The sequence below is a fragment of the Triticum urartu genome, chromosome 4, assembly GCF_003073215.2.
Source record: "Triticum urartu cultivar G1812 chromosome 4, Tu2.1, whole genome shotgun sequence".
NCBI classification, from domain to species: Eukaryota; Viridiplantae; Streptophyta; class Magnoliopsida; order Poales; family Poaceae; genus Triticum; species Triticum urartu.
This window is the reverse complement of record NC_053025.1, coordinates 438,206,771-438,278,859: the sequence shown is the minus strand read 5'-3', so window position 1 is coordinate 438,278,859 and position 72,089 is coordinate 438,206,771. Positions and strand designations below refer to the sequence as shown.

At 43.1% G+C, this 72,089-nt stretch overlaps 3 protein-coding genes and 1 long non-coding RNA gene across 6 annotated transcripts; 1 reads left to right on the top strand and 3 right to left on the bottom strand.

Moving 5' to 3' along the window:
* Positions 1 to 39,994: 39,994 nt before the first annotated feature.
* Positions 39,995 to 41,762, top strand: LOC125551925 (probable glycosyltransferase 4). Its single transcript, XM_048715330.1, has one exon. The coding sequence runs from the start codon at positions 40,234 to 40,236 to the stop codon at positions 41,575 to 41,577; it is 1,344 nt and encodes a 447-aa protein (XP_048571287.1). The 5' UTR covers positions 39,995 to 40,233; the 3' UTR covers positions 41,578 to 41,762.
* A 30-nt stretch (positions 41,763 to 41,792) lies between these two features.
* On the bottom strand, positions 41,793 to 45,319 carry LOC125551924 (peptide chain release factor PrfB2, chloroplastic). 3 transcript variants are annotated; one of them, XR_007303312.1, is made up of 9 exons: positions 44,900 to 45,319; positions 44,663 to 44,818; positions 44,317 to 44,529; positions 44,084 to 44,185; positions 43,783 to 43,920; positions 43,253 to 43,557; positions 42,802 to 42,955; positions 42,304 to 42,565; positions 41,793 to 41,995 (listed from the first exon to the last, which is right to left on the bottom strand). XR_007303312.1 is itself a non-coding variant. In XM_048715328.1 (8 exons), the coding sequence occupies exons 1-8, from the start codon at positions 45,248 to 45,250 to the stop codon at positions 42,431 to 42,433; spliced, it is 1,554 nt and encodes a 517-aa protein (XP_048571285.1). In that variant the 5' UTR covers positions 45,251 to 45,319; the 3' UTR covers positions 42,131 to 42,430. The 3 variants fall into 3 exon arrangements, 2 of the variants coding, with proteins under 2 accessions (XP_048571285.1, XP_048571286.1); XM_048715328.1 differs by lacking the exon at positions 41,793 to 41,995 and having other exon boundaries at positions 42,131 to 42,565; XM_048715329.1 differs by lacking the exons at positions 41,793 to 41,995; positions 44,663 to 44,818 and having other exon boundaries at positions 42,131 to 42,565; positions 44,900 to 45,315.
* Positions 45,320 to 47,587: 2,268 nt separating this feature from the next.
* LOC125553916 lies at positions 47,588 to 48,675 on the bottom strand. The gene is made up of 2 exons (XR_007304261.1): positions 48,328 to 48,675; positions 47,588 to 48,015 (listed from the first exon to the last, which is right to left on the bottom strand). It is a non-coding gene; the product is annotated as an uncharacterized LOC125553916 (long non-coding RNA).
* Positions 48,676 to 51,509: 2,834 nt separating this feature from the next.
* LOC125553915 (outer envelope pore protein 16-2, chloroplastic-like) lies at positions 51,510 to 52,871 on the bottom strand. The gene is made up of 6 exons (XM_048717564.1): positions 52,609 to 52,871; positions 52,473 to 52,524; positions 52,289 to 52,360; positions 52,149 to 52,183; positions 52,018 to 52,051; positions 51,510 to 51,929 (listed from the first exon to the last, which is right to left on the bottom strand). Exons 1-6 carry the CDS (start codon positions 52,729 to 52,731, stop codon positions 51,718 to 51,720), a joined length of 528 nt encoding a protein of 175 aa, XP_048573521.1. The 5' UTR covers positions 52,732 to 52,871; the 3' UTR covers positions 51,510 to 51,717.
* Between the last annotated feature and the right edge of the window lie 19,218 nt (positions 52,872 to 72,089).

Genomic DNA, 72,089 nt, shown 5'->3' with positions numbered 1-72,089 from the left:
TGATAGTGCCTAAAAACGGTCTACCAAGAATAATTGGACTAGACGGATTGCAATCAATATCAAGAACAATAAAATCTATGGGCACATAATTCCTAGTTGCAAGAATAAGAACATCATTAATTCTTCCCATAGGCTTTTTAATAGTAGAATCCGCCAAGTGCAAATTCAAAGAACATGATTCAATATCGGTAAGACCAAGCACATCACATAAAGATTTCGGAATTGTAGAAACACTAGCACCCAAGTCACACAAAGCAAAACACTCATAATTTTTTATCTTGACTTTGATAGTAGGTTCCCGTTCATCATGCAATTTTCTAGGAATTGAAACATCTAATTCCAACTATTCTTCTAAAGCTTTCATCATAGCATCAACAATATGTTTAGTAAAAGCTTTATTTTGTTCATAAGCATGGGGTGAATTTATCATGGATTGCAACAAAGAAATACAATCAATCAAAGAGCAACTATCATAATTAAAGTCTTTATAATCCAAGAGAGTGGGCACATCACTAGTTAAAGTCTTGACCTGTTCAAACCCACTTTTATCAATTTTCTCAACAAGATTTTCACCCTCCGAATTATCGGGACGCCTTCTAACTAAAGTTGACTCTTCTCCAATCCCTTTTTCATCAATCTTAACTTTACTAAACAAGGAATCAATATAAGAAACACCAATCATTTTAAGATCTTCATCACTTTTGCGGAAGTAATCACTAGAACACGCTCTTTCTAAAAATTCTCTTTTAGCTCTAAGCATAGCGATTCTTTTCTTACTTTCATCCATAGAAACGTAAAGAGCTTTAATTGATTCATCAACTTTAGGCACAAAAAATTTCATCTTGGGATTTTCCACATCATGAGAAATTCTATCAACACTTCTAGACAACCAATCTTATTCAACTTTTCTTCTATGGTAGTGTTGAAATTTTTTTGCGTGTTGATAAATTCTTTAATATTATTCTCAAGATTAGAGGTGTTCCTATTATTATAAGATTGATTTCCATAGGGATTACCATAATTATTAGAGGAATTACTAGGAAAGGGCCTAGGATTAAAATTACCTCTATAAGCATTGTTATTGAAATTATTCCGCGAGATAAAATTCACATCTATAGAATCACTATTTTGCTCAATCAAAGTAGACAAAAGCATATCATTGAAATAAATAGGAGCACTTTTACTAGCAACCAATTTCATAAGTGCATCAACTTTTTCACTCAAAGAAGAAATTTCTTCAACCGAATCAACTTTTTTACTAGTAGGAGCTCTTTCGGTATGCCATTGCAAATAATTTGCCATAATATTATCAAGCAATTTAGTGGCTTCACACAAAGTAATTTCCATAAAAGTACCACCCGCGAAGGAATCTAAAAGATTATGAGTAACAAAATTCAATCCCGCATAAAATATTGTACGATCATCCAAAGATTTAACCCATGAGTTGCGTCGGTATTTCCCCAAAGAGGAAGGGATGATGCAGCACAACAGTGGTAGGTATTTCCCTCAGATATGAAACCAAGGTTATCGAACCAGTAGGAGAAGCAAGCAACACAACGTAAATAGCAGTTGCACACAAATAACAAATACTCGCAACCCGACGTGTAAAAGGGGTTGTCAATCCCTTTCGGGTAACGGTGCCAGAAATTGGCAAACGGACGTGAGAGAGTTGAAAATATTGATAGATCGAACTCCAAATAAAATAAATTGCAGCAAGGTATTTTTGTATTTTTGGTTAGTAGATCTGAAAATAAAAGGCAAATAAAATAGATCGCAAAGGCATATAATATGAGAAAGAGACACAGGGGCTGTAGGTTTCACTAGTGGCTTCTCTCGAGAAAATAGCAAACGGTGGGTGATCAAATTACTATTGGGCAATTGATAGAACTTAAAATAATCATGACGATATCCACGCAATGACCATTACATAGGCATCATGTCCAAGATTAGTAGACCGACTCCTGCCTGCATCTACTACTATTACTCCACACATCGACCGCCATCCAGCATGCATCTAGTGTATTAAGTTCATGGAGAAACAAAGTAATGCAATAAGAACGATGACATGATGTAGACAAGATCTATCTATGTAGGGATAGACCCCATCATTTTATCCATAGTAGCAATGATACATATGTGTCGGTTCCCCTTCTGTCACTAGGATCAAGCACTGTAAGATCGAACCCACTACAAAGCACCTCTTCCCATTGCAAGATAAATAGATCAAGTTGGCCAAACAAAACCCAAATATCAGAGAAGAAATACGAGGCTATAAGCAATCATGCATATAAGAGATCAAAGAAACTCAAATAACTTTCATGGATATAAAAAGATAGATCTGATCATAAACTCAAAGTTCATCGGATCCCAACAAACACACCACAAAAAGAGTTACATCATATGGATCTCCAAGAGACCATTTTATTGAGAATCAAAAGAGAGAGAGGAAGCCATCCAGCTACTAATACGGACCCGAAGGTCTACAAGGAACTACTCACGCATCATCGGAGAGGCACCAATGGAAGTGTTGAACCCGTCCGTGATGTTCTCTAGATTGGATCTGGTGGTTCTGGATTCTGCGGCGGCTGGAATTGATTTTCGATGACTCCCCTAGGGTTTCTGGAATATTGGGGTATTTATTGAGCAAAGAGGTGGTCCGGGAGGCACCCGAGGTGGGCACAACCCACCAGGGCGGGCTTGGGCCTCCAGGTGTGCCCTGGTGGGTTGTGCTCCCCTCGGAGCACCCCCCCCAGGCGCTGCCTTGGCCCATTGGATGTCTTCTGGTCCATAAAAATCTCCGTAAAGTTTCGTTGCGTTTGGACTCCGTTTGGTATTGATTTCCCGCGATGTAAAAAACATGCAAAAAACAGCAGCTGGCACTTGGCACTATGTCAATAGGTTGGTACCAAAAAATGATATAAAATGAATATAAAATGATTATAAAACATCCAAGATTGATAATATAATAGCATGGAACAATCAAAAATTATAGATATGTTGGAGATGTATCAGTCCATTACATAAACCGAAAGGCATACGTCTATAAGCATAGGTTCCAAAGGGACAAGTAAAGTGGTCTTTTCTTGATCAGGTTGAGAAACAAGTATTTGTAAAAAACCAGAATATCCATCAAGGAAGCAAAAATGTGTGTGCTTATATAGTCTTTCAAGCATTAGATCAATAAAAGGCAGAGGGTATTGATCTTTTCTAGTTGTTTTGTTTAATTTTGTAAAATCAATTATCATTCTATAGCCTGTAACAATTCTTTGTGGAATAAGTTCATTCTTGTCATTAGGAACTACAGTTATACCTCCTTTCTTAGGGACACAATGAACATGACTTACCCATCTACTATCATCTATAGGATCGATTGTACCTACTTCCAGAAGTTTTAAGATTTCCGTTCTTACCACCTCCTTCATTTTTGGATTTAACTGACGTTGGTGATCAACAAAGGGTTTAGCATCAGGTTCCATATTAATTTTGTGCTGACATAGAGTGGGACCAATGCCCTTTAGATCATCAAGAGTATATCCAATAGCAGCTCGGTGCTTCCCTTAGAACTTTCAATAATCTTTCTTCTTCATGCTTGAAAGGTTAGCACTAATAATAACAAGATATATCTTCTTTTCATCAAGATAAGCATATTTCAAAGTGTATGCCAATTGTTTTAATTCAAACACGGGATCACCTTTAGGTGGAGGAGGACCTCCTAGAGTTTCATTAGGCAAATGGTGTTTAAGCAGAGGACGTTGTTCAAAGAAAATCTTATCTATTTCATTTCTTTTTCATGCATATGTAAATCATTTTCATGGTCTAGCAAATATTGTTCTAAAGGATCAGTAGGTGGTACAACAATAGAAGCAAGACCAATTAATTCATCCTCACTAGGCAATTCTTTTTCATGAAGCTTTCTACTAAACTTGGAAAATTTAAACTCATGAGATTCATCACCAAAACTAACACCGACAATTTGTTTCTCACAGTCTATTCTAGCATTAACGGTGTTCAAGAAAGGTCTACCAAAGATAATGGGACAAAAGTCATCTTGTGGGGAACCAAGAACAAGAAAATCAATAGGGTATTTTATTTTCCCACACAAGTCTTCAACATCTCTAACAATCCCAATTGGTGATATAGTGTCTCTATTAGCAAGTTTAATAGTAACATCTATGTCATCTAGCTCTGCGTGTGCTATGTCATTCATAATTTCTTGATATAAGGAATAAGGAATATAATTTACACCAGCACCTATGTCACATAAACAATGATAACAGTGATCTCCTATTTTAACTGACAACGGGCATGCCAACAACAGGTCTATGTTTATCCTTTTTATCAGGTTTGGCAATTCTAGCAGCTTCTTCACAGAAGTAAATAACATGCCCATCTACATTTTCTTCCAAGAGATCTTTAACCATAGCAATACTAGGTTTCACTTTAATTTGTTCATCAAGTTTAGGTTTTCTAATATAACTCTTATTAACCACAGTTGAAACTTTAGCGTGTTCCTTTATCCTAACAGGGAAAGGTGGTTTCTCAATATAAGCAGAAGGAACAACTGGATCAACATTGTAAAGTATAGTTTCTTTAACTGGTACCGGTTCTTTGATTTCTTCTTTAATAGGTGGGTGATATTTAAACCGTTTCTATTTAGGGAGATCAACATGAGTAGCAAATGATTCACAGAAGGAAGCTACTATCTCAGAGTCAAGTCCATATTTAGTGCTAAACTTTTGAAAAGCATCGGTATTCATAAAAGATTTAACACAATCATACTTAAGTTTAATACCTGACTCTTTACCTTCATCAATTTCCCAATCTTCATAGTTGCGTTTAATTCTTTCCAAAAGATCCCACCGGAATTCAATAGTCTTCTTCATAAAAGAACCAGCACAAGAAGTATCAAGCATGGTTTGATCATTATGAGAAAGCCGAGCATAAAAGTTCTGGATAATAATTTCTCTTGAGATCTCATGATTGAGGCATGCATATAACATTGACTTAAGCCTCCCCCAAGCTAGAGCGACACTTTCTCCTTCATGAGGCCAAAAATTATATATATAATTCCGATCACGATGAACTAGATGCATAGGATAAATTTTTTGGTGGAACTCCAATTTCAAATGATTCCAGTTCCAAGATCCAATATCATCGCATAGCCTATACCATGACAATGTTATTCCCTTCAAAGATAAAGGGAAAACATTTTTAATAACTTCATCCCCGGGTAAACCTGCAAGCTTGAACAATCCACAAATTTGTTCTACATATATCAAGTGCATATCAGGATGTTCGGTTCCATCTCCTACATAAGGATTAGCTAGCAGTTGTTCTATCATACCCAAAGGAATTTCATATTCAATATTTTCAGTAGGTGCAGTAGGCTGAGGGGTAGCTAATTGTGGTTCCGGTCGAGGTGAAGATACCCCGAACAAACCCCTCAAAGGATTGTTTTCCATAGTAACAAGTGACAATAAATTTCAGCACACTATATAAATGTTTCCTTACCAAAGGCGCTTCACTCCCCGGCAACGGCGCTAGAAAATAGCCTTGATGACCCACAAGTATAGGGGATCAATTGTAGCTCTTTTCGATAAGTAAGAGTGTCGAACCCAACGAGGAGCGGAAGGAAATGACAAGTGGTTTTCAGCAAGGTAGTGTCTGCAAGTGCTGAAATTGTGAGTAGCAGAGTAGTTTGATAGCAAGGTAATTTGTAATGAGCAAGTAACGATAGTAGCAATAAAACTGCAGCAAGGTAGTCCAATCCTTTTGAGGCAAAGGACAGGCCAAAACAGTCTCTTATGATAAGCAAAGTGTTCTTGAGGGTACACGGGATTTTCATCTGGTCACTTTCATCATGTTGGTTTAACTCGTGTTCGGTACTTTGATAATTTGATATGTGGGTGGACCGGTGCTTAGGTGTTGTTCTTACTTGAACAAACCTCCTACTTATGATTAACCCTCCCACAGGCATCCGCAACAATGATAAAAGTATTAAGAATAAATTCTAACCATAGCATTAAACTTTTGGATCCAATCGGCCGTCCCTTACGGAATAGCGCATAAACTGGGGTTTAAGCTTCTGTCACTCTCGCAACCCATCATCTAATTGCTACTCCACAATGCATTCCCTTAGGCCCAAATAAGGTGAAGTGCCATGTAGTCGACGTTCACATGACACCACTAAGGGAATCACAACATACATACTATCAAAATATCAAACACATATCAAGTTCACATGATTACTTGCAACATGATTTCTCCCGTGACCTCAAGAACAAAAGTAACTACTCACAAATGATAATCATGCTCAAGATCAGAGGGGTATTAAATAGCATATTGGATCTGAACATATAATCTTCCACCAAATAAACCATATAGTAATCAACTACAAGATGTAATCAACACTACTTGTCACCCACAAGCACCAATCTATAGTTCCGGTAACAAGATTGAACATAAGAGATGAACTAGGCTTTGAGTTGAGATGGTGTTGTTGAATATGTTGATGGAGATTGCCCTCCCCAAGATGGGAGAGTTGCTGGTGATGATGATGACAATGATTTCTCCCTCCGAAAGGGAAGTTCCCCCGGCGGAATCGCTCCGCCGGAGGGCAAAAGTGCTCCTGCCCAAGTTCCGCCTCGAGACGGCGGCGCTCCATCCCAAAAATCCTCCTCTTTTTTTTCTAGGTCAAAATGACTTATATACCAGAACTATGGGCACCGGAGGTGGGCCTGGGTGAGCACAACCCACCAGGGCGCGCCTGGGCTCCCTGGCGCACCCAGGTGGGTTGTGCCCACCTGGTGGGCCCCCTCTGGTAGTTATTTGCTCCAATATTCATCATATATTTGATAAAAAATCTCCGTGAAGTTTCAGCTTGTTTGGAGTTGTGCAGCAGAATAGGTGGCCTGACGTAGCTTTTCCAGGTCCAGATTTCCAGCTGCCGGAATTTTCCCTCTTTGTGTATACCTTGCATATTATGAGAGAAAAGGCATTATAATTACTCCAAAAAGCATTATTATGCATAAAACATCATAAATAACAATAAGGAAACATGATGCCAAATGGACGCATCAACCTTCCGGAACACTCTAGAATCGTGAAAAGAGGAGGTACGTGATACGGTAAGTAAACGGACTCCAAAAAATCCGAAAAAATATTTTCTGTCCGTTTTCGAATATAAAAAATTTTTAGGAAAATAAGAAACAACTAGGAAGGGACCCCTGGTGGGCACAAGACACCAGGGCGCGCCCAGGTGGGTTGTGCCCACCTCGCGTACCTTCCAGACTCCGTTTTTTCCGTTTGCTTGTTTCCCCAAGATAAAAAAATCTTTATGTACCCCCCCCCCGAACCTATTGACCACCGTATCACAGAGAAATCTTCTGTTTTCTTTTCTTGTTGTTTTCAGTCAGATCTGTTAAGCCAGGCATCATGTCTTCTTCTTCCTCCAACAACGTGGAAGAGGATGCTTGGTTGATGAAGATCGAGTTGAAGAGAGAAGAGCCCGTAGAAGCCGTCAAAGGGGACAAGATCAAGGAGGTTACCGGAGATCAAGCGTCGGTGGTTGAGCAGGCCTGGCCTGCCGAGGAAGAAGAAGATATCCTTAAACCTTACTATGATCATCTCACCCCCACCGAGATCGAAGCCTTTTGGATCATCGAAACAGATTGTGTGCAAAATAAATATCTCACCCGTGAAAATATTATGTTGCAAGAGCACATCATCGCCCTCCGGAGCGTCATCCATAGATTGGAGAATCTCTTGATCATGAAGGACAAGATCGCTACCACTTTATCACCACCACCTCCTTCTTCATCACCAAAAGAAAATTGAGTATGGGGTATGGGCACTCCCTTGGCTTGCGCCAAGCTTGGGGGAGGTGCCCCGGTATAATATCACCTCCACTATATTTTGCCTTTATTTACCTTAGTTCGATCCATAGTTATCTTTTGCTTTAGATGAATAAAATTTTAGTTCGATCCTTTCTTTTCGAGAGTTTGCTTAGTGATCTATCTTTGTAATCATATGCGAGATATATATTAAATTTTAGTTGGAGTTTTGTTTTCTTTACTTTCATGTTCAACAAAAAAGGGGAAATAAATGAAAAAGATCATATGCTAATCTTATGGTAAGTAATGACACCACATAAGGAAAAGTGTAAGTAGAAACTTTTATCGGAGATTGACAAACATAACATTGGTCAATGATGCAAGTCATTAAAGAATTAATAAGGGAAGAGAAGATTCACATGCAAATACACTATCTTGGAAATCTTTTGTGATTGTGAGCCCCCATCAAAATATTATATGCCAAAATTGTTGACGTTGGACAAGGAAGACAATGTAAATTTATGTTTGTTCATATTCACATAGAAGTTATATTGTCATAGTGTAACATCCCAAATTTTCAATTTGGAATGTTATACACTAGATCAACATTTCATATCATATTTATTGCATTTTGGTTGATCCTAGAAATTTTACACAACTCAAGGACCCTCGGAGAGAGTTGGGGATTTCGTTATTTTCATATTTGAGTTGTCTCAAATTTTGAAAATAGGATCATTTGATTTTATTTATTTTATCTTCAATTATTTCTATTACAAAAATATGAGAGAGGGAATAAAATGACTTTCCCAAAATAAAGAAATATTGAGGATTTAATAAAAAATCAATTAAGATTTTATTTTGGTTTTATTTGGCTATTTTATTTGAATTTAGGAAAAATGCGCGTTTTTCAAAATTGCATTTAGGCCCCAAATAAATGTTCATCATGTGCGGCTTGATTTTAGAAGCCGGGGAAAATTTATATCGGGATTTTTGGAGTCCGTTTAGTATTTCTTTTGTTTTTTTCCGAGCGTAATTATTAAAAAAAAAGAGTCCGAACCGACCTTGGGCCGTAACCGGCCAAGACTCCTCCTGGCCGGGCCTTTTTATAGCGCCCCGAGGACCCGGTCGAAGCCCAAGCCGCCCCACCCGAAAACCCTAACCCTAGCCGGCCCCGCCGCCGCCCCGCCGCCGCCCTGCCGCCGCCCGCCGGACCGCCGCCGCCGCCGTTCGCCGGAGTTGCCGGAGGTAGTTTTTTCGCCTCCGGTTTTTCTCGAAAAACCGTTCGGTTTTCCGACGGTTTTGCTTGTTTTTTTTTAGTTTCAGTTTTTTTAAATAGATCGGTTTTTCTGGTTTATTAAAATAGCAAGTGTTCGCCTGTTCGTTCATTTTAACGAACGTTCGTCGTTTTTCTTTTTCTCGGATTAAATCCGCGATTTTTGTGATCGCGATTTCTGATCCGATTTTCGTTTTAGTCTAACTATTCGCTCGTTTATCGGAATCAGGCGATTCAAGCGCCTGGAGTTTCGTATTGAAACCCTCTTTCCGTTTAACCAACTCAAACAAGTTTTTGCCATTGTAAAAATTGCCCTAGATCCAGAATAGTAAACGAAGCCTATTTCTTTTGCCGTTTGTCTTTCGTTGCTTCGTTCGGTTTGATTCTTTTTGCCAACCGGAGTTCTTAAGTTGAACTTTCTGGTTAGATCTCTTATTTGAGTTTTACCTGTGCATTAGTTGAGTACTTATTGTATGCTTGTTTGTTTGCGATAGAGTACCCGGAGGGCGCCGCTTGCTACTTCGAATCGCTAGGTTTCCCGGATCATCAGCAAGGCAAGTAACACTTTGATCATGGTTTCCAACTACCCAGTTTTATTGCATTAGATCAATCCTCACACATTGCATGATTAGGATCTAATTAAATTGTGGGTTTGGGAAGTAGATGAGGTAGAACCTATTACCTGTTAGTACCAAACCTTTGGGAGTTACTTCTACGTTTGCTTATTATGCCATGCTATGCTAGTAGACATGGATTGGGTGAGTGTATCCATGACAGATGTGAGATTGTTAATTAATGGTTTATTTAAGGTGGCAACTTAAACACACATCTAGGAGGATTGAGGCACCTGGGTATTCCAGCGATTGCCTGTTTTTCTTTTGGACCGCCACCCAGGCTCAAAGGGATCATGAGATTATTCATGCTAGAAACTTCCGTGTGCAGCCACAAGCTATTATGGGCTCTAGCATAGTTGATTAAGTTGTGCGAACTCTTACAGTGGTAGACTAGCAGATGTAGGGGAAAGTAGGTGTAACGGTCTACCCGATCGTAAGGTGCTAGCGCTTCTGAAAGACTATGTCTCGGTCATCCGTGTCTCAAACACCATGTAGTGCGAGAAACCCAACGGAGGAGATCGATTCTTGTGGGGAAAAGTGTGCAAACCTCTGTAGAGTGTATAAACTAATCATGATTAGTCGTGTCCCCGGTTATGGACATCTTGAGTATCTAGTACCTGGATTATCATGTGAATCTCAACATGTTACTCTAAAATTTAATTTGTTTTGTTTAATGATGATGCTTAATTGGGATTGAGAATGCTGTCAACCATTCTCAATGTTTAACAACTACCATGATAGTTAAATAAAATTTATTCCTTTGCAATAGGGAAAATTGGCTTTACACGAAACTGTAACCATAGAGCTTTCCACCAGCCAAATATGCATATAGAATAGCCTGTTTCATTACATTACTCTCTATGTGTTACTTTGCCAGCATATTCCATGTGCTGACCCGTTTCGGGCTGCAACGTTAATGTTGCAGACTTTTCAGACGACGATTAAGGTGTTTTTAGGTCGTGGTTCTATACTCGGTGATGCCGTTGGAGTTGATGGACTCACTTATCTTCCAAGCCTTCCGCTGTTATCGTTATTAGATGGCCTTAAGCCATATTTATTGTAATAAGTTCTCTTTTGAGACACTCGATGTAATAAGTGTGTGATTGCTACTCTGTTATAAATCCTTCAAGTACTGTGTGGTGTCAGCATTTCTGATCCAGGGATGACACCTGAGCATAGAGATTGGACCGTTTGAGGTCTGGTCGCTACAAGATGGTATCAGAGCACACATTGACTATAGGACACGACCACTAAGCTAAAGACCTAGATCACTACTCACTCTCTTCTCTTTCTGACTTCTAATCTTTTCTACTCTTTTAGGATGGCGGATGCAAGGAACAAGTTCACGCAACCGGATGAAGATACACCCTTTGGACGTCACTTGAAGGAAGTCACTAGATACCTAAACATAGGAGTGCCAAGCTTCACCGGAACCTACAACGCCACTTTACCTGAAGAGGAGAGCTGGATGATTCAAGTTCAAGTTCCAGGAAGGACGTTCATGCCAGTCACTGAGCCCATAGATTTTTCTTTTCATGCACCAACTTGGAGTCTAGGAAAGAGCATGGCAGCTCACATCGCCATGGGACGTATTGGAGAAGTCTACCGCAATGATCTTAAGGATACTATCTACCAGATTTGTGGGCGCCGAGATGAGCACTGGGAGATGATCAGCACTAGGAAGGATAGATCAGTTGCAGCTTTTATCCAGGAGTTAAACCAGCACATTCGACGTCAGGAGAACCAAATGTGCGCCGACATGATAGATCTGAAGAAGGCAAGGACAAAAATCAAAGAACTGGAGGAAGAACTCAAGGCTACACGTGAAGATTATGAAGAGGAAATCGAAGTATTAGTGGAGAAGAATGACGATCTGATCAAGAAGATTGGAATATTTATGGGAGGCCCTACACCAGTAGAAGAAGATGAAGAACCCAAGGAGATTCATCTGGAAGACTACATCATCATCGACAACACCGACTCGGATCCAGATGATAGCGATGATAACTATGTTGATGAAGCTGGAGTAGATATCATGGAGTCTACAACCGAAGAATATTTTTAGTAGACCACCTCATCAGTAGTAGTAGTCCACCATGTAAATATAGTAGTCCGAGCACTTTTGCGATAGTTAGAGCGATTGTATGCCTTTGTTTGATTGAATGAAGTGAATTGTTTGCTTTTGCCTCATGTGCATATGGGTAGTGTTTTCTCTTTAGACCCCTCTCTATTCTTAAATCTCATATTTTCTAAAACCTCAGATGCCTCCGAGACGTGACCCCAGATTTACCTTCCCACCGGAGCTCACCCAGTTGATCCAGCAGCAGAACACATTGATGCAGTTGTTAGTCTAGAATCAGAATCAGGGGAACAACAACAACCCACCACCACCACCACCACCTGTTGATCACTTAGCCTGTTTTCTTAGGCTGAATCCATCGGTGTTTTCCAGTAGCACCGAGCTGATAGTAGCAGATGATTGGCTCCGCAAGACAGCTAGGGAGTTGACCACAGTAGGATGCACGGATGCGGAAAAGCTGAAGTTTGCCGCACATCAGCTTGAAGGACCCGCAGCATCATGGTGGGATAATTTCACAGCCACTTTCCCTGTCAACACTGTCACGTGGGACCAGTTTCAACAGGCTTTTCAAACTTCCCATGTTTCAGCAGGAGCTATGGCCATGAAGAAGCGAGAGTTTCGCAACTTGCGCCAAGGAGGACGGACAGTTGGCCAGTATGTGGAGGACTTTAGTAAACTAGCACGTTATGCCCCAGATGACGTTGCTACGGATGCAGCTAAGCAGGAGAAGTTTCTGGAAGGACTGAATGATGAGTTGAGCATGCAGTTGATGGTAGCAACCTTCAACAACTACCAGGAGTTGGTAGATCATGCTCTCATGATTGAAGGGAAGCAACAACAGATTGAGAATCGCAAGAGGAAGTATGGATAAGGGAAGCACAATTCAGGAGCTCAGCAGAAGCCATGTTTTACCCCTAGACCGGGAGGACATTTTCAGCATACCCATGGAGGAGGTAGCTCACACAATCACAATGGCACCAAGAATGGTAATGGTAATGGAGGAAGCAATGAACAAAACCGCACCAACCCATCGACCCCAGCCAAGAGAGACCTGAGCCAAGTCACTTGCTTTAAGTGCCAAAAGACCGGACATTATGCCAATGAATGTCCTGAATCCTAGAATGGAAATGGCAATGGAAACTCTGGGAAGAAGCCAAACCCTTTCAATAGGGGACAGGTGAACCACGCTAACGTGGAGGAGGTTGAAGAGCAGCCGGATGCAGTAATCGATAAGTTTTTGGTTAAGTCATTTACTGCACTTGTTCTTTTTGATACCGGTGCATCGCATTCATACATATCAAGGGGATTTGTGGATAAGTATAACCTGCCCACCAAAGTTCTTACAACACCTATGTTAGTAAGCTCACCAGGAGCAGAGTATATGGCTAGCCAAGGATGTTTTCAAGTGCCATTAAGTATAGGTAGGCATGTGTTCCCCTCGGATTTGATAATATTGGAATCACAAGGTTTGGATGTAATTCTGGGTATGGATTGGTTGTCGATGTATGGAGGAAACCTCGATTGCGCTAGTAAGTCGATCTTGCTTACCACCCCAGAAGGGAGAAGGATCAAGTATGTATCCCGGCATGTGCCGAAGAGGACTCAAGTAAATTGTTTAACAGGAGTTGTGCATGAGGAAGTACCAGTAGTGAAGGATTTCCCCGAAGTATTTCTAGAAGAGTTGCCAGGCATGCCACTGGACAGAGATATTGAGTTTTTGATTGAGCTTTTGCCAGGCACAGGGCCAATATCAAAGAGACCATATAGGATGCCTGCAAAGGATTTGGTGGAAATCAAGAAGCAGATTAAGGAGTTACTGGATAAGGGATATATTCGCCCAAGTTCATCGCCTTGGGGATCACCAGTACTTCTAGTGGAAAAGAAGGATGGATCGTTAAGGATGGTTGTTGATTATCGAGGATTGAATGAAGTAACCATCAAGAACAAGTACCCACTACCAATGATCAATGATCTGTTTGATCGATTGCAAGGAGCTAAGGTATTTTGCAAGATCGATCTACAATCAGGATACCACCAGTTGAAGATTCAAGAACAGGATATACCTAAGACGGCTTTTACCACCAGGTATGGGATGTACGAGTATACCGTTATGTCATTTGGTCTGACTAACGCACCTGCATATTTTATGAACATGATGAACAAAGTGTTTATGGAGTTCTTGGATAAGTTCCTCGTAGTGTTCATTGATGATATCCTGGTTTACTCGAAGAATGAAGAGGAGCATAAGGAGCATTTGCATTTGGTTCTTGGAAAGCTCAGAGAACATCAATTATATGCCAAATTTAGCAAATGTGAGTTTTGGTTGAAATAAGTTGGATTTCTTGGACACGTTATATCCGGAGAAGGTATAGTAGTAGATCCCACTAAAGTTGATACCGTGACCAAGTGGGAAGCGCCAACCATAGTTGGAGAGATCCGGAGTTTTCTTGGACTCGCAGGATACTACCGGAGGTTTATTGATAATTTCTCAAAGATTGCGAAGCCTATGACGGAGTTGTTGAAGAAGGATACCAAATTCAAATGGACTGAGGAATGTGAGGCTAGTTTCCAGGAGTTGAAGAAACGTTTGGTTACCTCACCAGTGTTGATTTTGCCGGATCAGACCAAGGATTATGAGGTGTATTGTGACGCTTCACGTCGAGGACTTGGAGCAGTGCTTATGCAGGAAGGAAGAGTCGTTTCATATGCCTCACGACAGCTTAAGCCCCATGAGTTGAATTATGCTACGCATGATTTGGAGTTAGCAGCCGTAGTGCATGCATTGAAGACTTGGAGACATTTTCTGATTGGAAACCATTGCGAGGTGTACACGGATCACAAGAGTTTGAAATATATTTTCACACAGAAGGAGTTGAACCTCAGACAAAGAAGATGGTTGGAGCTCATCAAGGATTATGATATGAAATTGCATTATCACCCCGGAAAGGCTAACGTAGTAGTTGACGCGTTGAGCCGTAAGAGCCATGTCAACACCCTAATGACGGGAGATTTACCAAGGGAGTTAGCCGAAAATCTTCGAGAGCTATGTTTGGAAATGGTTCCAAGAGGCCATGTAGCAGCATTGGAGATTCAGTCTACTTTGATGGATAAGATCAGAGAAGCTCAAAATACTGACAAGGAGATTGCTTCTATTAAGGAGAAAATGAGCAAAGGAAAAGCTAAGGGATTTCGTGAGGATGAGCACGATACCTTATGGTTTGAAGACCGTGTCTACGTACCAAATGATTCAGAGATCGGGAAGTTAATTTTACAAGAGGCCCATGATTCACCGTATTCGATTCACCTAGGAAATACCAAGATGTATTTGGATTTGAAGGATATTTTCTGGTGGACCAGAATGAAGAAGGATATTGCGGAATATGTAGCGGTTTGTGATGTATGTTAGAGAGTAAAGGTAGAGCATCAGAAGCCAGCAGGATTGCTACATCCATTGCCGATACCCGAATGGAAGTGGGATAAGTTAGGCATGGATTTTATTACAGGATTGCCCAGAACACGTTCAGGCTATGACTCGATATGGGTTGTAGTCGATATTTTGACAAAGGTAGCTCATTTCATTCCAGTGAAGACTACCTATACCAGTGCAAAGTTGGCAAAGATATATATGACCAGAATCATTTGTCTGCATGGAGTTCCAAGGAGCATAGTTTCAGATAGAGGAACCCAATTTACCTCAAAGTTCTGGAATCGGTTGCATGAAACTTTGGGAACCAGACTGGAGTTTAGCACAGCTTTCCACCCGTAGACAGATGGACAGACTGAGAGAGTCAATCAGATTTTGGAGGATATGCTAAGAGCTTGTGCGCTAGATTACAGATCTAGTTGGGACGAGAATTTGCCGTATGCAGAGTTCTCTTACAACAACAGCTATCAATCCAGTTTGAAGATGGCCCCTTTCGAAGCCTTGTACGGAAGGAGGTGCAGGACCCCATTGTCCTGGGATGAAGTTGGAGACCGCCAGTTGTTCGGACCAGATCTGATAAAGGAATCTGAACAGAAAGTGAAATTGATTCGCGATAGGCTCAAGGTAGCCCAATCCAGGCAGAAGAGCTACGCAGATTCTAAACGCAAGGAGACAGTTTACGAAGTCGGAGACCGAGTTTATCTTCGAGTATCTCCACTTCAAGGAGTTAAGCGCTTTGGAGTTAAGGGAAAGTTAGCGCCACGTTTTGTAGGCCCATACAAAGTTTTGGAGCATATGGGAGAAGTAGCCTACAAGTTGGAATTGCCCGAAGGATTGTCAGGAGTTCACGACGTGTTCCATGTATCCCAGTTGAAGAAGTGCCACACAGAGATGGCTGACATACCGCTGAGAGATACGGTACCACTGGAAGCAATTCAGTTGGACAGTGATTTGACCTATGAGGAGAAACCAGTTAAGATTCTAGAGTATGTCAGTCGAGTCACCTGCAGCAAGGTTATCAAGTTTTGCAAGGTTTAGTGGAGCCACCACACGGAGGATGAAGCCACTTGGGAATGAGAGGAAGATTTGCTGAAGGACCACCCTCACCTATTTTCTAGCCAACCCGAATCTCGAGGGCGAGATTCATCTTAAGGGGGGTAGGTTTGTAACATCCCAAATTTTCAATTTGGAATGTTATACACTAGATCATCATTTCATATCATATTTATTGCATTTTGGTTTGTCCTAGAAATTTTACGCAACTCAAGGACCCTCGGAGAGAGTTGGGGATTTCGTTATTTTCATATTTGAGTTGTCTCAAATTTTGAAAATAGGATCATTTGATTTTATTTATTTTATCTTCAATTATTTCTATTACAAAAATATGAGAGAGGGAATAAAATGAATTTCCTAAAATAAAGAAATATTGAGGATTTAATAAAAAAATCAATTAAGATTTTATTTTGGTTTTATTTGGCTATTTTATTTGAATTTAGGAAAAATGCGCGTTTTTCAAAATTGCATTTAGGCCCCAAATAAATGTTCATCCTGTGCGGCTTGATTTTAGAAGCCAGGGAAGATTTATTTCAGGATTTTTGGAATCTGTTTAGTATTTCTTTTGTTTTTTTCCTGAGCGTAATTATTAAAAAAAAGAGTCCGAACCGACCTTGGGCCGTAACCGGTCAGGACTCCTCATGGTCGGGCCATTTTATAGCGCCCCGAGGACCCGACCGAAGCCCAAGCCGCCCCACCCGAAAACCCTAACCCTAGCCGGCCCCGCCGCCGCCGCCGCGCCCTGCCGCCGCGCCCCGCCGCCGCGCCGCGCGGCCCCGCCGCCGTTCGCCGGAGGTAGTTTTTTTGCCTCCGTTTTTTCTTGAAAAACCGTTCGGTTTTCCGACGGTTTTGCTCTTTTTTTAGTTTCGGTTTTTTTAAATAGATCGGTTTTTCCAGTTTATTTAAATAGCGAGCGTTCGCCCGTTCATTCACTTTAACGAACGTTCGTCATTTTTCTTTTTCTTGGATTAAATCCGCGATTTTTCTGATCGCGATTTCTGATCTGATTTTCGTTTTAGTCTAACTTTTCGCTCGTTTATCGGAATCAGGCGATTCAAGCGCCTGGAGTTTCGTCTCAAAACCCTCTTTTCGTTTAACCAACGCAAACAAGTTTTTGCCACTATAAAAATTGCCCTAGATCCAGAATAGTAAACGAAGCCTGTTTCTTTTGTCGTTTGTCTTTCGTTGCTTCGTTCGGTTTGATTCTTTTTGCCAAACGGAGTTCTTAAGTTGAACTTTCTGGTTAGATCTCTTATTTGAGTTTTACCTGTGGATTAGTTGAGTACTTATTGTATGCTTGTTTGTTTGCGATAGAGTACCCGGAGGGCGCCGCTTGCTACTTCGAATCGTTAGGTTTCCCGGATCATCAGCAAGGCAAGTAACACTTTGATCATGCTTTCCAACTTCCCAGTTTTATTGCATTAGATCAATCCTCACAAATTGCATGATTAGGATCTAATTAAATTGTGGGTTTGGGAAGTAGACAAGGTAGAACCTATTACCTGTTATTACCAAACCTTTGGGAGTTACTTCTACGTTTGCTTATTATGCCATGCTATGCTAGTAGACGTGGATTGGGTGAGTGTATCCATGACAGATGTGGGATTGTTTATTAATGGTTTATTTAAGGTGGCAACTTAAACACACATATGGGTGGATTGAGGCACCTGGGTATTCCAGCGATTGCCTATTTTTCTTTTGGACCGCCACCAAGGCTCAAAGGGATCATGAGATTATTCATGCTAGAAACTTCCGTGTGCAGCCACAAGCTATTATGGGCTCTAGCATAGTTGATTAAGTTGTGTGAACTCTTACAGTGGTAGACTAGCAGATGTAGGGGAAAGTAGGTGTAACGGTCTACCCGATCGTAAGGTGCTAGCGCTTCTGAAAGACTATGTCTCGGTCATCCGTGTCTCAAACACCATGTAGTGCGAGAAACCCAACGGAGGAGATCAAGTCTTGTGGGGAAAAGTGTGCAAACCTCTGCAGAGTGTATAAACTAATCATGATTAGCCGTGTCCCCGGTTATGGACATCTTGAGTATCTAGTACCTGGATTATCATGTGAATGTCAACATGTTACTCTAAGATTTAATTTTGTTGGGTTTTGTTTAATGATGATGCTTAATTGGGATTGAGAATGCTGTCACCATTCTCAATGTTTAACAATTACCATGATAGTTAAATAAAATTTATTCCTTTGCAGTAGGGAAAATTGGCTTTACGCAAAACTATAACCATAGAGCTTTTCACCAGCCAAATATGCATATAGAATAGCCTGTTTCATTACATTACTCTCTATGTGTTACTTTGCCAGCATATTCCATGTGCTGACCCGTTTCGGGCTGCAATGTTAATGTTGCAGACTTTTCAGACGATGATTAAGGTGTTTTTAGGTCGTGGTTCTATACTCAGTGATGCCGTTGAAGTTGATGGACTCACTTATCTTCCAAGCCTTCCGCTGTTATCGTTATTAGATGGCCTTAAGCCAGATTTATTGTAATAAGTTCTCTTTTGAGACACTCGATGTAATAAGTGTGTGATTGCTACTCTGTTATAAATCCTTCAGGTACTGTGTGGTGTCAGCATTACTGATCCAGGGATGACACCTGAGCACAGAGATTGGACCGTTTGAGGTCTGGTTGCTACAAATAGATCCTTCGACATGTGGTGTTTTGTAACACCCTTGATGCGGCTATATCTCCCATGTGTCGAAGCACGACTTAGAGGCATAACCGCATTGAAAGCAATGTCGCAAGTGAGGTAATCTTCACACAACCCATGTAATACATCAGGGAAAGAGATACATAGCTGGCTTACAATCGCCACTTCACACAATTACATGAATACAGCATTACATCAACCAGATACAGTCAAGGTCCGACTACGGAACCAAAATAAAAGAAGACTACCCCAAAAGCTACACAGATCCCCGATCGACCCCAACTGGGCTCCACTACTGATCAACTAGAACGAAACAACACAAAGGACAAGATCTTCATCGAGCTCCTCCTAGAGCTTGGTTGCGTCATCTGCAAGGACTCATCGGCACCTGCAAGCTGGTTTTGGAAGTATCTGTGAGTCACGGGGACTCGGCAATCTCACACCCTCGCGATCAAGACTATTTAAGCTTATGGGTAAGGTAAAGGTATGAGGTGGAGCTGCAGCAAGCGACTAGCATATATGGTGGCTAACATACGCAAATGAGAGCGAGAAGAGAAGGCAAAGCACGATCGAGAAACTATGATCAAGAAGTGATCCTAGAACAACCTACGTCAAGCATAACTCCAACACCGTGTTCACTTCCCGGACTCCGCCGGAAAGAGACCATCATGGTTACACACGCGGTTGATGTATTTTAATAAAGATCAACTTCAGGTTTTCTACAACCGGACATTAACAAATTCCCATCTGCCCATAACCACGGGCACGGCTTTCGAAAGTTCAAATCCCTGCAGGGGTGTCCCAACTTAGCCCATCACAAGCTCTCACGGTCAACGAAGGATATTCCTTTTAGCGGGAAGACCCGATCAGATTCGGAATTCCGGTTACAAGACATTTCGACAATGGTAAAACAAGACTAGCAAAGCCTCCCGATGCGCCGACAAATCCCGATAGGAGCTGCACATATCTCGTTCTCAGGGCACACCGGATAGGTCAAGCTACGAGTAAAACCAACCCTCGAGTTGCCCCGAGGTGTCCCCACAGGCTGCCCGTTTCGGACCAACACTCAGAGGAGCACTGGCCCGGGGGGTTTAAAATAAAGATGAACCTTGAGTCCACGAAACCCAAAGGAAAAAGAGGCTAGGTGGTGAATGGTAAAACCAATGTTGGGCATTGCTGGAGGAGTTTTATTCAAGGCGAACTGTCAAGGGGTTCCCATTATAACTCAACCGCGTAAGGAACGCAAAATCCGGGAACATAACACCGATATGACGGAAACTAGGGCGGCAAGAGTGGAACAAAACACCAGGCATAAGGCCGAGCCTTCCACCCTTTATCAAGTATATAGATGCATTAATTAAATAAGAGATATTGTGATATCCCAACAAGTAAACATGTTCCAACAAGGAACAACATCTCCATGTTCCAACAAGGAACAAACTTCAATCTTCACCTGCAACTAACAACGCTATAAGAGGGGCTGAGCAAAGCGGTAACATAGCCAAACAACGGTTTGCTAGGACAAGGTGGGTTAGAGGCTTGGTTCAACAATATGGGAGGCATGATAAGCAAGTGGTAGGTATCGCAGCATAGGCATAGCAAAAGAGCGAGCCACTAGCAAGCAAAGATAGAAGTGATTTCGAGGGTATGGTCGTCTTGCCTGAAATCCCGCAAGGAAGAAGAACGATTCCATGAAGAAGACAAACGGACGTAGTCGAACGGATCCCTCACAAACGCGACGTTAACGGAACTAACCCGAAGAAGCAACACCGGAAAGAAGCAAACAACATAGTAAACAACCACCACATAAACATGGCATGATGCACAACCAAGTATGATGAATGTCCGGTTTAAAGAGGCATGGCATGGCAAAGTGCACAAACAACTCTACAAGTTAAGTGGAGCTCAATATGCAACGAGTTGCATATTGACGAAGCACCTCATCAATTATTTAGTTCTCTCTCGTTTAGGTACTCAACAAAATTAAAGGTTGTTAAGCATGTCAAGAGATGATACATAACAAAACTATACCATCTAAACAATTTAAATGGGGCTGGGTGTAATAAACAACAAACCCGGTAAATCCCCATATGCATTAGTAATTTAATGCAAACAACAATTTTAAACATTTTAATTGTTGTTATCATGATGCGGATGACATGGACAAGTTTATGCAATGTTTATTAAAAGTTGACAAGAGCATTATGAAGCATTTTGCCATCGTGGCGGAAACGAAAAGGTGCCACGGCGACGAATCCGAAAATGATGCCACGGCAACATATCGGTTATACGGTAGCCCACGAGGATACCGGTGCAAAAGGAAGTTGGTGTGAGTTTGACATGCAAGAAGATGGGGTGCTCCCGAATGTCGGGTTCCCACATGTCGACGGCAAGGCAATGAGGAGCTCGCAAGGAACAACTCGGACACGGTGCAACCACGAGCATCTCATACATCACTCGACATCGTTCACGACCGTCGTCTCGGTGGTTATACCTTCCAAGGGAGCATTCTCGAGCGGTTCGAGTTCGTAGAGGAAGTAGTTGTACTCATGACGGTAGGGGAAGTAGGGGTACACGACGACGGTAGAGGTACTCGCGATGGTAGTGGTACACGTTTTTCATAGAAGGACTTGACGAATCTGAGTCACTTGGGGTCGACGGTATTCGTTCACATTTCAAGGAGGAAGTAGAGGTTCTCGCGATCTCAGCGACGGTAGTTGTTCACGGCGCTTGTGACTCGGGGTTCTTAGGGCAACGGTAGTCGTACGCGTCCATAGATGTTCGGGGTCGCGACATGGAACTTGACGTCCACGGGGTCTTCGAGGGTCGACGGTAGTGGTACTCCGGTCGTCGACGACGGTAGTTGTTCTGTGCATCGGGCATCAAGGTACTTGTCGTTCTTAGCAATTCCGAAGGCGGCGGTAGTGGTACACTTTCGAAAAGGGACTTGACGCATCAAAGGTCTTCGGTGCCACGGTACTTGTCGGTCCGGTCCTGATGGAGTAGATGTACACGTTGTCGGGGCTTGTCGCATCACCGAGTGTAGTCGTACACTTGTTAGAAAGGATGGTACATCCAGAACGAAGCAACACCAACAAGGCCTCGGGTCTTGGTGAGGCTGACAGCAGGCCGCGTGGCCCACATACGAACAGCGAGGGCGAGGAGGCAGCCCTAGGTGCGGTCGATGCGGGCATCCTCGCTACACTCCTGAACCAGCTCGATGCAGAGAACTTCGGGACGGCGCCTGCAGCTGCAGGAAGGTGATGGTGCGCACAGGGAAAGGTCTGGTGGTTGCGGCCCGGTTCTGCGGGATCCATGGCCGCTGCGGGCGTGCCGGCACTGGAGGGAGAAGGAGGCGGGGCAGGGACTTGGACATGTAGAGGCGCTGGAGGTGACGAGCCCCTGGACTTGGCACGGAGGAGGCTGGAGAAGAACGGCGGAAGCTGCAGGGCGCTGGCGGCGGTAGACTTGGAGGCGGGGCGCCGACGTGGTCCTGGTGGAGCTCGGCGACGGCGTCACAGGCCGGCGCGGCAGAGGTACGGGAGGACCTCGGGAGGTTGAAGACGTTGGCAAACACGGGGCGATGCACAGGCGTCGATGAAGGGAGCAGCAGGCGGCGCCATGGGTCCTGGATGGCGGCGCCATGGGTCCTGGCAAGCGGCTGCGAGGTGGAACGGGCAAGGGCATGGAGAGGTCCCGGTGCTGAAGCTTGCCGGTGGAGGGAGGTGGGTGGCGCCCCAGCTTTGGTCGCCGCTGTGAGGTCGAGGGATGGGGATCGGGCGCTGTGAGCTGCGGCCCCGTGCACGAGAGAAGAGAGGGAAGGAGATGGGAATCGGGCAGGAAACATGGGTTCTCCTGGCGGCGGAGGGAGAGGGGATCGGGAGAGGTGGCTCGGGCGCCTAGGGTTAGCGCAAGTTGGGCTGCGGGAGGCCTTGGGCCAAATGGGCCGTAGGAGGCCCAAGTGGCAAGGCTGGGCTCTCTCTCTCTCTTCTTAAATACTTCTTTATTTCCTGATTTAACAAATAAACCGAGAAATAAGAAATGTAGAGAGAGATAGGAGAAGAATTTGTGCAAGGCGCCAATTTTCTTAGACTCGAAAAAGGGAGCTTGATCCAAGAATAATACATTTGGCACCGTTTGGAAGGATTGCATTCGAACACATTTGAATGTGAGTTTGAATTAGGAAAACATTTTTTTGGAGAGTCCAAAAATGCTTGGAATTTTTGAGAACGGGAAAGCGGTGAAAGAAATTATGGACAAAGTTTGGGGACCAAACTTGAAGTATAAAATACATGGAATTATTTTGCAAATGTATTAGAATAATTATTATAGCTCCCTAATATATTGGGAGGATATGTTATACAGAGAAATCACTATGTGAGTTCCCTCAATTTAAATATATCAAAGATCTATGCATTTTATTTAGTTGAGTTTTAAAAAAAGAAATGGCATGATGCAAAGGTCAAGATGCAAAGATGAATGCCACGAACCAAACAAACACATGACGAAAACTCGGAAACCCTGGAAGGCATCTGAAGCTTCGGTATTGGGGCGTTACATGCTTGCCCCCCATCTTTGCTAGACAAAAATTCCGCACCAAGTAGAGGTAATACTTGTGCATCCAAAAACCCTTAAACCCAAATCTTATTTTCAATAGTCCACCATACCTACCTAAGGATTGAGTAAGATCCTTCAAGTAAGTTGTTATCGGTGCAATAAGGCAATAACAATTGCTTCTAGAAGTGTTAGATCATTTAGTGTAAGAGAAAATTAAGTGTTGTACGAACTTGTGATGGCAAAGAATAAAAACGACAAACTGCACAATAAAGGTTGCTATCATAAGGGGCAATACAACGTGACGTTCTTTGCACTAAGGGATTGAGCATACAAACAAAAAGCGCATGGCAACCTCTGCTTCCCTCTACGAAGGGCCTATCTTTTACTTTTATGTATTTACTTTCATGCAAGAGTCAAAGTTTTTCTCTCTATTCCTTTTTATTTTTCTCTTTTGGCAAGCATCATGTGGTGAGGAAAGATCTAGGCACATATATCCAGTTGGATATGGGTAGCATGAGTTATTATTGTTGACATCACCCTTGAGGTGAATATGTTGGGAGGCGAAATTATAAGCCCCTATCTTTCTATGTGTCCGGTTGAAATGTTTTTCTCATGTGTATGCGGTGAGTGTTAGCAATCATGGAAGACTATATGATGGTTGAGTATGTGGACTTGCCTAAAGGCTCCGATACGTGACCCTTCCTGAAAAGATGATGAACTGTAGTTGCAAAGTTGACTGAGAACATAGTTTGTTGGTTTCCAATAGAGTTTATGCTTAATACTTTGATGTTGTGATGAATTTTTACTTATTCATGAGAAGTCTATGATAAAAGTTCTACGATAAAAGTTTTATGTTAAAGTTTGTTGCTGTTATAATAATTTACATGATGCTTCTATGTCTGTATTTTGTTTTTATCGACACCTCTCTCTCTCTCTCTCTAAGCATGTGGACATGTTTTTTGATTTCGGTTTTCGCTTGAGGACAAGCAAGGTCTAAGCTTGGGGGAGTTGATACGTCCATTTTAGATCATGTTTACCTATTGTTGTTTATAATGTTTTTATGCATAATAATGCTTCTTGGAGTAATTCTAATGCCTTTTCTCTCATAATATGCAAGGTTCACACAAAGAGGGAGAATTCCGACAGCTGGAAATCTGGACCTGGAAAAGCTACGTCAGGCTACCTATTCTGCACAACTCCAAATGAGCTGAAACTTCACGAGGATTTTTATGGAATAAATAAGAATTATTGGAGCAAATAACTACCAGAGGGGCCCCACCAGGTGGGCACAACCCACCTGGGCGCACCGGGGAGCCCAGGCGTGCCCTGGTGGGTTGTGCCCTCCTCGGCCCACTTTCGGTGCCCATCTTCTGGTATATAAGTCATTTTAACCTAGAAAAAATAAGGAGAGGACTTTTGGGATGGAGCACCGCCGTGTCGAGGCGGAACTTGGGCAGGAGCACTTTTGCCCTCCGGTGGAGTGATTCCACCGAGGGAACTTCCCTCCCGGAGGGGGAAATCATCGTCATCATCATCACCAACAACCCTCTCTTCTTGGGGAGGCCAATCTTCATCAACATCTTCACCAGCACCATCTCCTCTCAAACCCTAGTTCATCTTTTGTGTTCAATCTTTGTACCAGAACCTCAGATTGGTACCTGTGGGTGACTAGTAGTGTTGATTACATCTTGTAGTTGATCACTATATGGTTTATTTGGTGGAAGATTATATGTTCAGATCCATTATGCTATTTAATACCCCTATGATCATGAACATGTTTATCACTTGTGAGTAGTTACTTTTGTTCTTTAGGTCACGGGAGAAATCATGTTGCAAGTAATCATGTGAACTTGATATGTGTTTGATATTTTGATAGTATGTATGTTGTGATTCCCTTAGTGGTGTCATGTGAACGTCGACTAAATGACACTTCACTATACTTGGGACTAAGGGAATGCATTCTGGAGTAGTTATTAGATGATGGGTTGCTAGAGTGACAGAAGCTTAAACCCTAGTTTATGCGCTACTTCGTAAGGGACCGATTTGGATCCAAAAGTTTATTGCTATGGTTAGATTCTATTTTAATACTTTTCTCGTAGTTGCAGATGCTTGCGAGGGGGTTAATCATAAGTAGGAGGTTTGTTCAAGTAAGAATAGCACCTAAGAACCGATCCACCCATATATCAAATTATCAAAGTAGTGAACACAAATCAAGCCAACATGGTGAAAGTGACTAGATGAAATTCCCATGTGCCCTCAAGAACACTTTGCTTATTATAATAAACCGTTTTCGCATGTCCTTTGCCACAAAAAGATTGGGCTATCTTGCTACATATTATTTGTTGTTACCGTTACGTTCTCGTTACAAATTATCCTGCTATCAAAATATCTGTTACTTACAATTTCAGCGCTTACAAAAATTACCTTGCTGAAAACCACTTGTCATTTCCTTCTGCTCCTCGTTGGGTTCGACACTCTTACTTATCGAAAGGACTACGATTGATCCCATATACTTGTGGGTCATCACGGCTGCTGAAGGCTAAACCCCACATGTAGAGCTTATTAGTCATACTCCTGACCTTCTCATGAGCTTCCTAGAGATTACCCTATCTCATAGACTATGGCCAGTAGTCGGGCTTACATAGGTGTGTTCCTCCAAAGATCACTCTATAGGATAGCATCTTGCTTATACAAGCTTTGGGACACATTAAGACAAAAGTTAATACGCCTTACAGTTCAAGAGAGCATTGCATCTCCAACAGAGTGGGTTAGTAAGGATACTCTCCTCAGTTGACCGCTGGATTGTTCTCCCAGGTCCTAATTTTCTTGGGATCTCCAATCACATAGGTTAGGTTACCCCAATGGAAACTTACGTGGGCCTCATGCCCATCTCCCTCGACGCATTTTCTATTGCAATTCGTGATAGCCCTTTCACAAAGGGATCCGCTAGATTCTTAGCCGTCTAGATACAATCCAACGCTATTACTCCAGAGTTTCTAGAATGCCTAACGGATTTTAATCTTCTTCTTATGTGCTTTGTGAATTGCATGTTGTCCTATGAACTCTTAGCCTTGGCAATCGCCAGGACTAGCTTATCAACCACTAGCAAATGCATCAAAAGCTCTCGAAGCCATTCTGCTTTGACGCATGATGTGTCTAATGTTGCAAGTTCTGCTTCCATAGTCGATCTCGTTAAGATCTTCTGCTTGCAAGACTTCCAGGAAACAACACACCACCAAGTGTGAACATATCCACTGGTGGCTTTCATCCATCAGCATCAGATATCCAATTCGAATCACTATACCCTTCAAGTACCGTCGGGTACTCACATTAGTGAATTCCGTAGTTCACGGTACCTTGCAAATAACGCATGACTCGCTCAACAGCATGCTAGTGCACAACTCCTGGATTGGGAACAAACTGCTCAGTTTGCACAGAGCAAATGAGATGTCAGGATGAGTAGCACAAACTAGGTACATGAGTGGACCAATCACTTGAGAGTATCTCAATTTATCTCCAGCCGTGCCTTCAAATTTTCGAATCCGCATGCTAGGATCATATGGTGTTTTAGAAGGTTTGTTGTTCAAATATCCAAAATGACTCAAAATCTTCTCAACATGGTGGGATTGCAAATATTAATTCTACCCTCATTATCTCTCGGTAGCTTGATGTTCAGATAACATCAGTCATGCCCAGGTCTTGCATCTCAAAGTTATGAGATAGAAAAGCCTTGACCTCCTCAATTACTTTGAGATGGGTCCCAAATATCAGTATGTAATCGACATACAGACACGGTATAACTCCTTCACCCCCACCATAGCGATAGTATACACATTTGTCAGCTTCTTTAACAACAAAGCCAGCAAATGTCAAAGTTGTATTGAACTTCTCATGCCATTTCTTAGGCGCTTGTTTCAGGCCATACAAACATTTCAGTAGCTTGCACACCTTCCTTTCCTGACCATTTACTACAAAGCCATTTAGATGTTGCATGTACATTTCCTCGTCTAGCTCTTTGCTAAGAAAAGTCGTCTTAACATCCATCTGATGAATGAGAAGACCATGCGAGGCAGTCAACACGAGTAACACTCAACTGGTTCTCAGTCTAGCCACAGGTGAGTAAGTATCGAAGAAATCTTCTTCTTCTTTCTGGATATAACCCTTGGCCACAAACCTATCCTTGTACTTCTCAACAATACCATCGAGCCTAAGCTTCTTTTTGAACACCACTTACATCCCAATGGTTGGCAACCATAAGGACGATCAGTGATTTTCCATGTCCTGTTAGCCAAGATGGAATCCATCTCGCTATGGATTGCGTCCTTCCAGTAGTCAGCATCCGGTGATGCATAAACTTCTCAGATGGAACTAGGAGTTTCGTCATCCATGAGGTACACGAGGAAATCATCACCAAAGGACTTTGCAGTCCTCTATCTCTTGCTCCTAACAGGAGCTTCCTCGTAATCCTCCATGGAACTTTCATCACTTTTGTGCTCATAATATTCCATCAGAATGGCAGGTTCAGGAGTCTCAGCAGATTCCAATCTAGAAGTGTTTTGCATATCTCTCATGGGGAAAATATCCTCAAAGCATGTAACATATTTAGACTCCATGATCATACCGTCCTTCATGCCGTGTACATCAGATTTCACCACTAGAAATCTATAGCCAACACTATGCTTGGCATAGCCCAAAAAACGCAGTCCATAGTCTTTGGTCCCAACTTGCGCTTTTTGTTTATCAGCACATTAACTTTCGCCAAACTTCCCCAAGTGCGCAAGTAAGAGGGTGTTATTCTCTTTTCCCATTGCTCGTAGGGAGTAGTCTCATTATCCTTCATGGGAACTTTATCCAGGACATGACATGATGTCAATACAACCTCCCCCACCATGCCTTGGATAAACCTGATGTATCTGACATGGCGTTAACCAAATCTGTTAGAATGCGATGTTTCTATTCGGCAACCCCGTTTGACTGGGGTGAATAGGGAGGCGTTCTCTCATGAGTAATACCATGTTCCGCACAGAATAAATCAAACTCATTAGAAAAGTACTCCCCACCATGATCAGACCGAACTTGTTTTATTTTATTTTCAAGTTGGTTCTCAACTTCTGCCTTATAGATTTTAAACTAGTGTAGAGCCTCATCCTTAGTACTTAACAAATACACATGGTAGAATCTAGTGGAATTGTCAATCGATGTCCTAAAATACTTCTTTCCACCATTAGTCAACACACCATTCATCTTGAGAAGATTTGAATGTATAAGCTCTAGTGGTGCCAGGGGTCTCTCCATCGTAGGCTTGTGAGGCTTATGTGGTTGCTTTGCTTGCACACACGAGAGGCACTTAGAGCCTTTGGCTAAAGTGAAACTCAGGATTAGATCCATTTTACCTAGCCTCATCATACAACTGAAATTAATGTGACAAAGACGTGAATGCCAAACCTCAGATTTGTTCATGCTAGAATGTATTTGGTTCATGACTTTATTACAGAAATCTGCTAGGGAAAGGCGGAACAAACCACCGCAATCGTATTATTTTCCAATAAACAGTCCATATCGAGATACGACTACTTTATTGGATTCAAATGCTAACTTAAACCCTTCTTTACATAGAAGGGATCCACTCATGAGATTCTTCTTGATGGCGGGGACATGCTGCATGTTCTTCAATTGCATGATCTTTTCGAAAGTAAACTTTAGATCTACCATGCCAACACCATGAATAGAAGCACGCGAGCCATTCGCCATCAGGACGGAGCAATCTCGTGCGGCCTGGTAAGAAGAGAACAAAGACAAATCAGCACACACATGAATATTTATACCTGTGTGAACCCACCAATAAGTGGACTGACAAACTAAAAGCATGGTAAAAGATTACCATACCCAGATGCCCCATCATTGTTGCTCATAGTCACACTGATAGACTTGGAGTCCTACCCTTGCTTCTTGTACTTGTTTGGGCACTTGTTTGCCCAATGTTCCTCTAAACCACAAGTAAAGCAACCGTATCTCTTTTTTTCTAACACTTCTTTTTAAAGGTAGTATTCTGCTGGACGGTGTTTTTTCCCTTGAACTTGAGGCAATTCTTCTACACCACATTGGCGTTAAAAGAACCCTCCGCCCCTTTCACGTGTGAGTCCTTTGCTCTCAAGTTCTTCTCAACACTTAGATGACCAATGGCATCCTCAACAGAGAATTCACGTCTTAAGTGCTTGAGAGAAGTAGAAAAGTTCTGAAGGAAATATGCCCTAGGGGCAATAATAAAGTTATTATTTATTTCCTTATATCATGATAAATGTTTATTATTCATGCTAGAATTGTATTAACTGGAAACACAATACATGTGTGAATACATAGACAAACAGAGCGTCACTAGTATGCCTCTACTTGACTAGCTCGTTGATCAAAGATGGTTATGTTTCCTAACCATAGACATGAGTTGTCATTTGATTAACGGGATCACATCATTAGGAGAATGATGAGATTGACTTGACCCATTCCGTTAGTATAGCACTTGATCGTTTAGTTTGTTGCTATTGCTTTCTTCATGACTTATACATGTTCCTATGACTATGAGATTATGCAACTCCCGTTTACCGGAGGAACACTTTGTGTGCCACCAAACGTCACAACGTAACTGGGTGATTATAAAGGTGCTCTACAGGTGTCTCCGAAGGTACTTGTTGGGTTGGCGTATTTCGAGATTAGGATTTGTCACTCCGATTGTCGGAGAGGTATCTCTGGGCCCTCTCGGTAATGCACATCACTTAAGCCTTGCAAGCATTGCAACTAATGAGTTAGTTGCAGGATGATGTATTACGGAACGAGTAAAGAGACTTGCCGGTAACGAGATTGAACTAGGTATTGAGATACCGACGATCGAATCTCGGGCAAGTAACATATCGATGACAAAGGGAACAACGTATGTTGTTATGCGGTCTGACCGATAAAGATCTTCGTAGAATATGTAGGAGCCAATATGAGCATCCAGGTTCCGCTATTGGTTATTGACCGGAGACGTGTCTCGGTCATGTCTACATTGTTCTCGAACCCGTAGGGTCCGCACGCTTAACATTACGATGACAGTTTCATTATGAGTTTATATATTTTGATGTAACGAAGGTTGTTCGGAGTCCCGAATATGATCATGGACATGACGAGGAGTCTCGAAATGGTCGAGACATAAAGGTCGATATATTGGACGGCTATATTCGGACACCGGAAGTGTTTCAGGTGATTTCGGAGAAAACCGGAGTGCCGGAAGGGTTACCGGAACCCCCCGGGGAAGTATTGGGCCTTAGTGGGCCTGAGGGGAGAGAGAGGGCAGCATCCCAGGAGGTGGCGCGCCCCCTCCCATGGGGAGTCCGAATTGGACTAGAGGAGGGGGGCGCGGCCCCTCTTTCCCTCTCCCTCTCCCTCTCTTTCCTTCCCCCTTCTCTCTTCCTAGTTGGACTAGGAAAGGGGAGTCCTACTCCTACTAGGAGGAGGACTCCCCCCTCCTTGGCGCGCCCCAAGGGCCGGCCGGCCTCTCCCCCTTGCTCCTTTATATACAGGGACAGGGGAGCACCTCTAGACACAACAAGTTGATCTTCGTGATCGTTCTCTTAGCCGTGTGCGGTGCCCCCCTCCACCATAATCCTCGATAATATTGTAGCGGTGCTTAGGCAAAGCCCTGTGACGGTAGAACATCAAGATCGTCACCACGCCGTCGTGTTGACAGAACTCTTCCCCAACACTTTGCTGGATCGGAGTCCGGGGATCGTCATCGAGCTGAACGTGTGCTAGAACTCGGAGATGCCGTAGTTTCGGTGCTTGATCGGTCGGGCCGTGAAGATACGACTACATCAACCGCGTTGTGCTAACGCTTCCGCTTCCGGTCTACGAGGGTACGTAGACAACACTCTCCCCTCTCGTTGCTATACATCACCATGATCTTGCGTGTGCGTAGGAAATTTTTTGAAATTACTACGTTCCCCAACAGTGGCATCAAAGCCTAGGTTTTATGCGTTGATGTTATGCACGAGTAGAACACAAGTGAGTTGTGGGCGATATAAGTCATACTGCTTACCAGCATGTCACACTTTGGTTCGGCGGTATTGTTGGATGAAGCGGCCCGGACCGACATTACGCGTATGCTTACGCGAGACTGGTTTTACCGCCGTGCTATGCACACAGGTGACTAGCGGGTGTCAGTTTCTCCAACTTTAGTTGAACCGAGTGTGGCTACGCCCGGTCCTTGAGAAGGTTAAAACAACACTAACTTGACAAACTATCGTTGTGGTTTTGATGCGTAGGTAAGAACGGTTCTTGCTCAGCCCGTAGCAGCCACGTAAAACTTGCAACAACAAAGTAGAGGACGTCTAACTTGTTTTTGCAGGGCATGTTGTGATGTGATATGGTCAAGACGTGATGAGATATAAGTTGTTGTATAAGATGATCATGTTTTGTTGAAGTTATCGGCAACTGGCAGAAGCCTTATGGTTGTCTCTTTATTGCATAAGATGCAAGCGCCAAATAATTGCTTTACTTTATCGCTATGCGATAGCAATAGTTGCAAGAGCAATAGTTGGCGAGACGACCATGTGACGACACATTGATATAGATCAAGATGATGGAGATCATGGTGTCATGCCGGTGACGATGGAAATCATGAGCGATACTTTGGAGATGGAGATCAAAGGCACAAGATGATGATGGCCATATCATGTCACATATTTTGATTGCATGTGATGTTTATCTTTTATACATCTTATTTTGCTTAGTTCATGGTAGCTTTATAAGATGATCTCTCACTAATTATCAAGGTACAAGTATTCTCCCTGAGTATGCACCATTGCGAAAGTTCTTCGTGCTGAGACACCACGTGATGATCGGGTGTGATAGGCTCTATGTTCAAATACAATGGGTGCAAAACAGTTGCACACGCGGAATACTCAGGTTAAACTTGACGAGCCTAGCATATAACAGATATGGCCTCGGAACACGGAGACCGAAAGGTCGAGCGTGAATCATATAGTAGATATGATCAACATAGTGATGTTCACCATTGAAACTACTCCATCTCACGTGATGATCGGACATGGTTTAGTTGATATGGATCACGTGATCACTTAGAAGATTAGAGGGATGTCTGTCTAAGTGGGAGTTCTTAAGTAATATGATTAATTGAACTTTTAATTTATCATGAACTTAGTCCTCATAGTCTTAGCATATCTATGTTGTAGATCAATAGCTCGCGTTTAGCTCCCCTGTTTTATTTTTGATATGTTCCTAGAGAAAACTAAGTTGAAAGATGTTAGTAGCAATGATGCGGATTGGATCCGTGATCTGAGGTTTATCCTCATTGCTGCATAGAAGAATTATGTCTTTGATGCACCGCTAGGTGACAAACCTATTGCAGGAGCAGATGCAGATGTTATGAACATTTGGCTAGCTCAATATGATGACTACTTGATAGTTTAGTGCACCATGCTTAACGGCTTAGAATCGGGACTTCAAAGACGTTTTGAATGTCATGGACCATATGAGATGTTCCAGGAGTTGAAGTTAATATTTCAAGAAAATACCCGAGTTGAGAGATATGAAGTCTCCAACAAGTTCTATAGCTAAAAGATGGAGGAGAATAGCTCAAGCAGTGAGCATGTGCTCAGATTGTCTGGGTACTACAATCGCTTGAATGAAGTGGGAGTTAATCTTGCAGATAAAATAGTGATTGACAGAATTCTCTAGTCACCATCACCAAGTTAGTAGAACTTCATGATGAACTATAATATGCAAGGGATAACAGAAACGATTCCCAAGCTCTTTGTGATGCTGAAATCGACGAAGGTAGAAATCAAGAAAAGCATCAAGTGTTGATGGTAAACAAAACCACTAGTTTCAAGTAAAGGGACAAAGGGCAGAAAGGGGAACTTCAAGAAGAACGGCAAGCAAGTTGCTGCTCAAGTGAAAAACCCAAGTCTGGACCTAAGCCTGAAACTGAGTGCTTCTACTGCAAAGGGATTGGTCATTGGAAGCGGAACTACCCCAAGTAATTGGCGGATAAGAAGGATGGCAAAGTGAACATAGGTATATTTGATATACATATTATTGATGTGTACTTTACTAGTGTTTATAGCAACCCCTCAGTATTTGATACTAGTTCAGTTGCTAAGAGTAGTAACTCGAAACGGGAGTTGGAGAATGAACAAAGACTAGTTAAGGGTGAAGTGACAATGTGTGTTGGAAGTGGTTCCAAGATTGATATGATCATCATCGCACACTCCCTATACTTTCGGGATTAGTGTTGAACCTAAATAAGTGTTATTTGGTGTTTGCGTTGAGCATGAATATGATTTGATCATGTTTATTGCAATACGGTTATTCATTTAAGTAAGAGAATAAATTGTTGTTCTGTTTACATATATGGTTACACACCCAATGAAAATGGTTCATTGGATCTCGATCGTAGTGATACACATATTCATAATATTGAAACCAAAAGATGCAAAGTTAATAATGATAGTGCAACTTATTTGTGGCACTGCCATTTAGGTCATATTGGTGTAAAGCGCATGAAGAAACTCCATGCTGATGGACTTTTGGAATCACTTGATTATGAATCAGTTGATGCTTGCAAACCATGCCTCATGGGCAAGATGACTAAGACTCCGTTCTCCGGAACAATGCAGCAAGCAACAGATTTGTTGGAAATCATACATACTGATGTATGTGGTCCGATGAATATTGAGGCTCGTGGCAGGTATCATTATTTTCTGATCTTCACAGATGATTTGAGCATATATGAGTATATCTACTTGATGAAACACAAGTCTGAAACATTTGAAAAGTTCAAAGAATTTTACAGTGAAGTGGAGAATCATCGTAACAAAAATAAAAGTTTCTACGATATGATCGCAGAAGTAAAATATTTGAGTTACGAGTTTGGTCTTCAGTTAAAAACAATGTGAAATAGTTTCACTACTCACGCCACCTGGAACACCACAGCATAATGGTGTGTCCGAACGTCATAACCGTACTTTATTAGATATGGTGCGATCTATGATGTCTCTTACCGATCTACCACTATCGTTTTGGGGTTATGCATTAGAGATAGCTGCATTCACGTTAAATAGGGCACCATCTAAATCCGTTGAGACGGCACCGTATGAACTATGGTTTGGCAAGAAACCTAAGCTGTCGTTTCTTAAAGTTTGAGGTTGCAATGCTTATGTGAAAAAGTTTCAACCTGATAAGCTCTAACCCAAATCGGAGAAGTGTGTCTTCATAGGATACCCAAAAGAAAATGTTGGGTACACCTTCTATCACAGATCCGAAGGCAATATATTCGTTGCTTTGAATGGATCCTTTCTAGAAAAGGAGTTTCTCTCGAAAGAAGTGAGTGGGAGGAAAGTAGAACTTGATGAGGTAACTATACCTGCTCCCTTATTGGAAAGTAGTTCATCACAGAAATCTGTTCCTGTGACTACTACACCGATTAGTGAGGAAGCTAATGATGATGATCATGTAACTTCAGATCAAGTTACTACCGAACCTCGTAGGTAAACCAGAGTGAGATCCGCACCAGAGTGGTATGGTAATCCTGTTCTGGAAGTCATGTTACTAGACCATGACGAACTTGCGAACTATGAGGAAGCGATGATGAGCCCAGATTCCGCGAAATGGTTTGAGGCCATGAAATCTGAGATGAGATCCATGTATGAGAACAAAGTATGGACTTTGATTGACTTGCCCAATGATCAGCGAGCCATTGAGATTAAATGGATCTTCAAGAGGAAGATGGACGTTGATAGTAGTGTTACTATCTACAAAGCTAGAATTGTCGCAAAAGGTTTTCGACAAGTCCAAGGTGTTGACTACGATGAGAGTTTCTCACTCGTATCTATGCTTAAGTCTGTCTGAATGATGTTAGCAATTGCCGCATTTTATGAAATCTGGCAAATGGATAAACAAAATTGCATTCCTTAATGGATTTATTAAAGAAGAGTTGTATATGATGCAACCAGAAGATTTTGTCAATCCTAAAGGTACTAACAAAATATGCAAGCTCCAGCGATCCATCTATGGACTGGTGCAAGCATCTCGGAGTTGGAATATACGCTTTGATAAGTTGATCAAAGCATATAGTTTTATAGAGACTTGCGGTGAAGCCTGTATTTACAAGAAAGTGAGTGGGAGCACTACAGCATTTCTGATAAGTATATGTGTATGACATATTGTTGATCGGAAATAATGTAGAATTATTCTGCAAAGCATAAAGGAGTGTTTGAAAGGAGTTTTTCAAAGAAAGACCTCGGTGAAGCTGCTTACATATTGAGCATCAAGATCTATAGAGATAGATCAAGACACTTGATAAGTTTTTCAATGAGTACATACCTTGACAAGATTTTGAAGTAGTTCAAAATGGAACAGTCAAAGAAGGAGTTCTTGCCTGTGTTATAAAGGTGTGAAGTTGAGGACTCAAAACCCGACCACGGCAGAAGATAGAGAGAGAATGAAAGTCATTCCCTATGCCTCAGCCATAGGTTCTATAAAGTATGCCATGTTGTGTACCAGACCTATTGTATACCCTGCCCTGAGTTTGGCAAGGGAGTACAATAGTGATCTAGGAGTAGATCACTGGACATTGGTCAAAATTATCCTTAGTGGAATAAGGATATGTTTCTCGATTATGGAGGTGACAAAAGGTTCGTCGTAAAGGGTTACATCAATGCAAGTTTTGACACTGATCCAGATGACTCTAAGTCTCAATCTGGATACATATTGAAAGTGGGAGCAATTAGCTAGAGTAACTCCATGTAGAGCATTGTTGACATAGAAATTTGCAAAATACTTACGGATCTGAATGTGGCAGACCCATTGACTAAACTTCTCTCACAAGCAAAACATGATCACACCTCAGTACTCTTTGGGTGTTAATCACATAGCGATGTGAACTAGATTATTGACTCTAGTAAACCCTTTGGGTGTTGGTCACATGTCGATGTGAACTATGGGTGTTAATCACATGGTGATGTGAACTATTGATGTTAAATCACATGGCGATGTGAACTAGATTATTGACTCTAGTGCAAGTGGGAGACTGAAGGAAATATGCCCTAGAGACAATAATAAAGTTATTATTTATTTTCTTATATCATGATAAATGTTTATTATTCATGCTAGAATTGTATTAACCGGAAACATAATACATGTGTGAATACATAGACAAACAGAGTGTCACTAGTATGCCTCTACTTGACTAGCTCGTTGATCAAAGATGGTTATGTTTCCTAACCATAGACATGAGTTGTCATTTGATTAACGGGATCACATCATTAGGAGAATGATGAGATTGACTTGACCCATTCCGTTAGCATAGCACTTGATTGTTTAGTTTGTTGCTATTGCTTTCTCTTGACTTATACATGTTCCTATGACTATGAGATTATGCAACTCCCGTTTACCGGAGGAACACTTTGTGTGCCACCAAACGTCACAATGTAACTGGGTGATTATAAAGGTGCTCTACAGGTGTCTCCGAAGGTACTTGTTGGGTTGACGTATTTCGAGATTAGGATTTGTCACTCCGATTGTCAGAGAGGTATCTCTGGGCCCTCTCGGTAATGCACATCACTTAAGCCTTGCAAGCATTGCAACTAATGAGTTAGTTGCAGGATGATGTATTACGGAACGAGTAAAGAGACTTGCCAAAAACGAGATTGAACTAGGTATTGAGATACCGACGATCGAATCTCGGGCAAGTAACATATCGATGACAAAGGGAACAACGTATGTTGTTATGCGGTCTGACCGATAAAGATCTTCGTAGAATATGTAGGAGCCAATATGAGCATCCAGGTTCCGCTATTGGTTATTGACCGGAGACGTGTCTCGATCATGTCTACATTGTTCTCGAACCCGTAGGTCCGCACGCTTAACATTACGATGACAGTTTCATTATGAGTTTATATATTTTGATGTACCGAAGGTTGCTCGGAGTCCCGGATATGATCACGGACATGACGAGGAGTCTTGAAATGGTCGAGACATAAAGATCGATATATTAGACGGCTATATTCGGACACCGGAAGTGTTTCGGGTGATTTCGGAGAAAACGGAGTGCCGGAAGGGTTACCAGAACCCCCTGGGAAAGTATTGGGCCTTAGTGGGCCCGAGGGGAGAGAGAGGGCAGCAGCCCAGGAGGTGGCGCGCCCCCTCCCATGTGGAGTCCGAATTGGACTAGGGGAGGGGGGCGCGGCCCCTCTTTCCCTCTCCCTCTCCCTCTCTTTCCTTCACCCTTCTCTCTTCCTAGTTGGACTAGGAAAGGGGAGTCCTACTCCTACTAGGAGGAGGACTCCCCCCTCCTTGGCGCGCCCCAAGGGCCGGCCGGCCTCTCCCCCTTGCTCCTTTATATACAGGGGCAGGGGGGCACCTCTAGACACAACAAGTTGATCTTCGTGATCGTTCTCTTAGCCGTGTGCGGTGCCCCCCTCCACCATAATCCTTGATAATATTGTAGTGGTGCTTAGGTGAAGCCATGCGACGGTAGAACATCAAGATCGTCACCACGCCGTCGTGTTGACGGAACTCTTCCCCGACACTTTGCTGGATCGGAGTCTGGGGATCGTCATCGAGCTGAACGTGTGCTAGAACTCGGAGGTGTCATAGTTTCGGTGCTTGATCGGTCGGGCCGTGAAGACGTACGACTACATCAACCGCGTTGTGCTAACGCTTCCGCTTCCGGTCTACGAGGGTACGTAGACAACACTCTCCCCTCTCGTTGCTATGCATCACCATGATCTTGCGTGTGCGTAAGAATTTTTTTTTGAAATTACTACGTTCCCCAACAAGTTCCTCCATCCAGGAGGTAGTTTTGCAATAATGCAACCCGCGACAAACTTATTCGGTAACTCACACTTTAGGAACTACAGCTCCTTAGCGATGCACTATAGATCACGAGCCTGGTCTAGTACAAAATGGTTATCAACCATCATGTAATCATGGAGCTGGTCCATGGCATATAGTTTGCTTCCAGCATCGGTTGCGCCGAACTTAACTTCGAGCGCATCCCACAAGTTTTTGGCAATGAATATATGCGTCAACTAACTTGTCTTCAATCACACTCAGAACTGCTCCGACAAAATGGTTGTTGCCTCCCTTAATCCCTTCTCTTGTTCAGGAGATCGTTTCCGTGGGAGACACATCACCAACCCAGAGCACGTTCATCACTGTGAGCCACAATGCGGTCCTTGTCTGTCAACGCTTAAAATGCGTTCTGATAAACTTTTTCGGTTTCAGAGTAGCTGCAAAGCCTTGAATAAAAAAAGTGCCTAAAGTAAGGTTTTTGGATTGTTGGAAAGATCAACACATTTTTTATTAGACCAATCCACAAGTAAACGGTGAGCATGGCAAATACGATATGCAACTCATACCGATACCTAAGCATGTGAGCACGTACAGTATATAGAATCGAAGCATCTATGAACACAACATATACGGCTAGTGCATGAATAAGTAAACGAGGGATGAACAGATTATACCCGCCGGTTGGCCAGGCTAACGCGGCGGCAGCATCAGCCTCTGCATCGTCCATGGCCTTCTTCTTAGCGGCGGCGTCTTCGACCATGGTGTCGATGCAGGGGAAGTAGTGGAAGCAGAGGAGGATGAAGATGGGGGCGGATCGAGCAGTCGCGTCGAGACGCTCCTCAAAAACCTTATTGCCATTCTCCCGGGCAGGATCTCGAACGGCAGGGTTCTGGAGGCACCTACTCTCTCGACCAACCGTGCATGTGGTCGTCGGGATGGGATCGCCAGAAGCAGCACACTGAGAGGAACAATAGATGACGGCTAGGGTTGTGCAAGGAGGTAGTGAATTCGTCAACATGCAACGCGCGCGTCGTGACGTGGCAGGCGGAAGAGGAGGAGCGCGCGTGTGCAACTTCTTTTTCCAAGCTCGCAATGGCATGTGGTAGAGCACTTATAAAGAGGTCCCACTCTCACTCCATTAGCAATATGGTACTAAATTTCTCATCACTTATCATGCATCTAAATGGGCCTTAGAGATTAATTAGGGATTATTGTCCTATATGACGAAAGCCCATCTATAATCCAACAGGTCAACTGTTGAGCTGGATTGCCTAAAAAAACTGTTGAGCTGGAGCTATCAGCATATGATCACTTCATTTGGGAGACAATATATTATGGATAGATCAAGTACCATTTGCACACAATTTCGGACAAATTAATTAGCATGCACGTCACATGGAACAAGCTAACCACACTGCCCCTATGTGCTGGACAAATGGCGACATGGCAGACCATGAGTGTTGTTTCCTCTCGGAACCCGCCGGCTAATTGATAATTCCATATACGAAACGCCATGGCGAGATCGCTACAATGAAAACTGGAGTAGCTAAGATTGCAAAGGCAGCATTTGCTGTCAACGCGGAAAATACGGGTTATTACCATTGCTCAAGCGGTGTGTCTTGTGTCCTGTGCGCCATTTCGGGCACATGCACCTACCATTTTTACATGTGCACAACTACTTGCAATCAGCAGGACTACAGGAGCATATTCTTCTATGGCAGGCATTCACAAAGACTCCAACACCAGCCGGCGCCAGTCGCCCTCGCCGAAACAACGGAACCTCCAAACCCAACGCATCATCGCCTCTCTGATTTAACCAGGGGTGGTGCAGCGTCATAGTCATACATAGAGTAGTCCAGCGCGTAGGGTGCAGCCGCTAGCGCATGCATGCCTCTTCCGTCCTCGGCGATGGCGGAGGAGCACGGCGGCGGCCAGCATGAGCAGCAAGTGTCGGCCGAGAGGCGAGCACGGCAGAAGCTGCTGTTCGCCGTCCCGATCATCCCGATCGTCATGTTCATCGTCGCGCCGTGCGCGCTCTTCTTGTTCACGGCCGACCTGGCGCTCCCACGCATCCGCATCGAGTACGCCCCGCGCGACGGCGACCGTGACGCTCCGGCCAGTGCGCTAGCGACGGCGGTGGCGGTTGTTCCCAGCGAGGAGCAACAGCAGCTCCCGCCGCTGCGCCAGCTGACCGACCGGCCGTACTCGCTCGGCCCGAACGTGTCCGACTACGACGCCCGCAGAGCGGCTTGGCTCGCCGCGCACCCTCGGTTCCCGGCCTTGGTCGCGCCGGAGCGGCCCCGGGTGCTCGTGGTCACCGGCTCGTCGCCGCGCCGGTGCAAGGACCCGGAGGGCGACCACGTGCTCCTCCGGGCGTTCAAGAACAAAGCGGACTACTGCCGCGTCCACGGCTTCGACATCTTCTACAGCAACGCGGTGCTGGACGCCGAGATGAACGGGTTCTGGACGAAGCTGCCGCTGCTGCGCGCGCTCATGGTAGCGCACCCCGAGGTGGAGCTCCTCTGGTGGGTGGACTCGGACGTGCTGTTCACGGACATGCTGTTCGAGCCGCCGTGGGGCAAGTACGCGCGGCACAACCTGCTGCTCCACGGCTGGGACGACGCGGTGTACGGCGCCAAGAACTGGCTGGGCACCAACGCCGGCAGCTTCGTGATCCGCAACTGTCAGTGGTCGCTGGACCTCCTGGACGCGTGGGCGCGCATGGGGCCGCGCGGCCCGGTGCGCGACAGGTACGGGAGGGTCTTCGCGGCGGCGCTGTCCAACCGGGCGGCCTACGAGGCCGACGACCAGTCGGCGCTGGTGTACCTGCTGGTGACGGAGCGCGGCAGGTGGGGCGGCAAGGTGTTCCTGGAGAGCTCCTACCTCCTGCACGGGTTCTGGGAGGGGATCGTGGACCGGTACGAGGAGATGCGGAGCAAGGGGCGGCCGGGGCTCGGCGACGACCGCTGGCCGCTCGTGACGCACTTCGTCGGGTGCAAGCCGTGCGGGGAGCAGAGCGCGAGCTATGGGGCCGTGCGGTGCCGTCAGGGCATGGAGCGCGCGCTCAACTTCGCCGACGACCAGATACTCGGCCTCTACGGGTTCCAGCACGAGTCGCTCAACACCACGGCCGTGCGGCGCGTCAGGAACGACACCGGGCGGCCGCTGGACGCCGACGACGAGCAGATCGGCCGCCTCCTGCACCCAGAGTTCAGGGCCGCCAAACCCTAGTGTCTAGTGATCAACTCGATCCTTGGATTGGTTTGGATATGAACGTGCAGAGATCAAAACACGCAACACGTCCTACTTTACAGACAAGATTTTTCTATGACTATGTAAGATGTAGCTGTAGCCACCATTGTGAAATGTAAGTCATGTCAGTAGCATTCAAATGGATGCTGCTGCGTTCACTCGTACGCATGCTTCATTCTTCATCTCCAGCAAGAGCAACAGAAAGCTTACAGCTTATTTCAGACGGCAATGCAAAAAAGAAAAAAAGAAAAAACTACTACTTTGGTAAGCAGAGTGGCACTATGAATACTGTAAGTACTGATACTATGAAGTACAATACAAGAAAATACTGTATATGGTCGCCTCCATGCATCTGAACATGAGCAAAAAAAATGGCACCTTATCCCAGACACCGAACCTGACAAATCAAATTTTGTTTCAAGTCAGATCACTACCAGCACCTCCTTGCAATTGTAACACAATATTTGCAGGGGATTGACTGTAGCATGTAGAACTGGAATAAAGACTGTTCGATCACCATTCGCAACAGCAATATAAAATGAAAATATAGGCCAACAATCGATCATAGTTTCATTATATTGCCTCTCTGATCAACCACATTTCCGTTACATTACCTTCCCTAACTACCAAGATATAGACTAGAACATTCGTACTAGTAAAGTAGGAAACTAGCTCTGGTTTTTGCGCTTGACAGTTATTCCGCACCTTTCGCCACTCAAGATGTCCATTGTATTTGTCAGTGTAGTAAAGAAAATAATAGCCCCTCTTACTGTCAGTTGGGCACTGTCACAGTCTGCTGGTGCTAACAATACATGATAGACATGGTTTGTGTTCAGACACTTTCATCAACTTTATCCAATGATAATGACAAAAAGCTCAGTATGAAATCATCCAGGTCGCCTTCCAGGACTGAATCGGGATCAGACACTTCATAGTTTGTCCGGAGATCTTTGACCATACGGTATGGCTACAAAAAAGGAAAACATCAGTTTGATATTTGACCATATGAACAATGTAGTTGCATGGCAAAGTTTGTACGGTGCAGCTTCTTTCTTGATTCTCAATCAACAGCATGTGAGGACGCAAACAATGTAAAAGAGCTGATGAATGCAGCGGAGTAGATAAAGCAAGCTAAAGTTCTAAGTTTATCCTTGCCAAAGAAGTTAACCTAATCTTGTTAATCTTGAAAAATGGAAGCCTCACCTGTAGCACATACGATCTTATTTGGTTTCCCCAGCTTATTTCAGACAGTGATTGCGTGTGCTCTGCATTCATCTGCGCTTGACGGGTAATCTCAAGCTGGTCCAACCTAGATTGAAGCACCGCCATTGCTGATGCCCTATTCATATGTTGTGACCTGAATTTTTCTTAAACAAGTTAGTACACATATGTTCTACTCAAGCAAAGGATTCAGGAAGTCCCTATTGATTACCAGTTAAGAGATACTCCCTCCGTCCCGAATTACTCCTAGCAGAAATCAATAAAAATGGATGTATCTAGAACTAAAATACGTCTAGATACATCCATTTCTACAGCAAGTAATTCCCGACAGAGGGAGCATATGATAACAGTGCTGGTTATATTCAAAAGATTTATAACTATATTTTTCTTGAGCTATGATTAAATATTTGAATTCTAAACGCATGAAAACTACCTTTCATTTTGACAAGTTGCCGTTGTACCAGTTGGGATGTGCACAATTCTAACAGCACTTTCTGTGGTGTTGGCATGCTGGCCGCCAGGTCCACCAGAACGGAAGCGTTCTATCCGAAGATCCGATTCATTTATCTGGTATCGGCTAGAGGCCTCACCAAGAATAGGTATGACAGCGACAGCAGCAAAGGAAGTGTGCCGCCGCTTTCCACTGTCAAATGGAGAAATCCGCACTAATCTGTGAACTCCTATTTCAGATTTCGCATATCCAAATGCATACTCACCATCAACTTTGATAGTAGCCCTCTGGAATAGCAGGTATTCAGTATAAGATCAACAGTTTGCTAAAATCGGCCTCAAATGAAAAGTTAACAGACAGTAAAAATAAATGAGAGCTTAATGTGCACATGACTTGATTTCACATTCGTTTTCATCTCTAGAAATGGATAAAACTGACACTAATTATGCATTAAGTGGTGAACTGACCGGATTGAGTGGTGTGAAGTGATGAAAAAAATAAAACAAGCAAACCTTGATTCCTGCTAGTTCACCAGGTATTTCTTCTATTATAGTGACTCTGTATCCCCGTCTCTGAGCCCATGATCTGTACATGTTCATAACCATGGCAGCCCAATCCATGCTCTCAACGCCTCCGGCTCCTGCTTGGACCTGGTTATGGGATCATGCAAGGAATGCCACAAATAACATCACTATGAAGCTTAAAAGAAACATTACTGTTCCAATTTTTCGGGCTAATGTACAGACTACAGAGTTATAGAGTGAGCACTGCACTAAGAAATAAGAATTGCTTAAGATAATGTGAAGAGCATACCTCAATGAAGCAAGGGTAAACGTCATTATCTCCAGAAAGCAATGCATTGAGTTCTTTCTCCTTTGCATCTCTTCTCATATCGGCCAATGCTCGCATGGATTCCTGCACAGGACAGTTAACCGGGCCATAAAATAAGCAGCTAGTTTGCACCATGAGGGGTTCCAGCAAAGATCCATGTAAGTGTGTTTGGAGCTCAATACAATGTAATTATGTAAAAGAAGCAATGTATTCACCGTCTCGAGTTCATTGTCACCCTCTTCACGTGCAAGCCTCAACATGTCGATGTGCTCCATCAATTGTTGCTCGAATTGGTTCACTGACTTAATCTTGCCCATGAGCTCGCCTTGTTCACGACTAACATTCCCAGCAAAAACTGGATCCTCCCAGAGGTCTGGCTTCTCCAATACCACAGCCAACTGCTTCGACCTCTCCAGTAACCATTTCCACTGCAAAAATTAAAACCCAATTCAAGAAGCTTACAGCGGTAAGTACACACAAACACATTCCAACACCTATCCACAGCCACTCTACCAGCAACTATGCAAAAATGTGTAAGTCCCCACAAACATATTCCAACACCTGATCCTGCGCCACCCTGCCTGGAACTATGCAAAAATGTGCTTGAACAGAGATCGCTGCACGAGCACACACACATACGCGTGCACCTGAGAACGAACGGTAGGTGTTTGTCGATATGCCCGAGAGAAACAAGCACATCAGATGCACATCCCAACACTACAAATCAATAACACCCAACGCCCTGATCAATTTGGAGTACGGAAGACAGAGAGCAACAAGTGTCGTACAAGATTGGACCTTGAGACGCTTCTTAATGAGCCTGATGGACTGCGCGACGGCGGCGGCGTGGCTGCGCCAGTCGCTCTCGGCCTCGGCGAGGATCGTCCAGCCCTTGTCGGCAATAGAGTCCACAGTCAGGCCGTCAACCGTCCTCGGCGCCTCCACCACCGGCGCCGGCGAAGAGAACCACCGAGTCGGCTCGAGGAGGGGGCGTGATCTGGCGGTGGCAGGAAGGCCGTGAGTGGGTCCCAGAAGGGAGGACATGGCAGCTCCATGTGTGAGGAGGTGGTGGGTAGGATTCGGCGTCCTGGAGCGGAGGTGGGAGAGGAGGACCGCGGCCGTTGATCTGGTTATGAGGCGGGAAGCCATTCCCGTCTACTCCGACGCTGGCTGCCGGGGGAGGGAGGAGCTCGTAGTATGTCTTATGTTGGATGAACCGGAATAACGGAAGACGTTTTCGCTGTGCAGAAGGCGCCTCACGATGGAAAATGTGTTTTGGCCAAAGAAAAAAACAGCGCCGTATTTCGCTGTGCGTCACTATCTAGAAGAAACACGCTATATTTTAGCAAAGTTGCTCCCTATGGCTCTAAGAGCCCTTAAATTTCCTAAAAAAAAAGAGCCCTTAAAATCTGGAAACTGGTTTTACGGGTTGCAAACTCATCACGCGGAACAGATACACAAAACCGTACTGGATAATTCGAAAAATTATTTCACACCATTATTTGCTCAGTGGGATAATGCGTCAGTTCATCACAAACAAAATTCACAAACGAAGACGAGTTCATCAAACAAAATTCATACTATTTCCGGGGAAAAAAACATAGTTCATACTAACATATGAAAGGATTACGTACTAACGGAGACCTACCCCTAACCCTAGTTTACCGGAATTTCTTGCCACCGTGCTCACTCAACGTAGTTGAGGTAGTGCTTGACCGCGGACTTGCGCAACGCCCATGCGAGCTAGTGCTCCTTTCTTGGTGGCTTTGAGACGGCCCTGAGCACCTTCTTTGTCGTTCGTCATCGTGCACTGTGCAGCAATGTGTTCGGCGGCGGCAGCGCGACACCTGAGCACCATTTTGAAAAGGGTTGATGAGAGTGAAATCAGACTTCTTCCACAGGATAAAAGTTATCGTTGAAAATGATACTACCACGAAATTCTGAGAGGATACATGATTTTTTTTTGCGAATATGGAGGATACATGATTAGGGAAGACGTCTCTAGCTATCCAATATCCTTCTCTCTATAATATTGTTCAGCGTAGAGATGCTTACGTTGCAACAGTATTACAGTCCAACCCTCTCAATATTCAATTCAAGAGGACTTTAGCAGGGAACCGTTGGAAAGCTTGGCTCCATCTTATAAGAAGATTGATGGATGTAAACCTTTCTCAACAGCCAGACCAATTGCACTGAAAACCATAGTTTTAAAGAGCCGGCTATAGCCCCGCTATAGCTGTTTGAGGATGTTGCCGCTAAATGATTTCATGTACAATTTGCCGCTATAGCCCAGCTATAGCTGACTAAGGGTTGCCGTTAAATGTCATAGCCCGCTATTTAAAACATTGCTGAAAACTAACCAAGAATGGAGTGTTTTCAGTAAAATTCATGTATTTGGATATTATCAACTCTGGCTCTATCCCTCGATCGATGAGTCAAAGTGCCTTAAAAATTAAAGTATTTATGTGGTTTGTCCATAAACAAGTCATTCTAATTAAGTACAATTTGGCAAAATGTAACTGGACATGATCTAGAAGATGTAGCTTCAGTGATCATGATGAATCTATCAAACTACTGCTATGTTGTATTTTATCAGACTAGTCGGTGACCCTAGGATTAAAACAATGATATTCGTCCGATCTAGTAGGAACGAGTCAGGCGTTGAATTGTCTCTTTCCTCCACTAATTACGTGCTTCTGGTAACTGATCCCGTAGCATGTCCTCTCCTGCCGCTAACCTCTCTGTCCGCCACTAATTATGCGCTGAGTACGTTAATTGATCCTTCCCCGGTCAAGGAAGCATGAGCATGACAGTGAATATTTGCTTCCAGCTTCGTTTCTAATATTTGCTTCCAAACCTATATCCTAGTAACAAATTTTTTGTGCCGGAAGCACTGTTCCATCGACTAGAGAATTCATCCAACTAAACAGTGATTTGTTTCCTTCAAAATAAAAAAAGGTATTTTTCTGACTAATTTCAAAAGTATCAACCTGGTGCTTCCATCAACTATAAAATTGCTTCCAACCAACTAGTAATGAAATTGCAAAGAAAACAATCTTTTAGTATAAAGAAAAATTTTCTTCGCGAAGGAATCACGTGGAATCACAACATGAATGATGATGCATTATTAAAAAAAAACATATATTCGCTTGTTTCAAAAGCATCAGTCTCGTGCTTCCGTCAACTATAAAATTGCTTCCAACCAAATAGTAATAAAATTGCATGTGACACGATATTTTCAAATAAAGAAAAAAATTTGCTTCGCAAAGAAATCACGTGGAATCACAACATGAATGATGACGCATTGTTAAAAAAAACATATTTCCGCTTGTTTCAAAAGCATCAGTCTCGTGCTTCCATCAACTATAAAATTGCTTTCAACCAAATAGTAATAAAATCGCATGTGACATGATATTCTTCAAATAAAGAAAATTTTGCTTCGCAAAGAAATCACATGGAAGCACAACATGAATGATGACGCATTGCTAGAAGAAAAGCATTTTTTTTGCTTGTTTCAAAAGCATCAATCTCGTGCTTCCATCACTTACAAAATTTCTTCCAACCAATTAGTAATTGCAATTGATACAATCTTGATGTATAATGAAAACAGTTGCTTCGCAAAGAAATCATGTGGAAGCACAATGAATGATGAAATTAATCACATCGAAGTAATGCTTCGAAACACAAATCGTGCTTCCTAATCTCTAGTTCCCCTCTATGCTCCATCCAACCATGTCCGACCTAGTCTTGATGACATTCATTTCTCCCACAAATCTATGGTGTCAACGTCGGCGAGCGTCGACGCCATTGAGGGGCCAACAATCTTGACATGTGGCCACTGAGTGTGTGACACGCTAATTTGCTTCCAAATTGATCTCACATCGGCATGGCATGTTCTTCCGCTGTTGACAACCCTGCAGAAATTACAAAATGAGTTGTTTGAATTGAGTTCGAACACAACGCCTACAAAACATTACGAAGCATGCAAATGAAGCAAGCTGAACACAGTGTAGAAGCGCATGTATGAAACATATGAAACAAACTATACACGGTCAAGAACTACAGTTTTTTTTGGAACATTGGTCAAGAACTACAGCTATGTATGTATGAAGGGAATTGTATGTCAGGTAGAAGCAATATAATACGTATCCATGGAAATTTGAAAGCATATACTCATACAATCTCAAAATAGTACCTGGTCCGTTTCAAAAAGAAATAAATAGTACCTGCATGGACGCAAAGAATTCGGCAAAAAGGAACATCCAAAAGGGATGCGTGCTGATTCTTATGGCTTCTGATCCTCCTGGCATGTAGTGATCCTCCGGGAGCATGGTTAGGCAACCACACCAGCGGCCACCTTGGCTGGAGATGAGCACCGCTGCATGTACGGAAGAGTGGCGCTCCGGCGCGGTGGATGGGACGGAAGTGGCCGGTGAAGTGGTCGTGCTGCTCGACGACGATGAGATGCAGGTGCGTGCAAGGCCGGGGGAGAAGAGGATCTGGGAGGTGCGTGGCTGGCGGGGAGTGGAATCGGGAGAGATATGAGGAGAGTAATTAGGCAGAAGTTCCGTGCGGGGTTTGTGGGTAGGTAGTTCCTGGCCGAGGGATTTTGTTTTCTAAAAACAATATCTGGAGCACAATATGTGACCATCAGATCTCTATTGAATCGACGGTCGTCGATTGGCCTGACGTTGGCCTCCTATCAGCCTACTGATAGTAAGTATTTCCCCATCTATCAAACACCTCTTTCTTGATGCGCATAGACCGCCATAGCTTGTTGAGCACGTCGAAGCTGGCCGCGTGTCTCGCTCGCCACTCCGGTAGAGCCGGGTGCGGTCCCGCCTTGCATCGATCTCCACGTCTGTCGTGCCTCGTGCTCATCGTCGCTAGAGGTGGAGACCGTCACCACGACGCAGTTGGAGCTTTCAGCCTCTGTGTTGTGGCAGGCATGCTTGCTCAACGGTGCATGGACGTGGGTGCCACAGCTTCCACCCGCATCGACGTGGCCTCCACGGCCGCGGCTGGATTCGTTGGCCATCGATCTACCAGAAACGGAGAAAAAGGAAAGGAGGAGCGAGAAAGTACTCGCCGGAATTGGCTAAGCCTAGCGGCGGAGGAGACGAAATGTGGATGATGGGAAGGGGGCTAACCCTAAATGTCCCCGATACCGCTCAGTAGAGGGGTGCATATCTGGGTCCCTCGATATTTTTTTCTGGACCGGGTTGATATGCGGTACCTGTTTGGACTGTAAAACAAGGTAAAAACCGCATATCGGCCGCAATTTTCTAGACCGGGGGGGGGGGGGGCTTTAGTGGATCTGCTAGAGATGCTCTAAGTGCGCTGTTGGCGCTGCTAAATGTCGCTAAACACAATAATGTCAGTGTTATAGCATGCATGATGCACCCAACAGGAACACACCACAGGCTGCAGCCCATCAACCCACCTAGATCACTCTCACTCTCTCTAACACGCCCATCAAGACCTAACCCAGCCCGCCCAATCCTCTTTTCCTTAACCCAATCCCTAGTTTGATATGTCGTGAGCAAGGGTGGCGAAGGCGGAGGCGTCTCTTGACTGGCATCGCCTACGACGTATTGTGAGCGAAGGCGATAACGACAATTTGTGAGCACCAATAGCTTCTCGGCGACGGTTCTTCCCAATCCAATGGTAGTGTACAGGCCTCCAAGTCAAGTAAGCTAGTGACCATGTCAGCCATGCTGTTGGCACCGACAAGTCAGCCACTAAGTAGCCAACCTCTCTTCGTCCAGTCTCCAAGTAGCGGCGTCGGCGGCAGGCTATTCCTCGCCGCTGTCAGCCACCAAGTAGCCCACATCTCCTCATCCCGTCTCCAAGTAGCTGCTTCACGTGGTTGTTCGCGCTACAGCTGACGCCCATCACCCCAAGCTCCTCCTCCTTGTTGTGCCTGTTGGCTACGATGGCCTTGTCCTCGTGCTCGTTATGGATGCAGTATTTATAATCACACATGCACGCCTCGTTAAAACCTCACAAAAAAAGAAAGCATATTTCTCATCTTATGTCGATAGAGATGCCATATGACTGACATTCAAACATGTTATAATTGTGTGATCACTAAGATCACCGTCCAAAGGTGGATAAATTAATACATATGAGATGCCATGTGTTGAAATAAGAAACGTGAAACTATTTAGGTCTTAAGTCATGGTTATTGAGTTAGGGAGTGTGGTATTTATAGGTTTTGATTCTTCTAATCTACAACTTCTTCATCGAGTAAATTAATACAAATGGGTTACCATGTGTTGAAATAATGAAATAAAGTTAAGTTTATCAAATAAATTAATACAATGGGATACTATGTGTTGAAATAAATAAATTAAAATAAAGAACGTGGATCTATTTAGGTATGTGTCATGGTTATTAAGTTAGAAAGTGTGATATTTAATCCTTCTGGTCTATGGCTTTCTTCCTCAATGATTGTTGCTGCTTTAGTTTGTTGGTCCTATATGCCTTAGCACAACAACTTTCTAACTTTCCACTACAAGTTATGTCCAGCTACAGCAAAGGAAGGATGATGATGTTGGCAACAACAACTTTCCGACTTTTTATTACAAGTTCTGTCCAGCTCCAGCAAAGAAAAGATGATGATGATGACATGCATTCAGCTTGCTTCAGTGCTTGTAGTCGCTCGCGATCTGGACGCGGTTGTAATTTTTATAATTACCCATTGATATTGTTTGTACTATCATAATTAAAATAAATAGATTGAAAGCTTTCATGCCAAACAAAAAAATGTCATAATTTTTTTCTCTCATTACAACATCGCAACGCCAAGGAAGCCTACTAAAACAACATGAGAGCGCACGTGCTTAAGAAAAATTCAAAAGATATCAATTTTTTCTGATTGAAGATGCTCAAATGCTTGATTTTCGTGTAAAATTTCATGAAGTTTGAACATTCAAGGAGCTCGTTGCCAAAAAAAATCAGGTCTCTAGAAACATACGAAAACAGTGTAAAATTTCATGAAGTTTGAACATTTGAGGAGCTTGTTGCCAAAAAAAAATCAGGTCTGTAGAAACATACGAAAATAGCACTGTTCACATCCGATTTTGTCATTTTTGCCACACGCTCTTAGAATGTCTCAACTTCATCAAATTTTATATGGACATCATCAAATTTTGCACGAACATCACACAGATGCTCATCTTGCTTGCAAAAAAAAAGATCAGATTCATTAGATCTTTTTTCAATTTTTTATGGCGTTGCTGTTCACCAGGGTCATGTGAGTCTGGGTTCAGAGGTGGATTATCGACTAAAACACCGGATTTTATAAAAAGAACACTCTTTCCCATTGGTCAAACCAATTTTTATCTTCCTGAAATCCTAACCACTACCAAAGACGCCGCGAATAGCGTCCAACCTTTCTGTATGAAAGGAGATATGGCAGTTATTATTTGAACTGGCTACACCGAGATCGTAAGAAGGACCGTTTTGAAAGAAAAAAAAAGATCGTAAGAAGGGAACACAGGACAAGTGCGCTCGCAAGTCGCAACAACACGTCACCTAAACAAGTCCATTCCGCATACTACTACCGCTCGCCTTCCGCCGGGGCATCGGGTGGTATGATACGAATGCACTCCCTAAACTATGTCGGAGAGCACGTTGGCGGCGGCCGACAGCGCGGCGCCGGTGATGGCGCATTGCACAACCTGCTCGTGCGAAGCGTTGTCCGAGGTCAGCGCGACCGCCGCGCCTGTGACGGCGCCCGCCAGCGCGCTGTTCTTCCAGTCGTGGGTCCCGCGCACCTCCGCCAGGCCGTAGGTGAGGCCGGAGTGCATCCCAGCCGCGAGCCCTGCATCGAGTGTGCAACGTTAACAAAGCTCGGCAACCTCAAGAACCAGCAACAACATCAACAAAATTATAAGGGGAGCACTGTTTACCCCACTGGAACGACTCCTTGCTGACGCTTTTCACCTGAGAAGAGCAAGAGAAAACATTATTAAGGAGAAAGGATTGACAGTGCCAAAATGGCGGTGTTCTTGGTAGCAAGAAGTGGGCGTTGCTTGCTTACCATGGCCTCCGCTGACTTGCTGTTGCTCGTCCCTCCTTTTTCCAGTCAAAAAAGAGAAGAGAAGGAAACATACGTGAATCAATCTGAAGTAAATACAAATCAAATCGGCAATTAGTTCCGATGGTGAAAAGTGGAGTTACCATTGAGGTCTGGGAACGTCCGTTTGCTGCTGCCGGTGGCGCCCGACACCGCTCCGGTGCCCCCAGACTCGCCTGCAGCAGCAGCAAATTAACCCAGGACCAAAACAGAGTGAGCCCTCTACACAGTCCGGCAGCCGGAGTAGTATATATAGTACTAATGGCACTGGCATGAATGGTTTGTTACCTTCGATGGCCATGAAGTAGGAGTCCCGCGTGACGGCCTGTATCGCGCCGATCTGTCACGGCAGGAGTATTATCTTCACAAATTACGCATCATACGCTGGAGCAAATGTAGTACTTGTACATAGCAGAATGGGTACCCCGGCGGCCTTGACGAAGCTGTCGGCGACGCGGTTGAGGAGGGGGTGGCCGAGGTCGAGCATCCAGTTCTTCTCCAGGCCCCGCACCTCGTCCACGAACTTGCGCGTCTCGTGGCTGCTCATCTTTGCTCCTTTTCCTCTGCTCTGCTAGCCAAGCTAAGCTACGGAGAAATGCACAAGCACTGCAAGCTATGCGTGTAGTACAATGGTGGCAAACGAGGGAGTGAACTTTGATTCTTTGAAGCCCGAGGTAGGGAGCAGTGCAGCACCAGTCGCCTCGGAACAGATCGACAGCGAGACGACCAGAACCTGAGAACCGGACGCGACACGTATGCCAGCGCCACGGACGCGTGGCCTCTCGCGGTTACTCGTGGCGCTCTTCTGGAACATGCGCTCGTGATTCACGGTATCTGTTCAATCCCACGTCTGGCCTGTTTTTCGGCGCACCAAAATTTTTTGACGTACAAACGCGGATGCTCATGTACACGCGGTATACTCATTCATCCATATGTACCCATATGAGTATGTTTGAGATATTGATCGGTATCATATTTTAAAATTGATGAAGTAATCGCAGATATCTTGTAACGAACATCTTCAAAAAGTCTGAGATAAATAAAGAAAATGCAAACATCATTGTCAAATCTATAACTTTTCGGATTGACTTCATCACAAAAAATCTAACCATATGAGTTACCCTCAATTCAAACAAGAATTTTTAATACTACATTGTATTTTCTTGCTTTCTATATCCATGACTCGACGACACAAACTACTAGAATCACTAGTATCCGGCTAATACGGTGAAAGTGAAACAGATTAGATTATACTATATAAACATCAACCACAACATTGACCATCAAATCACGTGTAAATATTTGGGTCGATTGGTCCGGACAATTTATACAACCAATGTGAAGTATAAAAATGTCCGGACCGTTCCGAACGTCCGAATTTCTTCAACCGAAACCAAATTGACAGAGCTTTGGGAGGGTCTGAACGTGTGTCACGTCAAACTATGACAACTCTGGCTCATCCAAAATTCCATTTGGAGTTGTCGTTTTTTTTAGTGTCCCTCTTTTGCACTTTCTATGCATGCTCTGAGAGACCGCCGCCCATGTCGTACCATCCCGGACCGCGTCCAAGTCTTATCGGTGCTCTGTCGCTCCAGCCAAGTGTTTCTGCCTTGGCCCATGCCTTCATATCTGGATCGAACCGCCGACGAGGTACCCTCCGCGCTGCTATTGTTGTCCATGACTGACAACATGCCTGGCAAGTGTTTCAAATGTCATCGCCAAATATTTTGGTGTTCTCGTTCTTTACTTTGAAACAAACATGATGGGTTCAGACAAGGAGTACTTCTACGCCGAGTTCATGGATCTTTGTCGGATGATGAGGAATATGGCGATGAAACGGCTGGTGAGGAGGATTCTTGAAGAAACAGAGATTGTGGAGGAGTATGTACTCAACTTCAAGATTTCAACAAAGGGACATCGACTGTTGAATCAAAATAGGGCACGAGGGCATATGAATCTGTATGATGCCTACTTTGCCCCCAACATGCTATTTGAGCCCTATTTCTGACGCTAATTCCAGATATGGCGACATGTGTTTGAAGCTTGAACACATTTATGAAGGTATGATGGCCTATGATGATTACTTCAAACCGAAAAAGGATGTTATTGGCTGCTTTGGGTTATCTGGTTATCAGAAGTGCGTGATTGCTATGAGAATGCTTGCCTATGGCACATCCGCAAATTAAATGGGATGAGGACCTTCGGATGTCTGAGAGCACGTGCTTAGAGGCCATGGTTAGATTTGCTACTACAATGGTCCGGGAGGACCAGAGTACTTGAGAGAACCAGTTGCCGCAAACACAAAAAGGCGCATGTCACTTGGAGAATTAAGAGGGTTTCCAGGTATGATCGAATCCCTCGATTGCATCCACTGGAATGGAAGAACTGTCAATATGCTCAACAAGGACAATACCAGGGTCATTGCAAAGAGTTCACCATCATCTTGAAGTAGTTACATCACATGACCTCTGGATTTGACACTTTTCCTTGACATAGTAGGGTTTTACGATGACATAGACGTGCTACAGAAATCTCCATTTTTAGAGGTTGTGTGCGGACAAAGCTCCCCTAGTGCAGTTAACTCATATGCAAATGGATTTACCCCTTTTCGGTGAACAAAGTTTCAAACCATAGCCTTGCTAAGGTGGGCGATAGGGGGGTCGATCACACACGACCCAGATAAATTGTCTGTTATAGGGACAACATTTGCTGATGTTTTGCCCAAAGTAATCGTGTGCGAAGTCAAGGACTGGGGTTGCGAGACTTATGTAAAACGTTTACAGCCAAATAAGCTCGATCCCAAAGCAGACAAATGCTACTTTGTAGGTTATCCCAAAGAAACAATTGGGGTATTCCTTCTACCAAAAGTCTGAAGACAGAGTGTTTGCTGCTAAGAATGGACACTTTCTCGAGAAAGAGTTTCTCGCTAAAGAAGTAAGTGGGAGGACAATACAGCTTGACGAGATTACTGAATCTTCAGAAGTGGACATGACTTATGCTACGTCTCCAACGTATCTATAATTTTTCATTGTTACATGCTATTATATTATCTGTTTTGGATGTTTATGGGCTTTATTATACACTTTTATATTATTTTGGGGACTAACCTATTAACCCAGAGCCCAGTGCCAGTTTCTGTTTTTTCCTTATTTTAGAGTATCGCAGAAAAGGAAAATCAAACAGAGTCCAATTGACCTGAAACTTCACGGAACTTATTTTTGGAACGGAAGCAATCCAGAAGACTTGGGGTGTACGTAAGGGAAGTAACGAGGAAGGCACGAGGCAGGGGGGCGCGCCCACCCCCTGGACGCGCCCTCCACCCTCGTGGGCCCCTCGTGGCCCCCCTGACGTATTTCTTCCTTCTATATATACCAATATATCCTGAAACCATTGGAGAGCAGAATAGATCGGGAGTTCCGCCGCCATAAGCCTCTGTAGCCACCGAAAACCAATCTCGACCCGTTCCGGCACCCTGTCGGAGGGGGAATCCCTCTTCGATGGCCATCTTCATCATCCCGGCGCTCTCCATGACGAGGAGGGAGTAGTCCACCCTCGGGGCTGAGGGTATGTACCAGTAGCTATGTGTTTGATCTCTCTCTCTCTCATGTTCTTAAGGTGGTACGATCTTGATGTATCGCGAGCTTTGCTATTATAGTTGGATCTTATGATGTTTCTCCCCCTCTACTCTCTTGTAATGGATTGAGTTTTCCCTTTGAAGTTATCTTATCGTATTAAGTCTTTAAGGATTTGAGAACACTTGATGTATGTCTTGCGTGGGATACCCGTGGTGACAATGGGGTATTCTATTGATCCACTTGATGTATGTTTTGGTGATCAACTTGCGGGTTCCGCCCATGAACCTATGCATAGGGGTTGGCACACGTTTTCGTCTTGACTCTCCGGTAGAAACTTTGGGGCACTCTTTGAAGTACTTTGTGTTGGTTTGAATAGATGAATCTGAGATTGTGTGATGCATATCGTATAATCATACCCACGGATACTTGAGGTGACATTGGTGTATCTAGGTGACATTAGGGTTTTGGTTGATTTGTGTCTTAAGGTGTTATTCTAGTACGAACTCTAGGATAGATTGAAGGAAAGAATAGCTTCGTGTTATTTTACTACGGACTCTTGAATAGATCGATCGGAAAGGATAACTTTGAGGTGGTTTCGTACCCTACCATAATCTCTTTGTTTGTTCTCCGCTATTAGTCACTTTGGAGTGACTCTTTATTGCATGTTGAGGGATAGTTATATGATCCAATTATGTTATAATTGTTGAGAGAACTTGCACTAGTGAAAGTATGAACCCTAGGCCTTGTTTCAACGCATTGCAATACCGTTTGTGCTCACTTTTATCATTAGTTACCTTGCTGTTTTAATATTTTCAGATTACAAAAACCTTTATCTATCATCCATATTGCACTTGTATCACCATCTCTTCGCTGAACTAGTGCACCTATACAATTTACCATTGTATTGGGTGTGTTGGGGACACAAGAGACTCTTTGTTATTTGGTTGCAGGGTTGCTTGAGAGAGACCATCTTCATCCTACGCCTCCCACGGATTGATAAACTTTGGTCATCCACCTGAGGGAAATTTGCTACTGTCTTACAAACCTCTGCACTTGGAGGCCCAACAACGTCTACAATAAGAAGGTTGTGTAGTAGACATCAAGCTCTTTTCTGGCGCCGTTGCCAGGGAGGTTAGCGCTTGAAGGTATATATTTAGATCTTGCAATCGAATCTTTTTGTTTCTTGTTTTAGCACTAGTTTAGTTTATAAAAGAAAACTACAAAAAATATGGAATTGAGTTTGCCTCATATGCTTCATATTTTTAATATCTTTCGTGAGTATGATGGGAAGGAAAATTATGCCAAAGTGTTAGAAGAAGAATGCATTAAAATGTTTGTCACTAAATCTTGGAATGATGAGCATGATTGCAATGTTGTTAGTATGAACTCCTTGAATATCCATAGTACTAATGATGATTGCACTAGTTATGATGAAAATGTCTCCTATAAACGTGTCAATTTTTGTGGAGCGCATTGGGGTTGCAAGTACACACCAAATAGGGAATATAGATATTGCAAGAGGCATAAGCACTTAGAAACTAAATGGTTGCAAGAAAGGCTAAATGTTAGTGCTGAAAATTTAAAATTTCTTAGCCATACTTGTGAACTTTGCAATGAACATGGTCATTTAAATATCAAATGCAAATTGTTTCATGATCGAATCATGTCCAAAAATTGTGATGACTTGATTTCCCTTGCACATTATAATGAACTTAGTTTGCTTTTGGGTTATGAAGAAATAAACGTCAAACTAAGATTATTCCAGAATATAACCTCGAGAAATTCCTCGATATTGATCTAGAAGAAATTTATATGTATTGTGATGTGAATTGTATTGAAAATCCTTATATTGCCAATTACATAAAGAAAAGAAAACAAATAGAATATAAAGAGAATACTAATGAAAGGGAAGAGACTTCCCCATATCCTCCTATTATTTCTTATGATGAATCAGGTAACAAGGAGGAGCCTTCTATTCAACCAATCTCATTAATAAGGAGCTCCAAAAAGAGGATTGAACCCACACATGATGTGGTGAAGAATAAGAAAAGAAAAAGGAAGAGAGGTAAAAAAAGATATCTCTCCCAAATAATGCTGCTCCTATTACTGTTGTGCCTCATGAAAATATAATTGTGAAAGATGATGCACTTGATGATGATCTCGTTATGCCTATTGCTTGTTGTGATGATTATGATTGGAAAGATAATGATACTTCTTATGATCTTGAAAATCTTTTTGGCACTTGCTTGGAAGAATATGATAATTGCTATACTATTGGTGCTATCCATACTATTGATGATGAGAGTGATTATGCTTATGATATGAAAAGGCCCAGGCTTGGGGATGCTATTTTTGATGAAGATGATGTTTTTGAGAATATATTTGCTGCAATTAATGTTTGTCCCAAGCTTGGGGATGCTACGTTTAATGAATATGATATTTTTAGTCTCCCAAGTTTTGATATGCAAATTTATAATGATGATAGCATGCCTCCTACTTATGATGATTATATTGATGAAAGTGGGTTTGGAAGAGTGTCAACTTTAGGAAGTAATGATCCCACTATTTCGTAGGATGTTGAATCTTATTATGATAATTATGAAAGTGGATTTGGAGAGATCATGACTTTATTTAGTGATGATTCCACTATCTTGGAAGAGGTTTCAATCGATTATGATGAGAACAAAGTTGCTACTTATGATGATTATTGTGAGGACACGTATGCTATAAAAAGTAGTGATGATTATATTTATAAAACTTGTCATGATTATGATTACCCCTTTTTTGAACATTACTTTTTTAGTGTGGAAACAATTTATATTATTCGAGTCTCTTATGATACTCCCACTATTCCGATTGAGAAGAATTTTGCTTATGTAGAGAGTAGTAAATTTTCTATGATTGTAGATCATGAAAAGAATGCTTTATGTTATAGTTATATTGTTGAATTCATTCATTATGTTACTGAAAATTATTATGAGGGAGGAACATATGCTTGTAGGAATTGCAATAATATCAAGTTTCCTCTCTATGTGCTTAAAGTTTTGAAGTTATGCTTGTTTTGCCCTCCTATGCTAGTTGATTATTGTTCCCATAAGTTGTTTGATCACAAAATCTCTGTAAATAGGAAGTGGGTTAGGCTTAAATGTGCTAGTCATATTCTTCATGATGCTCTATTTATGTTACAATTCTTATTTTTTATGTGAGCATCATTGAAATCATCATGCCTAGCTAGGGGCGTTAAACGTTAGCGCTTGTTGGGAGGCAACCCAATCCTATTCTTGTTCTTTACCTTTTGCTCCTGTTTAATAATAAATAATTCATCTATCCTCTATTTATATGTGGTTTAATGCTTTTAATTAGTGTTTGTGCCAAGTAGAACTGTTGAAAAGACTTGGGGAAAGTCTTGTTGATCTTGCTGTAAAAAACAGAAACTTTAGCGCTCACGAGAATTGCTGACAGTTTTTATTGGAGAGTGATATTTAGTTAATTCCTTTTGAATATGCTTAATAGATAAATTCCTCATGTCCAGAATTTTATTTTAGAATTTTTGAGGTTTCAGAAGTTTGCGTTAGTTACAGATTACTACAGACTATTCTGTTTTCGACAGATTCTGTTTTTCATGTGTTGTTTACTTATTTTGATGAATCTATGGCTAGTAAAAGAGTTTATAAACCATAGAGAAGTTGGAATACAATAGGTTTAACACCAATATAAATAAAGAATGGGTTCATTACAGTACCTTGAAGTGGTGTTTTGTTTTCTTTCGCTAACAGAGCTTACGAGTTTTCTGTTAAATTTTGTGTTGTGAAGTTTTCAAGTTTTGGGTAAAGATTCGATGGACTATGGAATAAGGAGTGGAAAGAGCCTAATCTTGGGGATGCCCAAGGCACCCCAAGGTAATATTCAAGGACAACCAAAAGCCTAAGCTTGGGGATGCCCCGGAAGGCATCCCCTCTTTCGTCTTCGTTCAGGGGCATCCCCTCTTTCGTCTTCGTTCATCGGTAACTTTACTTGAAGCTATATTTTTATTTACCACATGATATGTGTTTTGCTTGGAGCATCATTTTATTTATTTAGTTTCGCTTGCTGTTTGAATAAAATACCAAGATCTGAAATTCTTAAATGTTAGAGAGTCTTCACATAGTTGCATAATTATTCGACTACTCATTGATCTTCACTTATATCTTTTGGAGTAGTTAGTCATTTGCTCTAGTGCTTCACTTATATCTTTTAGAGCACGGCGGTGGTTTTATTTTGAAGAAATAGTTGAACTCTCGTGCTTCACTTATATTATTTTGAGAGTCTTTAGAACAGCATGGTAATTTTCTTTGTTTATGAAATTAGTCCTAATATGATGGGCATCCAAGAGGGATATAATAAAAACTTTCATATAAAGTGCATTGAATACTATGAGAAGTTTGATACTTGATAATTGTTTTGAGATATGGAGATGGTGATAGTAGAGTCATGCTAGTTGAGTAGTTGTGAATTTGAGAAATACTTGTGTTGAAGTTTGTGGTTCCCGTAGCATGCACGTATGGTGAACCGTTATGTGACAAAGTCGGAGCATGACCTATTTATTGATTATCTTCCTTATGAGTGGCGGTCGGGGACGAGCGATGGTCTTTTCCTACCAATCTATCCCCCTAGGATCATGCGCGTAGTACTTTGTTTTCGATAACTAATAGATTTTTGCAATAAGTATGTGAGTTCTTTATGACTAATGTTGAGTCCATGGATTATACGCACTCTCACCCTTCCACCATTGCTAGCCTCTCTAGTACCGCGCAACTTTCACCGGTATCTTACACCCACCATATACCTTCCTCAAAACAGCCTCCATACCTACCTATTATGGCATTTCCATAGCCATTCCGAGATATATTGCCATGCAACTTTCCACCGTTCCGTTATTATGACACGCTTCATCATTGTCATATTGCTTTGCATGATCATGTAGTTGACATTGTATTTGTGGCAAAGCCACCGTTCATAATTCTTTCATACATGTCACTCATGAGTCATTGCACATCCCGGTACACCGCCGGAGGTATTCATACAGAGTCATACTTTGTTCTAGTATCGTGTTGTAATCATTGAGTTGTAAATAAATAGAAGTGTGGTGATCATCATTCATAGAGTATTGTCCCAAAAAAGGCCAAATAAAAAAGGAAGGCCCCAAAAAGGGGGACAATACTACTATCCTTTTACCACACTTGTGTTTCAAAGTAGCACCATGATCTTCATGATAGAGAGTCTCCTATGATATCACTTTCATATACTAGTGGGAAATTTTTATTATAGAACTTGGCTTGTATATTCCAACAATGGGCTTCCTAAAGTGCCCTAGGTCTTCATGAGCAAGCAAGTTGGATGCACACCCACTTAGTTTCTTTTGTTGAGCTTTCATACATTTATAGCTCTAGTGCATCTGTTGCATGGCAATCCCTACTCACTCACATTGATATCTATTAATGGGCATCTCCATAGCCCGTTGATACGCCTAGTTGATGTGAGACTATCTTCTCCTTTTTGTCTTCTCCACAACCACCATTCTATTCCACCTATAGTGCTATATCCATGGCTCACGCTCATATATTGCGTGAAGATTGAAAAAGTTTGAGAACACCAAAAGTATGAAACAATTGCTTGGCTTGTCATCGGGGTTGTGCATGATTTAAATACGTTGTGTGGTGAAGATGGAGCATAGCCAGACTATATGATTTTGTAGGGATAGCTTTCTTTGGCCATGTTATTTTGAGAAGACATGATTACTTTGTTAGTATGCTTAAAGTATTATTATTTTTATGTCAATATTAAACTTTTGTCTTGAATCCTATGGATCTGAATATTCTTGCCACAATAAAGAGAATTACATGGATAAATATGTTAGGTAGCATTCCACATCAAAAATTCCGTTTTTATCATTTACCTACTCGAGGACGAGCATGAATTAAGCTTGGGGATGCTGATACGTCTCCAATGTATCTATAATTTTTGATTGTTCCATGCTATTATATTATTTGTTTTGGATATTTATGGGCTTTATTATACACTTTTATATTATTTTTGGGACTAACCTATTAACCCAGAGCCCAGTGCCAGTTTCTGTTTTTTTCCTTGTTTTAGAGTATCGCAGAAAAGGAAAATCAAATGGAGTCCAATTGACCTGAAACTTCACGGAACTTATTTTTGGAACGGAAGCAATCTAGAAGACTTGGGGTGTACGTAAGGGAAGCAACGAGGAAGGCACGAGGCAGGGGGGGCGCGCCCACCCCCCTGGACGCGCCCTCCACCCTCGTGGGCCCCTCGTGGCCCCCTGACGTATTCCTTCCTCCTATATATACCAATATATCCTAAAACCATCGGAGAGCAGAATAGATCGGGAGTTCCACCGTCATAAGCCTCCGTAGCCACCGAAAACCAATCTCGACCCGTTCCGGCACCCTGCCGGAGGGGGGAATCCCTCTCCGGTGGCCATCTTCATCATCCCGGCGCTCTCCATGACGAGGAGGGAGTAGTCCACCCTCGGGGCTGAGGGTATGTACCAGTAGCTATGTGTTTGATCTCTCTCTCTCTCTCTCTCTCTCTCTCTCTCGTGTTCTTAAGGTGGTACGATCTTGATGTATCGCGAGCTTTGCTATTATAGTTGGATCTTATGATGTTTCTCCCCCTCTACTCTCTTGTAATGGATTGAGTTTTCCCTTTGAAGTTATCTTATCGTATTGAGTCTTTAAGGATTTGAGAACACTTGATGTATGTCTTGCGTGGGATACCCGTGGTGACAATGGGGTATTCTATTGATCCACTTGATGTATGTTTTGGTGATCAACTTGCGGGTTCCGCCCATGAACCTATGCATAGGGGTTGGCACACGTTTTCGTCTTGACTCTCTGGTAGAAATTTTGGGGCACTCTTTGAAGTACTTTGTGTTGGTTTGAATAGATGAATCTAAGATTGTGTGATGCATATCGTATAATCATACCCATGGATACTTGAGGTGACATTGGCATATCTAGGTGACATTGGGGTTTTGGTTGATTTGTGTCTTAAGGTGTTATTCTAGTACGAACTCTAGGATGGATTGAACGGAAAGAATAGCTTCGTGTTATTTTACTACGGACTCTTGAATAGATCGATCAAAAGGATAACTTTGAGGTGGTTTCGTACCCTACCATAATCTATTCGTTTGTTCTCCGCTATTAGTGACTCTGGCTCTTTGTTGCATGTTGAGGGATAGTTATATGATCCAATTATGTTATTATTATTGGGAGAACTTGCACTAGTGAAAGTATGAACCCTAGGCCTTGTTTCAACGCATTGCAATACGTTTGTGCTCACTTTTATCATTAGTTACCTTGCTGTTTTAATATTTTCAGATTACAAAAACCTTTATCTATCATCCATATTGCACTTGTATCACCATCTCTTCGCCAAACTAGTGCACCTATACAATTTACCATTGTATTAGGTGTGTTGGGGACACAAGAGACTCTTTGTTATTTGGTTGCAGGGTTGCTTGAGAGAGACCATCTTCATCCTACGCCTCCCACGGATTGATAAACCTTAGGTCATCCACTTGAGGGAAATTTGCTACCATCCTACAAACCTCTGCACTTGGAGGCCCAACAATGTCTACAAGAAGAAGGTTGTGTAGTAGACATCAACTTACGAAACAAAATCGGTTCCATAAGTTGTCCGCACAACTAAACCAGAAGTTACTACACCAACTGTAGAAACTACAATTGAGACTATAACTGAACCGCGTGAAAGTGCAATCATGCCCTTACATCATATTTTTTGCTAATGATAATGTAATGTAGGGGACTAACTATGTTTGCCAAGTAAATCTCGGGTGTTAGTCCTCAAGTGACAATTTGTGTGGATCACGGACGCATAGAATTGATACAACTCAAGGAAGAAGGAACAAAGAGGTTTATAGATCTCGTTTTCTTTCATTCTTGAGTATAGGGATCCCGCACTATTAAGAGGGGATCGATAGGGTTAGTAAAAGACATGCTAAAGTCATAGCAAATTCCTTCCATTTTCTATCTAGCCACCTCTCCTAAAATAACCATCTCATTCAAACAAAAGTGGGTTCAATCTTTTCCACACATTCTTCCCCCCACTATCTCTCATAAGAATTTTATGTTGAGGGTGGCCGGATGTTCGGGAACTAGCTGAAAATCCGGCCCACACAACACCGAGAAGGCTGCTTCTCATTGTCCCAGACGGTCGGATGTCTGGGCATTCCTTCGTGGTTGGAGGTCTGGGGCTCCCCCGAATATCCGACTCTGTCTATCCAGATAGCCTCACATTTCCGTAATATGGTGGCCAGATGTCCGAGCACTCGTGTTCTATCAGATGTGTGCCCCTCGGATATCCGACCGGACACATCCAGTAATTTGACACTCTGGTGGATGCTCACGCTGGATGTCCGACACACTACCGAATGTCCGGGCCTCCCCTGGTGCGCCAGATGTCCAGCTCCTCTGTTTCACTCATGTGCACTGTATTTACGTATGGCAATCTCTCTACGTCGGATGTCCGGCACTTGGCCCGGATGTCCGGCCGGGCACAAGCACTTACTCTACAACGGTCATATTTGCTCCACCACTATATATAGCCTTCTTCCACTCCGAGAAAAGTTTGACCATTCACTTTGAGCTAACCCTAGAACACATTTCACTCTCTCACACAATCTCATACACCAAATCCTAGATCCCAAAGGGATTTGAGAGAGTTCTCAAGAAGTTGTCCAATCAAGTGATGGATCCACTCCTTCCCCTTCTCTTGACCAAAAGAATTCGTGATTTGAGCAAGTCTTGAGCTTTTCCCCATCGTTCTTGTTACTCCTGGAGGTTGGAGACTCCTAGGCAGTAGGAGTTCTTTGGAGAGGAATTGTTCATTGTGATTACACCCGGAAAGTTTGTGAGGGTTTGGAGACCACCCCAAGGTCTACTAGTAATGGTTGAGAATTGCCTTCATGGTGATATCTCAAAGAGAGAATAGGGTGAGCCTTCATGGTAATATCCACCTCTCTAAACAGTGACGTAGCTTCCCTCCAAGGAAGTGAACATCAACATACATCCTTGTCTCTCGGAGTTGCGGTTATTCCTAACCCTAGCTTCCTACTTGTGGTTATTTGTCACCTAGTATTTACTTGAATTATATTGTGCTTGTTTATCCACTTACTTGTTGAACTTGTTCACCTTGCTTAGCTCTTGTCTCACATTTGCAATTGTTTGGCTCGCTTTCATATTCCACATTAATGCCTAGAATTGCTAATTAAGAATTAAATTTTGTAATTGTACCTATTCACTGCTGGGGAACGTAGCATAAATTCAAAATTTTCCTACGTGTCACCAAGGTCAATCTATGGAGTCATCTAGCAACGAGGGAGGAGTGGATCTACATACCCTTGTAGATCGCGCGCGGAAGCGTTCAAGAGAACGGGGTTGATGGAGTCGTACTCGTCGTGATCCAAATCACCGATGATCCTAGCGCCGAACGGACGGCACCTCCGCGTTCAACACACGTACGGAGCAGCGACGTCTCCTCCTTCTTGATCCAGCAAGGGGGGAGGAGAGGTTGATGGAGATCCAGCAACACGACGGCGTGGTGGTGAAAGTAGCGGGATTCCAACAGGGCTTCGCCAAGCGCTGCGGGAGGAGGGAGATGTGTCATGGGAGGGAGAGGGAGGCGCCAGGGCTTAGGTATGGTTGCCCTCCCTTCCCCCCACTATATATAGGGCCAAGGGAGAGGGGGGAGGCACAGCCTTGGCCCTTCCTCCAAGGAAGGGTGCGGCCAGGGAGGAGTCCCTCCTCCCCAAGGCACCTCGGAGGTGCCTTCCCCCTTTAGGACTCTTCCTTTCCCTTGATTCTTGGCGCATGGGCCTCTTGAGGCTGGTGCCCTTGGCCCATATAGGCCAAGGCGCACCCCCTACAGCCCATGTGGCCCCCCGGGGCAGGTGGCCCCACCCGGCGGACCCCCGGGACCCTTCCGGTGGTCCCGCTACAATACCGGTGACCCCGAAACTTGTCCCGATGGCCAAAATAGCACTTCCTATATATAATTCTTTACCTCCGGACCATTCCGGAACTCCTTGTGACGTCTGGGATCTCATCCGGGACTCCGAACAACTTTCGGGTTACCGCATACTAATATCTCTATAACCCTAGCGTCACCGAACCTTAAGTGTGTAGACCCTACGGGTTCGGGAGACATGCAGACATGACCGAGATGACTCTCCGGTCAATAACCAACAACGGGATCTGGATACCCATGTTGGCTCCCACATGTTCCACGATGATCTCATCAGATGAACCACGATGTCAAGGACTTAATCAATCCCGTATACAATTCCCTTTGTCTAGCGGTACGATACTTGCCCGAGATTCGATCGTCGGTATCCCGATACCTTGTTCAATCTCGTTACCGGCAAGTCTCTTTACTCGTTTTGTAACACATCATCCCGTGATCAACTCCTTGATCACATTGTGCACATTATGATGATGTCCTACCGAGTGGGCCCAGAGATACCTCTCCGTTTACACGGAGTGACAAATCCCAGTCTCGATTCGCGCCAACCCAACAGACACTTTCGGAGATACCTGTAGTGTACCTTTATAGCCACCTAGTTACGTTGTGACGTTTGGCACACCCAAAGCGCTCCTACGGTATCCGGGAGTTGCACAATCTCATGGTCTAAGGAAATGATACTTGACATTAGAAAAGCTTTAGCATACGAACTACATGATCTTGTGCTAGGCTTAGGATTGGGTCTTGTCCATCACATCATTCTCCTAATGATGTGATCCCGTTATCAATGACATCCAATGTGCATGGTCAGGAAACCGTAACCATCTATTGATCAACGAGCTAGTCAACTAGAGGCTTACTAGGGACATGGTGTTGTCTATGTATCCACACATGTATCTGAGTTTCCTATCAATACAATTCTAGCATGGATAATAAACGATTATCACGAACAAGGAAATATAATAATAACTAATTTATTATTGCCTCTAGGGCATATTTCCAACAGTCTCCCACTTGCACTAGAGTCAATAATCCAGTTCACATCGATATGTGATTAACACTCAAGGTCACATCCCCATGTGACTAACACCCAAATAGTTTACTAGAGTCAATAATCTAGTTCACATTACCATGTGATTAACACTCGATGAGTTCTGGGTTTGATCATGTTATGCTTGTGAGAGATGTTATAGTCAACGGGTCTGAATCTTTCAGATCCGTATGTACTTCGCAAATCTCTATGTCATCTTGTAGATGCAGCTATGACGCTATATTTGGAGCCATTTCAAATAACTGTTCTACTATACGAATCCAGTCTACTACTCAGAATAATCTGGATTAGTGTCAAAGTTTGCATCGGCGTAACCCTTTACGACGAACTCTTTTACCACCTCCATAATTGAGAAAATTCCTTAGTCCACTAGTTACTAAGGATAACTTTGACCGTTGTCCTGTGATCCATTCTTGGATCACTCTTGTACCCCTTGACTGACTCATGGCAAGGCACACTGCAGGTGCGGTACACAGCATAGCATACTGTAGAGCCTACGTCTTAAGCATAGGGGACGACCTTCGTCCTTTCTCTCTATTCTGCCGTGGTCGAGCTTTAAGTCTTAACTTCATACCTTACAACTCAGGCAAGAACTCCTTCTTTGACTGATCCATCTTGAACACCTTCAAGATCATGTCAAGGTATGTGCTCATTTGAAAGTACCATTAAGCGTTTTGATCTATCCTTATAGATCTTGATGCTCAATGTTCAAGTAGCTTAATCCAGGCTTTCCATTGAAAAACACTTTCCAAATAACCCTACATGCTTTCTAGAAATTCTACATCATTTCCGATCAACAACATGTTAACAACACATACTCATCGGAAATTTTATAGTGCTCCCACTCACTTCTTTGGAAATACAAGTTTCTCATAAACTTTGTATACACCCAAAATCTTTGATCATCTCATCAAAGCATACATTCCAACTCCGAGATGCTTACTCCAGTCCTTAGAAGGATTGCTGGAGCTTTGCATACTTATTAGCATCTTTCAGGATTGACAAAACCTTCCGGTTGTATCACATACAACCTTTCCTCAAAAAAATCGTCGAGGAAACAATGTTTTGACATCCTATCTGCAAGATTTCATAAATAATGCAGTAATCGCTAATATAATTCCAACAGACTCTTAGCATCGCTACGAGTGAGAAAGTCTCATCATAGTCAACTCCTTGAACTTGTCGGGAAACATCTTAACGACAAGTCGAGCTTTCTTAATGGTGATACTTACCATCATTGTCCGTCTTCCTTTTAAAATCCATCTGTACTCAATAGCCTTACGACCATCAAGTAGTTCTTCCAAAGTCTACACTTTGTTTTCATACATGGATCCTCTCTCGGATTATATGGCCTCGAGCTATTTTGGAATCCGGGCCCACCATCGCTTCTCCATAGCTCGTAGGTTCATTGTTGTCTAGCAACATGACTTCCAAGACAGGATTACGTACCACTCTGAAGTAGTACGCATCCTTGTCATCCCACGAGGTTTGGTAGTGACTTGATCTGAAGTTTCATGATCACTATCATAAGCTTCCACTTCAATTGGTGTAGGTGCCACAGGAACAACTCCTGTGCCCTGCCACACACTAGTTGAAGAGACGGTTCAATAACCTCATCAAGTCTCCACCATCCTCCCACTCAATTCTTTCGAGAAAAACTTTTCCTCGAGAAAGGACCCGATTCTAGAAACAATCCCTTATTGCTTTCGAATCTGAGACAGGAGGTATACCCAACTATTTTGGGTGTCCTATGAAGATGCATTTATCCACTTTGGGTTCGAGCTTATCAGCCTGAAACTTTTTCACATAAGCGTCGCAGCCCCAAACTTTTAAGAAATGACAGCTTAGGTTTCTCTAAACCATAGTTCATACGGTGTCATCTCATTGGAATTACGTGGTGCCCTATTTAAAGTGAATGTGGTTGTCTCTAATGCCTAACCCATAAACTATCGTGGTAATTCGATAAGAGACATCATGGTATGCATCATATCCAATAGGGTGCAGTTATGATGTTCGGACACACCATCACGCTACGGTGTTCCAGGCTGTATTAGTTGTGAAACAATTTCCACAATGTCTTAATTATGTGCCAAACTCGTAATTCAGATATTCATCTCTATGATCATATCATAGATCTTTTATCCTCTTGTCATGATGATCTTTCAACTTCACACTGAAATTACTTGAACCTTTCAATAATTCAGACTCGTGATTCATCAAGTAAATATACTCAACATCTACTCAAATCATCTGTGAAGTAAGAACATAACGATATCCACTACACGCCTCAGCACTCATTGGACTGCACACATCAAAATGTATTACTTCCAACAAGTTGCTTTCTAGTTCCATTTTACTGAAAACGAGGCTTTCAGTCATCTTGCCCATGTGGTATGATTTGCATGTCTCAAGTGATTCAAAATCAAGTGAGTCCAAACGGTCCATTTGCATGGAGTTTCTTCATGCATATACACCAATAGACATGGTTCGCATGCCTCAAACTTTTCAAAAACGAGTGAGCCCAAAGATCCATCAACATGGAGCTTCTTCATGCGTTTTATACCGATATGACTTACGTGGCAGTGCCACAAGTAGGTGGTACTATCATTACTATCTTATATCTTTTGGCATGAACATGTGTATCACTATGATCGAGATTCAATGAACCATTCATTTTAGGTGCAAGACCATTGAAGGTATTATTCAAATAAACAGAGTAACCATTATTCTCCTTAAATGAATAACCGTATTGCGATAGACATAATCCAATCATGTCTATGCTCAACGCAAACACCAATCTCGATGGTAGAGGGAGCGTGCGATGCTTGACCATATCAACATTGGAAACACTTCCAACACATATCGTCAGCTCACCTTTAGCTAGTCTCCGTTTATTCCGTAGCTTTTATTTCGAGTTACTAACACTTAGCAACCGAACCGGTATCTAATACCCTGGTGCTACTAGGAGTACTAGTAAAGTACACATCAACACAATGTATATCCAATATAATTCTATCGACCTTGCCAGCCTTCTCATCTACCAAGTATCTAGGGTAATTCTGCTCCAGTGGTTGTTCCCCTTATTACAGAAGCACTTAGTCTCGGGTTTGGGTTCAACCTTGGGTTTCTTCACTAGAGCAGCAGCCGATTTGCCGTTTCATGAAGCATCCCTTTTTGCCCTTGCCCTTCTTGAAACTAGTGGTTTCACCAACCATCAACAATTGATGCTCCTTCTTGATCTCTACTTTTGTGGTGTCAAACATCGCGAATAACTCAAGGATCATCATATATGTCCCTGATATATTATAGTTCATCACGAAGCTCAAGCAGCTTGGTGGTAATGACTTCGGAGAAACATCACTATCTCATCTGGAAGATCAACTCCCACTCGATTCAAGCGATTGTTGTACTCAGACAATCTGAGCACAAGCTCAACAATTGAGCTTTTCTCCCTTAGTTTGCAGGCTAAGAAAATCGTCGGAGGTCTTATACCTCTTGACGTGGGCACGAGCCTGAAATCCCAATTTCAGCCCTCGAAACATCTCATATGTTTCGCGACGTTTCAAAAAACATCTTTGGTGCCTCAATTCTAAACCGTTTAACTGAACTATCACGTAGTTATCAAAATGTGTATGTCAGATGTTCGCAACATCCACAGACGACGTTCGAGGTTCAGCACACTGAGCGGTGCATTAAGGACATAAGCCTTCTATGAAGCAATGAGGACAATCCTCAGTTTACGGACCTAGTCCGCATAATTGCTACTATCAACTTTCAACTAAATTTTCTCTAGGAACATATCTAAACAGTAGAACTGAAGCGCGAGCTACGACATAATTTGCGAAGACCTTTTGACTATGTTCAGGATAATTAAGTTCATCTTATGAACTCCCACTCAGATAGACATCCCTCTAGTCATCTAAGTGATTACATGATCCGAGTCAACTAGGCCGTGTCCGATCATCACGTGAGACGGACTAGTCATCATCGGTGAACATCTTCATGTTGATCGTATCTACCATACGACTCATGCTCGACCTTTCGGTCTCTTGTGTTCCGAGGCCATGTCTATACATGCTAGGCTCGTCAAGTCAACCTAAGTGTTTTGCGTGTGTAAATCTGTCTTACACCCGTTGTATGTGAACATAAGAATCTATCACACCCGATCATCACGTGGTGCTTCGAAACGACGAACTTTCGCAACGGTGCACAGTTAGGGGGAACACCTTCTTGAAATTTTAATGAGGGATCATCTTATTTACTACCGTTGTTCTAAGTAAACAAGATGTATAAACATGATAAACATCACATGCAATCAAATAATAGTGACATGATATGGCCAATATCATATAGCTCCTTTGATCTCCATCTTGGGGCTCCATGATCATGTTGTCACCGGCATGACACCATGATCTCCATCATCATGATCTCTATCATCGTGTCTTCATGAAGTTGTCTCGTCAACTATTACTTCTACTACTATAGCTAACGGTTAGCAATAAAGTAAAGTAATTACATGACGTTTATGTTGACACGCAGGTCATAAATAAATTAAGACAAATCCTATGGCTCCTGCCGGTTGTCATACTCATCGACATGCAAGTCGTGATTCCTATTACAAGAACATGATCAATCTCATACATCACATATATCATTCATCACATCCTTTTGGCCATATCAAATCACATAGCATACCGTGCAAAAACAAGTTAGACGTCCTCTAATTGTTGTTTGCATGTTTTACGTGGCTGCTATGGGTTTCTAGCAAGAACGTTTCTTACCTACGCAAAAACCACAACGTGATATGCCAATTGCTATTTACCCTTCATAAGGACCCTTTTCATCGAATCCGATCTGACTAAAGTGGGAGAGACAGACACCCGCTAGCCACCTTATGCAACTAGTGCATGTCAGTCGGTGGAACCAGTCTCACGTAAGAGTACGTGTAAGGTCGGTCCGGGCCGCTTCATCCCACAATGCCACCGAATCAAGATTGGACTAGTAACGGTAAGCATATTGAACAAAATCAACGCCCACAACTACTTTGTGTTCTACTCGTGCATAGAAACTACGCATAGACCTAGCTCATGATGCCACTGTCGGGGAACGTAGCATAAATTCAAAATTTTCCTACGTGTCACCAAGATCAATCTATGGAGTCATCTAGCAACGAGGGAGGAGTGGATCTACATACCCTTGTAGATTGCGCGCGGAAGCGTTCAAGAGAACGGGGTT

Excerpts from the sequence above, each read along its gene's own strand:
- LOC125553915 (XM_048717564.1), bottom strand. The coding sequence starts at position 52,731 with ATGAGCAGCCACGAGACGCGCAAGTTCGTGGACGAGGTGCGGGGCCTG. Across the intron at positions 52,184-52,288 it reads GACGTTCCCAGACCTCAATG|GAGGGACGAGCAACAGCAAG; the intron begins GTAACTCCACTT and ends GACTGGAAAAAG. Across the intron at positions 51,930-52,017 it reads CAAGGAGTCGTTCCAGTGGG|GGCTCGCGGCTGGGATGCAC; the intron begins GTAAACAGTGCT and ends CACTCGATGCAG.
- LOC125551925 (XM_048715330.1), top strand. The coding sequence starts at position 40,234 with ATGCCTCTTCCGTCCTCGGCGATGGCGGAGGAGCACGGCGGCGGCCAG.
- LOC125551924 (XM_048715328.1), bottom strand. The coding sequence starts at position 45,250 with ATGGCTTCCCGCCTCATAACCAGATCAACGGCCGCGGTCCTCCTCTCC. Across the intron at positions 42,956-43,252 it reads GCAACTTGTCAAAATGAAAG|GTCACAACATATGAATAGGG; the intron begins GTAGTTTTCATG and ends AGAAAAATTCAG. Across the intron at positions 42,566-42,801 it reads TAAGATCGTATGTGCTACAG|CCATACCGTATGGTCAAAGA; the intron begins GTGAGGCTTCCA and ends CCTTTTTTGTAG.